Consider the following 72,089-nt stretch of genomic DNA (forward strand, 5'->3'; position numbering starts at 1 on the left):
ATAAGTATATTTCTATGGACCATGACTGGCCAGTAAAACATTTTTACTGATTGAATCTAGTACTCATTTACTCGGTTGTTTGCAAGTAATTACAACAGCAAATGACATTATTTCTAATGGTCCAAGCACCTTATATAATTCACAGTGTCAAAATCCTATTTCAACTGATAACAATCTAAACAGGATGTGTTAGAAAAAAAATCCAAATGTTTTCTTTTAACTCAAAATGTTGGAGGTATGGAATAAAAATGGTTGTAGCCGCTCAAGTTCATATTTCTGAAATGCCCAGGGAATTGCACAAAACCTCAGAGCTTTGATTCCTAAATCAAAAGAAGATTTACACACATGAGCTTCCATTGTGCACTGGTTGAGCTTTCCTCTTACCATCCTTCCCAACTCAACAAGACCTTCCTACACTCCCCAGATGTGCCAGATGGCTAAGAATTATAGGGTTTGCCCCCATGCCTTCCCATCGATCTGCCCTTAAGTATAGAGATTTCGGCCTCCATTATTTTTTAACGTTTTACTTTTTTTTTTTTTAAAGATTTTGTTTATTTATTTGAGAGAGAGAATGAGATAGAGAGAGAGAGAGCATGGGAGGGGGGATGGTCAGAGGGAGAAGCACACTCCCTGCTGAGCAGGGAGCCTGCGGGACTCGATCCTGAGACTCCAGGATCATGACCTGAGCCGAAGGCAGTGGCTTAACCAACTGAGCCACCCAGGCACCCCTTAACATTTTACTTTGAAATAATTGCAATCATTAAAAAATAGCAAAAAAAATTTATAAAGAATGTCTCAATACCCTTCACCCAGATTCTCAAAATATTGATATTTACCAATTTCTTTATCATTCTCTCTATATATGCATATATATACACAAATACACATATATACATATGTATGTACGTATATTATATAGAGAGAGATGTTTTCATGAACATCTGAAACTAAGTTATTAGACATGCTTTTTCCTTTACTCCTAAATAGTTCAAGTTGTGTTTTTCTAAAAATAAGGACATTCTTTTATATAACCACAGTACAAATTACCAAAATCAGGAAATTATCATTGATACTATATTATTCTCTATAATATACAATACTTACACAAATTTACTATTTTTCCCACTAAGGTCCTTTACAGCAAAAAGAAAAAAATCCAGTCCATATCTCTTTAGACTCCTTTAATCTTTCATGAACTCAACAGTTTTGATAAGTACTGGTTATTTATTTTGTAGGGTACCCCTTAATTTGAGTCTGCCTGATGTTTCCTCATGATTTGATTTCAGTTACGCATTTTGGGTAGGAATACCACAGAAGCAATGTCATGTTCTTCTCAGCACATCAAACCGGGAGGCACATGATTTAGATTTGTTCCGTTACTGGTGTTGTTATCTTTGATTACTTAGTTTAGGTGTTGTCTGCCAGGTTTTTTCCACTGTAATGTTGCTGGTTTTTCCTTGGAATTAATAAAGAATTTATGGGAAGTTACTTTGAGAATATTTAAATACCCAGTTTCTCATCAATTTTTCATCTTTAGCATCCATTGATGATTCCTTTCTGCTGCTTAAGTTTTTTCTTGTATCACAGTATTTTCTCAATAATATCCTTCTTTTCTTAGATAAAACATTTTGAAATGGTTTGGGCAACTCTATAGAAATGCCATTTCTCACAGCCATCAAAAAAACTGAGATCTTGCCATTTGCAACGACGTGGATGGAACTTAGAAGGTATTATGCTAAGCAAAATAAGTCAATCAGAGAAAGACAATTATCATATGATCTCACTGATATGGTGTATTTGCAAAACAAGAGAGAGGATCATAGGGGAAGGGAGGGAAAAATGAAACAAGACGAAACCAGAGAGGGAGACAAACCATAAGAGACTCTTAATCTCAGGAAACAAACTGAGGGTTGCTGGAGTGGAGGGGGGTGGGAGGGATGGGGTGGCTGGGTGATAGACACTGGGGAGGGTATGTGCTATGGTGAGCGCTGTGAATTGTGTAAGACTGATGAATCACAGACCTGTACCCCTAAACAAATAATACATTATATGTTAATTTTTAAAATGCCGTTTCTCCTGTGATAACTTTATTCATCAGAATACATCATCATTGTAGCTACATTCATCATCATTGTAGCAGATAATTATTAAACTGGTCCCATAATTTAACAAACTGTTTAAGGATCCATTGACTAAAATGCACTAATAGAAATTACTTAAAAAGACATGAATTTGTTAAATCTCAAAATGGGCTTCCAGGGAAGAGGTGACAGTGAGAAAGTTAGCAGTGGCAGGCTTATCCTGCTGTTATTTAAATTCACAATAACAAAGGCAGACCTGAATTATCTTGGCATATTTAAATTAAGACACACATTCCCTCCAGGAAAACAGTGAGTGAGGGAGTGAGGCTCTCGATTTGAAATTAAATATTGATGACTAATTACTTTCCACACCTCTTTTCCCTGACTTTGCTAGAGTGACTGTTTCTTTGTTTTACAAATGTTTATTTGAATCATAGGGCTTTCTGTTTTATTCAACTCTGGGGATGTAAAATTCACAGGTGGCAAACAGAAAAGAGTCATAGAAAAAGTAATGGAACTCCTACTGGGCAGAAAATACTAAGTTATTCAGCCAAAGCAGAGATAATATTAATTCAGTTCTCTCAAGATCACCTGAAAACTTTATGTGACTATATTTTCTCAGGTTCCCAGTAGGGTGTGGTTTTAAGCCTTCAGCAGGTGAGGGAATAATATCACCTCCATGACTACAATGGAAGCTCTTAAATGATGGGCACAAAGCACCATGTACCTGGAGAGAACTAGCCTTCAATCCTGGCTCCCATTCTGAGATTCTGATATTACTGGTCTGGGATGTGGCCTGGCACTCAGGGCTTTCAAAAGCTCCCCCAGATGATTCAAATGAGCAGCCAAGGTTAGAAACCATGCTATAGAACGTTTTTATTTTTGCCTTAAGGTTCAAGAAACACTTATTTTGTCTTGAGAATAGTTATGTATTTATTACTTTTGCTACTTTTTAAAGAGGGGTTAAAACTATCTACTAGGGACATAATGAGAATAACACACATGTGATTTTTCTAGGGTAACCTCATAGATCTACAAATCACTTGTAGCTTTTAGAATGGAAACTTCCCTCAGATGTTCAAACACTCAACCTGCTTTAAACTTTGCATTTTTCCATGTGGATGGTGGGGTGGGGGGATATTATAAGTAAGGAAAACGCGGAGAGAAAACAGTTTTTCCACAAAAACTGTTGTTCTATTTTCACTTGAAAAAGAACTAAAAATACCAACATGCCAAAAGAAACCCGGTTTCCATGCTACTTCCAAAATGCTAGTCTCTTTATTTATGCAGATTTCTGTGACTCACTCTACTTTCAAGATCCCCCTACTAAAATCCACACATATGAGTGGACCCCCAAAATACAAAAACAATTTATCTAAGCTGTTTTGTACAGTAGAGCTTGTTAAAAAATTTCAGAGACTAAGTGGGCTAAAAATATTTGCCTTAAGTTTCACCGTAGAGAATAATGAATTGGAAATATCTTACTGTTCCCATTTAAGTTCCACGGTGCATGTCCCAGCATTGTTTCTCCTTCACATCTGTGCTCTTCACTGTCCTGCTTTCTGCTCTTGGCAGCTGACTGAGCTGGTCTCGGGAGAGTCATTACATTATCATTAACGGAGTGCCTCCTCGCTACCAAATGCTTTAACATGTAACTTCCAAAAACACATTTTAAACAGAAAATTACCAGCTTTTAAATAGCTAGGTGAGAGCCAGGATTAGGACCCAGGTCTGGGAGACTCCAAAATCTATCTACTGATGAAGAGACTGTGGGGACATTTCCCATCTGATGACTTAGTCCAAGCCATTCAGCCCATTATCTCCCTAGGTAAGAGTTCTTGGTTTAGAGGTGACCGTCTGTTCTAGGGTCTCCTGGAAAGAATAAGTATATTCCATTGTTAAAGGATAGGCTAGGGGGGCCTCGGTGGCTTAGTCGGTTAAGTGTCCAACTCTTGATTTCAACTCAGGGTGGAGAGATCGAGCCCCGCGTCAGGCTCCATGCTCAGTTTAAGATTCTCTCTCTTCCCCTCTCCCTCCACCCCTGCATATGCTCGCTCTCTCTCTGAAAAAAAAAAAGACAGGTTAATGCTCTCTCTCCTGCTGAACATGAATGAGGAAGCATGGAGCCTTGATTTCCAGTGGCTGCCATTTTGTGACATGAGGTAAAAGAGCCTTAGTTTGAATCCAACGCTGAGAACAACAGAAGGTTCTCAAACAGCCATCAATAGGGCCAATATTATCCATGGGCAAATTGGCAGCTTCCTAAATAAGTGATTTCAGATGGAAGAATGCCCCTGAAATAACTCCTTCCTGCTCATATGTGTGTGAAATTACCCTACAGGAGAAATAAACTTATTTAATATTTAGACTAAAGACAAACTTATTTAATACTTAGACTAAAGACAAAATTCCAACAGCTCAGGACAGGTAACTCACTGACTCACATCGAGTGTTGACATGACCACATTAACTGGGAGCAGGCTTAAAGGTGAACATACCAAGAGACAGATGACAGGAAGGAAATCTAAAGGAGGTGGGGAAAGGGATGCTGGCTGATCCTAGCTAGAACTGTCACCAAGAGAGACTGTGGAACCTTCTCCACCAACATATTTTAGTTGAGATAGTTTACATATTAGTCTTACTTGAAAAAAATGCAGGTGGCCTAAATGATTTCTCAGGGATTTTTTTTTCTTGTACATTTCTACCAATTTTAACACATGTATAGATTTACATAACCACCCTCACCATCACCACCATACAAAGAAGTTCCATTAACTGAATAAATCAACAAATACTACACTTTGGTAGTTATCCCTTCCCCTACCTATAACTCCAGGCAACCTCTGATCTGTTGTTCAGCACTTTTGTTTTGTCTTTTGAGGATATGAAATAAATGGGATCATACAGTAGTAAATTTCTGAGACTAGCTTTCTTTGCCTAAGCATAATGTCTTTGAGATTCATCCAACTTTTTTTATGTATCAAGAGTTTGTTCCTTTTTATAGCTGAGTGGTATTTCATCTACCACAGTTTGTTATTCATTCATTAGTTGAAGGACATTTGGATGATGAAAATGGATATCCTTGTCTTAATCTTAGGGGGAAGTATTCAGTCTTTCTCTAATGAGTATGGTATTAGCTGTAGGTGTTTGAAGAATCCCCTTTATCAAATTGAAGGTGTTTCCTTTTATTCTTAGTGTGCTGAGAGTTTTTACTATGAATAGACATTGAAGTTTGTCAAATGCTTTTTCTGCAAAAATTAATACAATCGTGTTTTTTTCTTCTTTAGACTGTTAAGTTATGAATTACTTTGATTTTTTTAATATTGCACTCGCCTCGTATTCTAGGGACAAACTGCATTTGTCTTGATATATTGTTCTTTTTAATACATTGCTGGCTTTGATTTTGTCAATGAATATTTTGTGGAGAATGTTGTGTCTACATTCATGAGGAATAATGGTCTATAATTTTCTTGTATTGTCTTTCCCTGGTTTTAGTATTAAGGTAATGTTGGTTTCATAAAATGAGTTGGAAAATATTTCCTCCTCTTTCATTTTTTGGAAGAGTGTGTGTAGAATTAATGTTATTTCTTTTTTAAAATATTTGATAGAATTCACTCATGAAACCATCTGGGCAGATTTCTTTTTGAGGAGGCCTTTAACTAAAAATTTATTTTTAAATCAGATACAGTACTACTCAGGTTATCTATCTCATGATAGTTGAGTTTTGGTAGTTTATGTTTTTTGAGAAATTATTCCATTTAATCTAAGTTGTTGAATTTATATGTGAGAGTTGTTTATAGCATTGCTTATTATCCTTTTATTTATTTTTTTAAGTTGCTTATTATCCTTTTAATGTCTATGAGACTTGTAGTGATTTAATGACTATGAGGCTTGTAATGATTTCCCCTCCTTCAATTTTGATAATAGTAATTTGTTTCTCCTTCCTTCCTTCCTTCCTACCCTGCTTCCTTCCTTTTTTTTTTTTTTTCAGTCTTGCTTGAGGCTTATCCATTTTTTAAAATTTTAATTTAATTTAATTTTATTTTATTTTTATTGAGGTATAGTTGACACACAATGCTATATTAGTTTCAGGTGAGGCTTATCAAGTCTATTGCTCTTTCAAAAAATAAGCTTTTGTTTCACTGATTTTCTGTTTTTGATTTCATTAATTTCTGCACTTTATTATTTCTTTTCTTCTGCTTAGTTTTAATTTTGCTCTTGTTTTCTAGTTTCCTAAGGAGAAAGTTTATTGATTTAAGACCTTTTTCCTTTTCTAATACAGTTGACCCTTGAACAACATGGGGCTAGAAATGCTGACCCCTGTGCAGTCGAAATTTGCATATAACTTTTGACCCCCCAAAAACTTAACTACTAATATTCTACTATTGACTGGAAACCTTATGATAACATAAGCAGTCGGTTAACACATATTGTGTATGTTATATGTATTACGTACAGTATTCTTACACTGAAGCTAGAGAAAAGAAAATGTTATTTAAAAAGTCATAAGAGAAAATACATTTACATTACTGTACTGTATTTATAAATACCAGCTAATCTTTTTAAATATAATTTTTCCAGGAATCTTCTGTCAAAGAAATTGTCTCTATTTCACATTATCAGAGCACACATAACCTTCATTATTTAAACAAGATAAAAGCGTGGAACTTTTCTGGTGATTTGCCAGAAGTACGTGTTTAAAGCAAATGGTTATCATGATAACCCTTTTCATGACTAGTGCTTAGCTTTGCATAATTTATTATTAATTATTCCCCCAAACTCTTCTGTTAGAGAGAAATATATTGTTAACTGCTCTTAAGAAGAGAAAACCAAGAGAAGTTGGTTCTCTTCACGAGAACCACTACTGATGATATAATATATCCTCTAGCTCAGAGATTCTTTCCTCCGTTGTGACCAGTTTATTAATAAGCACATTCAAGGCATTCTTTATTCCTGGTACAGTTTTTTGATCTCCAGCATTTTTTTATGCTTCTTTCTTAGGATTTCTATTTCTCTGCTTACATTGCCCATTTGCTCTTGCATGTGTCTACTTTATCCATTAAAGCCCTTAGCATATTAGCCATATCATGTTTAAATTCCTGGTCTGATAATTCCAACATCTCTGCCATGTCTAGTTTTGATGCTTGTTCTGTCTCTTCTAGTTGTGTTTTTGGCCTTTAAGTATGTCCTGTAATTTTTTCTTGAGAGCCAGTCATGATGTACCTGGCAAAAGGAGCTTCTGTAAATGGCACTTGGGTAATGTGGTGGTGGTGAGGTGTGGGGGGAGGGGAAGTGTTCCACTGTTCTATGATTAGCTCCAGGTCTTTCAGTCAGCCTGTGCCTTCTGAACTGTGAAGTTCGTTAAGTGTTTCTCAGTATCTTTTCCTCCCCTGTTAGGTAGAATAGGAGGGCTAAAGAGGGCTAGAGTTGGGTATTTCCCTTCACCCAACTCAATTAGGCTCTTAGACCCCAGCAGGTTGGGCTCTGGCTAACTAAATTTCCCTGTGGGCAGGCCTGTTAAGAACAGAGTGCTCTGATACATTTCACAAAGGTTCTTTTTTTCCCTTCCTCTGCCAGAAGCCCTTGAGTGGATTTTTTTTCTCCCGTATTTGTTGTGGGAATGTGGTCAAGCTCCTGGAGATAAATCTCAAAATATTATAGGGAGCCCCTGTGAATGAGTCAGGAGTTTTTAACTCTCATACTTGTCCACACTGAGTCTCCAGCAATTAATCAGCTACAGTTCAGGCTTTCCTACCCAGGCCCTGGATCCTGTGGTGATTTCTGCTTGGGAGTCTGTGCTCTATGATACCCTGTATTCACCTGTCTCCCCAATCTTGGGCAGGGGTTTGCCCTGTATCCTTCCCCTCTTACAAATCCAAGAAGAATTATTGATATTTCAATCTGTTCAGCTTTTCACTTCTTGTCTGGATGAAATGGCACCTTCTAAGCTCGGTACTTGTGGTACTGGAAACTGGAAGTCCTGGCTGGAGCCTCTAAAGTTTCAGTCTATGCCCCTAATTCAAATGACACAGGAGAAAAATATGGATTCAAGAAAAATATGGATCCTCTGTGGATGTTCCTACGGCCCACCTTGGTGGCTCTCCAGTCCATTTGGCTGGGCCTGGAAATAGCAAGGGGACTCAAATGAACTGAGGTAGCTGATCTTATTGCACACATTTATTTTCCAGTGTTTATAAAGGGAAAAAAGTAAGGGAATCAGCCAGGATTATGCTTCCAAACCCCTGAGGTTGCAAATTGTTGCTCTTTATTCTCCTTTGTCAATGATACAAGGATACTACTTCATCAGTCTCTCTCAACCCCACCCTGGTATGATTTAATATTCAGTATTTCATCATCATTTCAGCATCATTCCTGCTGCTAACCTATCTTTGTAGTCATGGTCAAGTGCCTCTTTTTTAATTCATATGGAAATCAATATAAACAATGTGCATCACTCAGATGGATATGTGACAACCGAGCCCATACATCAGACCCTTAAATTCCACATTTTGTACAATGATTCAGGCTGTGTACTTCCAGACCCTCAACTGTATTTTGTTTTTATCCCCTTAGTAAAGATGAACAACAGGGAATCCCATGTTTTCCTACCAAGAATCCCCATATATTTACTTCACAATTACAATTCGATTTGATCTTAATGGTTGTAATTATAAGAGTAGAGCTTTGGGACTTGTTTCTGAACACTTGAGCAGATTAAAATAAACCCACCAAGTGGAGAGGTTCGTTCTGCCACTGAGCAGCTTAGAGAGAATCACCGTGTATGTTTTATCCCCCGAATACCTATTTTCAAGAATTTAAACCCAGGGAAAAAAAAGTGAATTAAGCCCTAAAATGTTGGTAAACCTCATTTAAACATTCCTGGGTGATTTATAAGGCTCCCCTGAAATCCTACAGCATCTTCATCATAACCATCAATCTCATTCAGGGAACAGATGCAGAGAAGTGACAGTCTATAGAGAATTCCCGTTAACGGAATGTCAGCTAATCAAGAGTTCACGCTCCAGGCAGTATTTCAGGCACTGGAAAGAACTTCTTCAAATATTGACACAGACGACAATCCCTTCGTCTGAGGTACATGCGCACTCACTGACCTGTCTGAAATGCCCCTGTTGTGCCTGCAACCAACTCCTGGCAGCATCTGGACCACATTGTCACCACCTGGATCATAATTTTAGAAAAACATGATGCTTAGTAAAACTGATAGGATTATGATCCTAGGAGCTGTCCACATCATAACATATGTGTAATGGGAAGAGACACGAACTTACCTTTCCCAAAGAAGCTCTGATTTCCTCGGTGATGTCTGCTTCCTGTACCAACTTCTCAGACAGCAACATGGCTCATCTTTTTCTTGTCATCCAAGCATGACTTGCTGAGAGTCAGAGATATCTTGAATTTCACTTGTATCCTAAATGAGCGAAGAAAGTGGGAAAGTCTACAATGACTAGTACTCCTGTCACACCAGGACCTGTGTGTGGGGACATGATCATCTGCCGGGGCATTCCCTACTTCGATGTTTTTTTTCAGCCCTTTATCCCTATTCGCGTCCATTGCACATGCCCATTGGCACGTGTATACACCTTCCACCATCCACTGACAGCATATGGCTTTAAGAACTTGGAAGCTAGAGTGTGGATACTTTGGGAAAGTTACTTACTCCTTTTGAGCCTCTGTCTCCTGTAAGATAGGGAAAATGAAGCCTAACTTGCAGAAGCATCGCATCTGGCACGTAGGCGGTGCTCCAGACCTGGAAACTATCATTGGCAGTTCCCCTCTCCCTTTGTCCCTTGAGTACTAGATTGTTTGAATTGCCCAATAAGGTCACCCCAGGGGTCTTTCAAGCTGACCTCATGAAGCAAGGCCAGACGAACTCCATGCGGTTCTATCATACAGGACACACCAGAACATGCTCAATCGGCTTGGAAATTAAGAGGCCAGCTCTCAGCAGTTGATCTATTAAAGACCTATCCAGCGTTTAGGACAATGGTTCATGGGATCAGTTCAAGTTCAGAGGGAAAAAATAACTCGAACAAACAAAATTTAATATAAGAAAGGGAGGACATTCATCTTGTTATAAGCTCAAAAAAGGACTTTTTCAAGGGATATCACTGATTTTAATTAAATAGAAACATGTTTTAATGATGATATGATTTGTAACCTGGCTAATGTGTGAAGGCACATAGATGTGTGTAATTCTCTTATATATATATAATACCCAAAATTTCTATTACTATTATTCCATTCATTTCTTTTTTTTTTTTTTTTAAAGATTATTTATTTGACAGAGAGAGATACAGCGAGAGAGGGAACACAAGCAGGGGGAGTGGAGAGGGAGAAGCAGGCCTCCCGCCGAGCAGGGAGCCCGACGTGGGGCTCGATCCCAGGACCCTGAGATCATGACCTGAGCCGAAGGCAGACGCTTAACGACTGAGCCACCCAGGCGCCCCATATTCCATTCATTTCTATTACTATTATAAATCAGCTGGTGCCTACAGGAATAGCTGCTGAAGCCTGGAAATTCCAACCCTCTCCGCTTGGCTGTATCCCTGGGTACACAGAAGCAGTCCCAACAGCCTCTATATTGCATGACTCTCTGTCCCTGGCCAACATGATGGATGATCCAGGAGGGCTCCTGGCCTAAAAAAGTAAAAAGTAAAGTTTTTCTTCCCAGGAACATTAAGCTGGGAACCTAAAGACACACAGGCTGGGGCCAGAGGAATGGAGTCATGCTCCCAGTGGGGCTCTGGAGAGGAGGCCTCTGAACGTTGCTGCTATGCGTGGGTCCTGGAGCTGCCCTTCTGGAGCCTTGGTGGCTCACGTGTGTTGCTAATTCTTTGATATTCCAGTATTTTTCCACTAAATCTCACCTTTCACGTAAGCTCACCAGAGTCTGTTTCTGCTGTTTGCTACCATAGGACTTAAATGCGTACTTGCATGAATCAAAGCCTCATCAGAGATAAGCCCAGCCATAGGAGGGGACCCAGTCTGAGGGAGTTTACATCCTTTGGGAGGGAGAAGACATGCACACAAATAGCCATCACACGAAGCTAAAGGACCGAGGGGGATCACAGAGGCATAATATATTGCCTGCAGTGACTGAGGAAGGCGTCACCTAAAGGGGCACTTGAGCTGGGCCTTGAGGGATGGGTAGGCATTTGGCAGGAGAGATAGGGGAGGGAAACTCCAAGCCTAGTAGATGCTGTAAACAAAGGCTCCGAGTGCAGACAGGGGGAGGAAGTGGGATTTGGCAGCAGTGTGGGAGGGGGCTGGATAAAGCTCACACAGTGGCTTAGGACAAGATGCTTTCCCAGCTTGATTCTTTGTGGCCCCTCTAATAACACAGCCTTTGAATAAAAACGTAGCTTAATATATTAACTGATGTTTTTTGTTCACAGGATTTTCTTTTTCCTTTTTTTTAAACTTAAAGAAGGCGAGAAAGACACCCTGAAAAGTACTAGACATTGGCGAAAGGGAACAGAAAAGACACACACAAAAAAGAAAGACATCCAGTGCTCACGGATCAAAAGACTTGATATTGTTAAGATGTCAAACCTATCCAAAGCAATCTACAGATTCAGTGCAATCCCTATCAAAATTCCCATTGTCATTTTTATGGAAAAATTTTTAAAAGACGCTAGAATTCACATGGAACTACAGTATTTTCTTCTACTTCTTGACCTTCTTCCGTTCAATCATGCAGACATTCCACACTATTCCCTTAGGTTAGGGATGAGATCACAGAAAGCAGAGAAAACAGCTTCAGTTCTAGGCTTCCGGGTTTCCAAATATCAACTTCCAAGAAGGGACAGTAGTTAAGATAGAAAACAGAAATGCTGCTGAAAGACACACTAAAGAGAACTAGTGCAATAAATACCATTTTAATCCCAATAAAAAATAAAGAGGCGCCACGTCCAGGAGTGAGGACTGGCTGTGGGTTGCTGCTAATTCAGGCGGCTTCCTTCCAGGCCACTTGAAAAAGTCCTTCACTTTGGAATCACAAATGGAGCCAGATTATCCATCCAACAAGGAGCAGCTCAGAGCTGCAGGATTTCCAGGAAATACATTCCTGAGCATTACATCCTGACTGGCCTTTCGAAAATCCCCATTTCTCTGATTTCCTCTTGCTTGCAGTATCTCTTGCTCTCCTCCACCTTCAGGCCCTTCAACACCAGTGACCTTTGGGCCCCCATCTTCAACCGGGCTTCGCTCTTGACCGAACCTAGAGCTGTCTCTGGCAACTTTTCTTCCAAGGCCAATGCCCACACCTCCATACCCAGACAGGTACCTGTCCTTGTGGCCGCCCTCGTTCTCAGTGCCCCCCAACCATTCTCCGCCCACAGCCCTGCTGGCGAGCTGAACATGGACATAGGGGGCCGCCCAGGCTCACTCTCTCTCAAATAAATAAATAAATCTTTTTTAAAAAATTGCCTCTAACATAGAAGTTAAGATGTCACTCAATCCTAGGTAGCTACAAAATCTCCCAGTCTCTCTAACAACAGAAAAGACAGGGCCCTGTGATAGTTTGACGTCAGCCTCTGGAGTCAAAACTTCTGGGTTTACGTTCCGACTCCACTACTTACAAGCTCTGTGTAGCCCGAGGCAAGTCACTTAACCTCTCTGTGCCTTAATATCTCAAACGATAAATGAGGGTAGGAATAGTACCTACCTAATGGGCTGTTTTGTGGATTCAATGACTTAAGGGCAAAGCGCTTAGTACAGCCCTGGGCACATACTTGTCTCCCAAACATTGCCAGCAGTTGGCACGTGGGAAAACCTCCGCCATCCAACATATGGCTAAGAGACTTCTTGTAAAACTGACCTTGTGTACAGACAGGCTAGGCCAATATGAAAACAGGAAAGTCAAAGCTGTAAAGGAATCTTCAAAGGATTTGAAAGGAATCTCTTCAAGGAATCAGGAAAGGAATCTGTTCTCAACGGGGAGCAATTTTGTCTCCGGGAGACATGGAGCAGCGTCTGGAGACGTTTTTGGTGGTCATAACTGGGGAAGTGTTACAGGATCCGCTGAAGAGGCCAGCGATGCTGCTGAACACCCTACAGGACACAGGACAGTGCCTCATGACAAAGAATTATCTGGATAAAATGTCCATCGTGCCAACTTCATAAAAGTGTATTCCTCTCTGAACCTGAGATCCCCGAGCCCCCAGGCCAGGGGCACTTGAGCCTTCCTATTAGCCTGACTCCCTGAGTTGACAAAAGCCAAATATGCAGCTGGCAGTGCTCATGGAGCACGGTGCACGCTCTCCCCGTGTTCCAGCCCTGGAGGCGGCTCCGACATCGGCAACACGCTGCTTCCATCAGCATCCTCCTGGGTAATATGTTTTTAAATGTTTAAAAGTAACTGGGGAGGGTAAAAAAAAATCATAGAACATTTGAGAAAACATCCGCTCATGTGCATTTGTTCTTGGAATTCATGACTGGTATTAAAGCCACAAAGAGCAGGGCTGACGTTCCAGGTAAAACCAGTATACAACCAGGGACATTAAGCACCTGCCTCGTGGCCACAACATGGTGCTTTATACATTGTCCTTGCCAAGGTCAGGTGCTGCCATCGTTACTTTGTAGATACTGTGGCATGGATGTTGCCCTCTAAAAGCTGTGGTCACACCATTCCATCTCCTAAAAATCCTCTTGTTAATATGCACTTAATGCCCACTCCACTTAAGGCGTCATTCAGAGAGCTTTTTTCCCTCCAGTTGATCCTTATTAGTTTTCACATTTCCGACAGGAACTCTCATATTAATTATTACTAAGCCAAATCCATTCACTTGAAAACCATCCACTGATTTATCCACCTATCATTCATCAATTCATTCCTGTTCACTGAGCCCCCTAGTACAGTGAGTCATATCACCAGGTCCGGGGCGTATGTATGACAGGTCTTGTGCTTAAGGTTACAAAAAGGAAAACAGCTCACAGTCTGGTTAGCTGAGAGGCAATTATCTTAAAAACTGTTGCATACCCTATGACTTGGTGATTCCAACTTTCAGGAGCGAGAAAAATGCTCACGTGAATGCAAAGATACAGGCACAAAAAATATTTAGTGTAGCGTTGTTGGGCTAGAAGTTGGAAAAAACCCAAATGCCAATCAATAGAATAATTGCTAAATAAAATATGGCTTATGCATATCATGGAATTTGATGCAGTAGTTAACAGGAAGGATCTACTTCTACATGTTACAACACAGACAGATCTCTAAGACATACTTAGAGGGAAGTCCCCAGGGATACACATCAAACTCAGAGCGGTGGTTACCTCTGGGCACATGGGAAGGGAGGGAATGTAGATTAGGAGTGGTGGTCGAAGAAGACTTTAACTTTATTGGAAATAGTTTCTTTTGGGGCACCTGGGTGGCGCAGTCAGTTAAGCGTCTGCCTTCAGCTCAGGTCTTGATCCCAGGCTCCTGGGATCAAGCTCCATGCTGGGCTCCCTGCTCAGTGGGGAGCCTGCTTCTCCCTCTGCCACTCCCCCTGCTTGTGCTCTCTCTCTCTGTCAAATAAGTAAATAAAATCCTTTAAAAAAGGAAATAGTATCTTTTTAGAAAAGGATTAAATGTGCTGCTTATACACCTACATCTAAAACCAACTTTAAAAAACCCCACAAACCATTGCAACTGTAAGGCAAAGTGGTGGTATAAAGAAGTGAAGGCTCCACTCTGCTTGGGTGCATCAAGAAAGACCTCAGCGAAAAAGAGACATGTGAACTGAGTCTTTAAAAGCCTTGTAGTAGCCTAACGGGCTGAGATGGAGGTGTGGGGGTTATTACATAGAGGGGACAGCAAAGATGCAGAGATAGAACCCCCCTTGGAACATTTCCACATGACTGATCCATTCAGTGGAGAGGAGTGGACTGGGGGTGGGGTGACATGACCCTGAAGAAGGCAGACACATCTGGGACTTGAGACTACTGGAAAACGAATGCTTTCATATATCTTACATAGGAGTTTTGAATTTTCTTCCATAAGCAATAGAAAGCCTACAAATGAGGGATGACATGACCAGATGTTGAGTTTAGAAATATCAATCAAGTAAGTAATTTTTCTCTCCTGAGGCTGCAGGAGGACAGATGTGCCCATTACCCAAGCCATGTACAGCATCCCATCAAAACATCACACTGCTTTTCCTTATATTGTCTCGCACATATGGACCCACAAGAATTATTTTTATAAAGATTTTCAAGCATAAAGGAAAGTGCAAAGTACAATAACAAAACATATGCACAACATGGAGATTTTAATTATTTTTTAATAATAACACACCATACATATGGAAGAGTGCTTCAGTTTCTTCATTTGTAAATTGAGTAGGTTGGACTAGATGATCTTCGAGTTCTTTTCTCCCTCTAGTATTTCAGGGTGTGCTAGGGCAGATCTAATTGTCACTGTTCCTGAATCATTCCCTTGGGTCCCTTGGGACCCCTCCCCCCCGGGGCTCTCTTCTGGCCTTCAGAGGAGTTTCCCAACACTGTCACCAAGTAACAGCCGGGTGGTTGGTGATTGGAAACTTGTATCATACCTCGGGCACCTGGAGAAATTCCATAAGCCAATCTATGCCCAACTTCTTGACTCTTCTTCTTTGTTGCTTCAAGCCTCAATAGACCTCAGATACTAAAGTTATTACAAAGGCAAAATGCCCATATGTAATCTTTATAAAGAAGATAATCATTCCCACCTGACCCTCCGAATGCTGAGGAGAAATGGCTCTGACCAGAAGACCTAAACCCAGTCACCTGGGGCAGGCACTTCCAGCCATACTGGTTTCTTCTCAACTCACGCCTTGAAAGGGTGAGGAGTCCTGAGGTGGGAGCTCAACAACACGTTTTCTGGGGAGAAAGGAGGAACTCGGAAAGATAAGAAGCTCCATGAAGAAAGCTGTAGAGAAAGAGTAAGTTTAAAATTCCACGTTTTGAAACCTGATCGAGGTATTGATTGTGCAACATCGTGAATGTGCTGGATGCCATTGGATTGTACATTTTATGATGGTTAAAACTGAGGGAGAGAACAGGGGAGTCTGTTGTAACAGTTAAATGCTGTCTTCACAAAGCAATTTGATTCTAACGTTCTCTATTCATTCTCCACTACATTTTTGAAAAAGAGATTAGACTTGGGCTTATAGAGTAACATGAGGTCCAAAGTGTGAGAACCATATGTTAAACAGCCTGGGCTCAGTGCAAGGAACTCTACTGTTTACCAGTCTGAAATGTCCAGAGGTAAAAGCGGCTCTCTTGGTGGAGCAGTGATGCTCACGGGTGGACCCAAGAGCAGGTTGTAAATGCACTTGGAGCCGAGAAGCTGCCGACAGGCTGGTGGACTGGAGTGAGTCAAAGACTTTACCAACTCCGACTCTGACTCACATTCCTTCCCATTTGTGAACTGTCCGGGCTTTTCATCTTACCCATAAATGCCTTCTTTGCATAGACAATATATTATCTCATTAGGAAGTGGAGAAGTTTGGGTATCCAGAGGGCTTTGCCATTAGATGACTGTGAGTCACATTTCCCCAGGGTCAGAAGGTCTTGCTCGAGCACACTTGGGTTCTCCTCTCTTGCAAGGGGATTAGAAGCCTAGGTCTGATAATACTGTTACAAATAGCAGGAGGGGCAATTATTTCCAATAAGAATAGCAATTGCTATTTGTTGCAGTTACTTTTGCTACGAACGACCCCAAAGTTGATGCGGTAAAATGACAGCCACAATTCTGTTTGGTCAAGAGTTCAGGAAGGGGTGGCAGAGATGGTTTGATTCTGCTCCATGATGTCGGGGGCCTCAGCTGCAGACCTGACTACTGGGGGTGACTCAGTGGTGGAGGGCTGGGCTCCCCTGGGGGCTTCTTCACTCACATGTCCAGTGCTTGGACGGGGACCGGGGACAGGAGTGCCTGCCTGTGGCTTCTCCGGGTGGCCTGGGTTTCCTCACCGTGTGGCACCCTCGACACAGCTGGGCTCCAAAAGTGAGCATCCCGGCAGCTGAGGCAGAAGCTCTGTTACCTTTTATGATCTAGTCTCGAAAGTCAGGTAGTGTCACTTCAGCTGCGTTCTGTTAGTGATGAGTGAGTCATAGATCCATCCAGATTCCAGTGGAAGAGGCTCATAACTTCTCCTTGATGAGAAAGTGGTAAGCTCATGCTGGAAAAGAAGATGCGGGGTGGAAGGTATTTTCACAGCCACCTCCAGAGGCTATGACCCACCGCACTGTTAAAATCCATAATACCATTAGGATGCCCCTTACATCTTCCAAAACTACTTTTCTTCCTCCCACCCTTCCGGAACCACTTGGCTGCCTGCCCTACTCATTACAGACAGCAACAATGTGCAAGTTACTTTTCTTTTCTTACTTCTTCTTTTTTTTTTAAGATGTTATTTATTTGAGAGAGAGAGAGCACCTGCACACAAGCATGAATGGGTGGGAGGAAGGGCAGAGGGAGAAGGAGAAGCAGACTCCCCGCAGAGCAGGGAGCCTGATGGGGCTCAATCTCAGGACCCTGATATCATGATCTGAGCCAAAGGCAGACACTTAACCAACTGAGCCACCCAGGCACCCCTACTTTTCTTTTTTCTACTGTCACTTATAGCTAATTCCACCTCAAGATACCCCCTCTTTCATCTCCTTTCTTATATTTTCTTTCTCCCTCTCTCTCCTCTCCCTTCCCTTGTTCCATTTATGCATTGCGGGGGAAACTCTCAACTCTTAGAATGAATAATGCCAATCTGCTGGGAGAAAAGATACAAATCTGAAGGAAAAGGAAGCTGGATGCTTTGACATGTTCTTAAGATATAAGGAGGAGAAGGGATCAGGAGGCCTTTTTTAGAATCTCTCTTAGCTTTTCTAGGTAGGCTAGGTTTTTCTCAAGCACAAGTAATTAAGATAAATCAAAAACTCTATTTTGTCATATTGTATTTCAGTAATATTACAACCTAAATAAGCTTTCATGGTTTGGCCTGGGGATGTAGTAAGTTTTCCAAGTTACTACTATTGAATAACAAGTGAGCTTAAAAACCCACAGTCCTCGTAAGCTGGTAGCCTATGTGATGCTCCTGAGGCCCCAGCATCAGAGAGAGGTTTACAACTTGCTTAGGTACCTAGATAGCTGGACTCTAGGCCAAGGGAGGAAATCCTGACACGGAAGAAGCCAGCGTTGCCAAAGTCTCTGAGTTGCCTTCTGGCTCTCAGCCTGTGCCCCTTGGCTTCCACCCACAGCCTTATGACCCAGGTCTGCAAGGAAAGCTGAAAAGATAGATATCCCAGGGGCCCTGGACTAATGAAATTTTACTTTTCAAGGCCCTTTCTGGAACAAACTGCAAACCCCATCAGATTTCTGAGTTTGGGTTCCGAACAGGCACTAAAAGGGATAGACCTCTATTACTAAGCCCACATGAAGCTCTGTACCTCAACCAGTGTTCACCTAGACTCGGGAGAATGATTGATTTGGAGGAAGTTTAAAGTGGGGGATAAATCCCATGATAGGATCTTTTTATTCTCTAACTTTATTGAGATATAACTGATATGTAACATAATATCACTGAATAAGGTGTATAATGTGATATTTTGATATATGCATATATTACAAAATGATTATACAATAATGTCAGTTAACACATCCATCACCTCACACACTTACAATTTTTATTTTTTTGGTGTGGTGAGAACATTTAAGATTTACTCTCTTAACAACGTTCAAGTGTATAATACAGTATTGTTAACTATAGTCACCATGCTGTATATTAGACCCCTAGAGCTTATTCATCTTATAACTGGGTTTGTACCCTTTGACCAACATCTCCTCCATTTCCACCTCTCCCCCAGCCCCTGGAAAGCCCATTTTACTTTTTTTTTTGGCTTTTTCTTTTTTAAGATTATACATATAAGTGAGACACACAGTATTTGTCTTTTCAGTTAACATAATGCCCTTGAGGTCCATCCATGTTGTCACAGGTGTCAGGATTTCCTTCTTTTTTATGGCCAAATAAGATTCCATTGTGATGGGGGTACATATATCTGTCTCACATTTTCTTTATCCACTCATCCATCAGTGGACACTTGGGTTGCTTCCACGTCTTAGCTATTGTGAATAATGCTGCGGTGAACAGGAGGGTGCAAAGTCTCTTCAAGATAGTGACTTTATTTTATTCAGATACATACCCGGAAGTGGGATTGCTGGATCATTTTTAACTTTTTTTGAGGAACCGCCATACTGTTTCCCATAGCGGCACCAATATACATTCCACCAACAGTGCACTAGGTCCCTTTCCTCCATACCATGATAGGATCTTGCAAGTACTCACCAAGCTAAACCTACCGGTTATTGGGTCTAACCTAAAGGCAACTGTAACATCCTGACAGGATGACCTATTGCGCAAAGGTGACACAGCTATTGTGAAATTACAGAAGAAGAAAATGAGTGATAATGGCATATTGCCACACACAGAAGGATCTCCAATTTGCCAATGAAATAAAAGCATGGAATCATAGGGTTTATTTTTTCAAGATTGCACAGGTTCTTGAATTTAGGGTTACAAGGAAAAATAGAACAATATGAAAATCTTCTCTAGCAGAGTCCCCACTTGAAGGCCATCTCTTATCATCGGGTAAGTGCCTGCACTCCAGAGAAGTAGCCATTAAGTCTTAAGAAGACAAGAATTAGGGCCTCAGTATTTCTCATATTCCTCATATTGCGTAGTGAAATCAGTGATTGATCTTGTCTTCTTCACTAGTAAAACACACACGTCCTGCCATCCTACAGGTCCTCGCGCATCAGTGTACCCCATGACCACATATTCCCCCCTGAATAGCAGCGAAGTCCAAAAACAGTCTCATATGGAGATCACTTTAAATACCTCACTATTCCCAGTAGCTTTCTATTAAAGGCCCATTTGTACAGGGGAATAATTTTCTACTTGGAAAGCAATAGACACAACTTCCACTTATTTATGTTTTTTTTAACTTCCACTTATTTTTAAAGAAAAAAAAATGTCAGCACTAACAGGTTTAGAGTCTCCTGTTGGGATGTTAGGCTACTGAATTATTCTCCTCCAAGCTATTTGTAGACCCATTAATTGAGAAATTAGAGAAATAAGGGCACAGACGCCTATGTAATTAAACTGCCCATTTCGCCTTCCTTTACTAAAGCAGTTTCCAGGATGTTAATTGGCTGGAGAGTTTCTCAGTGCCTGCTAGATCTAGTAAGTTGTGCATTAAAAAAGCACTGCTCCCACCCTTAGACTGTCAGGGGGCTTTTTTTTTTTTTAAGCAGATTTAGCACTTTGAAGAATTAATTACAAATCTAAGGAATATTTGTTTGGTGTGCCTCTGGGCGTATTGGATGCTAATGGCCCCTTCCTACCATTAAATGATAAAAACTTCCTATTGGATTTTCTGGTTTGCCCAGGGCTGAGGGGAGAGGCTTTCCTAAAAGCAGTCACCAGATTGTGCCTTTATTTTCCATAAGCCATTAATTTCCTCGCTGTTTTGCTTTATAAGGAAACTATTTGATTTCTGCATCTGCAGTTCTCCCAGTCCAGTGCCTGCCATTCATCACCCCCAACTGTCCTGATGCATCTGCAGATGCATTGTCCTTTTTATGAGAGTTCTGGGAGAAATGACCACCCGTGTCCTTGGCTTCTCTGTGTCTTTTATCAACCCTGACGTGTTTAATTGTCCCTTTTCTCCTGACTTTTATTTCTAAGGAAGAAAACACATATATGCTTTCCTTTAGGGGGGAAAAACAGATAAATGACAAAGAGAAAGAGAGAAATTGTGTTTTGCGCAGTTTTGATGCAACTAGCCATGAAGACGGACAACCGCCCTTTTAATATTTTGTATATTGACAGTTGATAGCAACTGTTTATTTGTCCCAGATTTTCTGAGACAGCCTCAGTTTCAAATTGTCTTCCCTGTTGCTGTCTCCTCAGAGGCAAGCATTCACAAATGAGGAAGAAAAAAAAAAACCTCCTTTGTTGATGAATATATCCTGATTTTTAAGTTCAAAATATATAAATAAGATGATCATCTGAATGAGCATGAATTAAGGTTAGTGTTAAAATTAAAGAGCACAGAGAGTCAAATCAAGCATATTAAATTTTTTACGTGTATATGTATGCACACGCATGCACGAGCACATCATTTCATTGCATGGTAGAGGCAAATAATAAGCAGGTCAATAAATAAGTATAATTAGATGCACTGTCAAAAAAAAAAAAAAAAAGGACAAGCTTTGGAGCCAAACAGACCTGGGATGGAATCCTGTCTGTCACTTAGGATCAAGCTCCCACCTAACATGCCTGAGCCTCAGCTGCCACATCTGAAATGACAGTATGACATTTACCTGACAGGGAAGTTGTTAGGATGAAAGGAGCTGAGATTTGTAAAGTCCCGAGCACAGCGCCTAGCAGATAGAATTGCTTTTTTAAGAAGGCATATTCATATTAGTATTTTTAAGAGTAATACAGCTGTTACAGTTAAAACAAGACTTTCTGGAGGGGGCTGGAAGAAAAAAGGTGAGTGAGGAAGAAGAATGTGTTGCATTCTTTCCTGTCTCCCTTGAGAGAGAGGAGTTAGGGAAGTAACTTCTTCCTTCTCCAGGGAGAAGGGGGTTAAATCAAACAAACCTACATTCTAGCCTCTGCCTAGACACAGACACTAACTGCTCAGAAGTGGATGGACTGGACACTGGAGTCCCTTATCAGAGAAGCCATGTCATCTGTGTCCCACTGGAATATAGATCCAGCTCTGGAGCGTCTTGGAGAAGTGTTAGCTGTTTCCTGTCCTGACCTCATCTTCGGGTCTGGGGCAGGGCAGTGAGCCTGCCAAGTGCACCTTCCTTGTCCTCATCCCAGGGCCCCAGAGGATGAGTGAGAAGCAACCTACTGCCCCAAACCACCTCATCCACAGCTACTTGAAAATATCATGTCCCGATTTGTTTCCAGATTCCAGATTTTCAGATTTGTCTGAGTGAACTAGGAATCCTCACGGTCAATTGCTCTTCAGAGTGGATTCCAAAAGAGGGTTCTGGGCTGTTGGGTAAGAATGGATGCCTCTCAAAACTCAGGTGCATTAGCCTTGCATGGTGGGCTTATTAAAAATGTAGATTCCGGGTGCCTGGGTGGCTCAGATGGTTAAGCGTCTGCCTTCGGCTCAGGTCATGATCCCGGGGTCCTGGGATTGAGCCCCGCATTGGGCTCCCTGCTCCTTGGGAGCCTGCTTCTCCCTCTGCCTCTCTCTCTCTTTCTCTGTGTCTCTCATGAATAAATAAACAAAATCTTAAAAAAAAAAAAAAAAAAGTAGATTCCTTGGGGTGCCTGGGTGGCTTAGTGGATTGAGCATCCAGCTCTTGGTTTCTTCTCACGTCATGATCTCAGTCATGAGATGAAGCCCTGGGTTGGGCTCCATGCTCAGCAGGGAGTCTGCTTCTCTCCCTCTCCCTCTGCAGCCACCCCTGCCCCACCCTTGTGCATCTTTCTCTAAGATAAATAAACTTTTAAAAAATTGCAGATACCTAGACCCTTCCCCTAGTTGTTCTGATTCAGTAGATGTCTCAGTAACCTAAAAGTTAGAATGAGTTTTTCGGTTTATTAACTATTTGTTGGTTACTGTATGCCAAGTCCCACTGCTAAGTGATTCACATACATGATCCACTCTTGTTGCCCCTCAGTCCTGCGAGGCAGTCATCACCAAAACCCTCCATATGGTTAGGAAACTGACATTTGAAGAGGTTGAGCAATCTGACTCAAGGCACCGGGCTGGCCAGCCTCTGTGGGTGAGTAACCCCTGAAGCCCCGTGCCACAGGCCCCCGTTGCCTTGGGTCACCGGCTCTCATGCCCACCAACTTCCAACTGGCTCCCCAAACCTCTGCACAAACTGAGCTAAATTTGTTTTGGACTTGGATTGATCCAAGTGCATGGTTCTAATCTTTATGAAACAAACCACAAAAACTTAAACAGCAGTTTCTAACCCTCCTTCAGAGGAATCCAGGCCCCAAAGGTCCCACCTTGCCTTGTAAAAAAAAAAAAAAAAAAAAAAAAAAAAAAAAAAAAAAAAAAAAAAAAACATCACTAGTCATAAAAGATCCAGATCCACTTCCTTGGTGTTCTTTCCACCCTGCAGTGAAAGAGTTATTATAGAGTCGCAGAGTTCTTTCTACGTATCTCTTGTTTCTGAAATAAAGACACCATAGACCATGACTTCTGTAATCCGCCAGATTTTCTTTCTCTATTTCCAGAGCAGTAATATCCTGTCAATATGATTTTTCATCTTAGTCTGTGGATATGAGACTTTGAACTGTTTGACTTTATTATTATTCTGATATTTCTATTGTTTTTCTATTTAATAAGAAACATGTAACCAGAGGCTCACACACTACATTTTGATTGTTACAATTTCCCTAGGGTATTATCATTATGCTTTCAGATGGCACTCCAAAAAAGTATATATTATTGTATCAGTTATTCTACTTACCATGGGCTTTGGGTATCAGAATTGAGCCCAAAGACAGGAAGTCCTTTGTTGATTTCACTAGCAACAAAAATATGTATCCATTTGGTATAACTTAACAAGGAGGACTCTTAGCCCTGAGAAGGAATTTCTGTTTTCAATTACAAAGACCAGGGAGAGGATAAGGATAATTTTGAGGAGCAATTAATAGAAACTTCAGATGTATTGTCTTGTAAAACTCGGGAACCTAATGATGACATGTGTAAGTGACAGGCTACTCCTTCCCTTATCTGGAGGCTGTGTCTATAATTTAAAAAATATTAAATTGGGATGCAGTTGATGCCCAATCCCCGGAACTCTGGAAACCAGCATATAGGAGCTCATCCTAACCAGACATGCTCATTTTGTTGGGCAACAGGCTAGAGCATTGTTCTGGAACCTCTTTCTCAGAGTTAATAAAAGCCAGAATGGCTTCTAACGTCCTCTGCAACAAATCATGTGCTGTTCCCCTAAGCCACTATATGATTGTGCTGGACATTTAATGTACCAGGTGTGCGCTGAGGGGGGTGAGGATTCTCAGAGTAGGGCTGAGCCTGTTCTCTGCTCACTATGCTGGTGTTCTGGTAGGGGGCTTCACCTGCCCACAGGTGCCATCTGCCACCAAGGCATGTACCTGCAACGCTCCACCACCCAGGTAGAACCCAGGTAACCTCAGGTTCCTCTCTTTTCTGCTTACACCACATAATAAATGTGTCTCTTATTACCAACAATAGAAAGAGAGAATTAGGAACAGGAAATATGTCAGGAAATTAATCAAGGCATGGACCATGTGGAGCTAGCTTCTCTCAGATGATATTATTCAGTTTTAATTTATGTAGTTGATATTTTGGGCATTCACAAATAAATATTAAATATCATTTATAAAATAGGAATAATTCCTCACCATTTAAAAATTGAATTCCAAACCTCTAACACACTAAATATAAAAAATGATCAGAGAGGTATCTCAAGGGAAGGGAAAAGCAGAATCTTTTGTTTTAGTTAAATTAAAAAGTTATGTTAAATTTAAGAGCGAGTCAACAGTAATTGACAAGGGAAAACGCAGTGATTTGAAAGACGGTGCTTAGCTCGTAAATGCCACAGAAGAACCAAAAACATTCAAGCGGAGAGGGTGCTATAAAAAGGAAACTAGAAGCTGCACTAAAAAGACTCTGATACATTTGGATAAAAGCATCATAAACTCAAACCACTTAGGCACATAGATAGATTCATACATCCATGCCTTTGGAGGTTCTGTCTCTAGGAACCATAGCGATTTTGCTCCTTCTCTTGCCTGGGGACATTTGGCAATGTTGGGAAACATCTTTGGTTGTCACGACTAGGCACTGAGTGGACAGAGGTTAGAGATGCTGCTAAAAGTCCTACCGTGTATAATACAACCCCCACCCCCACCCCACAGGACAAAGATTCAATTCAAAATGTCAACAGTGCTGAGGTCATTGGAAACCCTGCTCTATTAGGACCGCATTCAACCCTGAGCAACAGAAATAGTGCTGCAGTGACTTAAATAATTAAGAGGTTTCTTTATCTCGCACAGTACGTAGTATAGAGGTTGCCAAGCAGGAACTTGTGTTGCAGCTCAGTGAGGTCATCAAGGACCCAGGACCCCCAGAGGCAGTTGTAGAAGATGTCACTTTAGCTGGGCACATTACTGCCCAAAAGCAAATTACGCTTGCCAGTAAGAAAGCAGGGTCATAATGAATATTGTATGGGCACGTAGCAGGTTGACCACGGATATGCTTTTCCTTTTTCATGATGCCTCTTGCACTAGCCTGTCTTAATTCCCAGCAAAACTCTATCCAGTCACATTCTACCCAAATTAAACTCCTCTGTGGAGGCTTTCATGCTGTTCCCAGGCAGTGTGGCTTCTTCTGAACCAGGAGCTTCAGTCTTTGGACAAGGAGAACCTCAGGTCCAGAAAGGGACCCCAAAGGGAGAGAAATGGAGCTTTCTGCAGAGGAACAGTGCTCAGTGAGTTGGACATGTTTCCTTGTAGACAAATGAAAACATTTCAGTAAGAAGCCATGGATGTTTGAGAGCAGGGCAGAGAGATGTCAATGGGGAAAACTAGAGATTTTTTTTTTTAACTGAGCAAGGTTAATGATTTAAAGTAAAATCAACAGTAAATTAAAAAAATATAGTGTGAGAATTTTATAAACAGTTTCCAACAACCACTGTATAACAAACAGTGAGAGGGAAAGAGAACATAAGAGGTAGACCCAAACAGCTTGCAATACAATATTCATAATGATAAAGATGACAAAAATAACAATCATCAGGCAAAGTCTCTGAGTCACTCTCCGGTCCCTTGGAGCCCAACACAAAGAAGGATTCTGAGGTCTCATCTCAACATAAGGGGTTGGGGGAGTGACATGACATAATTAATAATTAGTAAAATCTTCCCTAGATATGGAAGGAGAAATGGTTTTGGATGATTTTTCCTCTCTATAACCTTGTCCATACATAGGCTGACCACAGAGACCATGGTTCTGAGGAGAGCTGGGTGAAAGGAGGAAGGAATAACCCAACTGAAAAGTATTCACTGTGACATGTGTGGACATTTTCTGAATTGCCCTCGAGATTCCCAAGACTCAGGTTTTCCTGCCAGCCCAGAGAAAGTTGATGAGATTTATTTCAAGTTTTCTTTACATCATGCTTTGCACTAATCATTTGTACATTTGTTCATAGTTTCCAGGGGCAGCTCCTACTTCCAGAAGACCCCCTAATCTTAAAGGGGCTCATTATGCTAATCCAATGATGTAGTCCTCTAAATTGGAAGCTTTTTGGTCATTCTGAAAATGAAATCTTGGCAGTCACAAAACACACACACACACAAAAACAACTTCTGCTAAGCAAGTCTTAAAAGACTGCTTAGTACAGATCAGTATTTATGGAGCTTTTAAATGGCTTCTTTAATAATTTGGTACTCTTATTTCTTTTTCCTTTATATTTCTGATCTGATTTCCCTTGAAACAATACTGGTATCTCTCAGAAGACCCTACATGACTGAAAGGTTCATACTATTGTTAAGCATTTGGGTTCTTACTGAGAATTGCGCTCTCTTGGTGCGGAATGCTACTTAATTCTTATGCTCGGACGAGGTCCCTCAGATATAGTGGGAGCTCAGTTAATCCTCATCGGTCAATTTCTGTGGCATTTGTGCAGAATAATCAAAATGGCATGGCTGTACCATTGCCTATGCATTATGTGACATTAGAGTGGTATGTTTTAACCTATTTTCAAACCTATTTAGAGTGTACTTACCAGCCTGTTTGATATAACAGAACGTGTGTTTTGAAAGAAGCTGAGGGAGAAAAAAGAGATCTGTACATAATGACCCTAAGTGTGTCCTTGAATTGCTTTGCTATTTCAGGGGGGATGTAGGATGTACTTGAAAGGTCACTGATTAGTCCAGTTCCACATCAGTAAATCAGTGTTTAGAAACAGACAGAGGAAAACAACAGCCAACAGAGTTTTACCAATATAATAAAGTAAAACAGGGAAACATGGTTTATAGATTATGTTCTCCAGCAGGATGCTTTCAAATCTGACAGCATGGCACCTTAATAGTACACTGTGGACATGTTTCCCTGGTCTCTGAACAGACTGGATTTCTAGATTGGATGTTTATTCTGCATTAAAATGTAGATTGATCTGGCAAAATCCGGTACAAAATTGTGTTGAATAAGCAGTACAGGAAAAGATGTTATGCTGAAGACAGTGGAAATAATCTGTTGCTGTAAACATATTTTTTGAAGTCAAGCATCTCCTCTTTTGGTGAGACACAATGTCCAGAGACAGTTTGATCACCCTAACGTTAGCCAGTCAAGCATTTTGGAAAGTCCAGCACACAGACATATGCCATTCATGATTGGTTTGCTGGCTGAGCTCAATATAGATGTGTCTGTGCCCTGCTACCCCTACTTTCCTGCTCTTTTTCCATCTTGCACCCAACTGACATGAGTCTAAGCTCTTCAGTTTTATCACGTGGCAGACACCGTGGCTGCCTACCCAATGGCCATTCTACCTTGGTAAAGAAATTCAGGGGAACCTAGGTATAACCCACCACCCACCTACTCCTCTCACCCAGAAGAAGAATCTTGATTAATCTAAGCCCATCATGGGTAGTTCCATTTTCTTTCACTTGGGTTGGTTTAGGAATGGCTTGTGACACAATTCTGGTCACAAGAGGAGACCTTGGGGGCTCCTGAGACTATTTCCCTCATTTTAAAAAGTTCACAAGACAGTGGCCTATCATCTTTTTCAGAAGCAAGAAAGGTAGCAGCCATCTCGGGGCCATGAGAACAGCCTACGTTGGCCTATGAGGAAAAGCCAACACACGGAAGTTGCAGAGCAGAAGGAAGGAAAGAAACCAAATTCTTCATGATACCATTGAGAGGCTGAATTAATTCATCCTGCCCACTGCAGGTAACCACTATCCTGATGTAGTGAACACTATGATGTTATCCCGATTCCTTCTTCAGGACAAAGGCACTCATTTCCTCAGCTACCAGAAGTATTCCTTCCCAGAAATCACCTTTGGGATGTGACTCACTCCACATTATCAACTATTGTAAATTTGTAATTAATAATTATGTGTAGCTTTTCAGTTAGGGCCAGGCTTTATATCTTGTTCTTATTTAAGAGTGCCTTAACTATTATTGATGCTTTGCATATTTATATCAATTTTGGTTAGCTTGTCAAGTTCCACAAAACACCACTTTTATTGCACTCCATTCCTTCCTGCATCCCTAATCTTGATCTGAGATCATTTTCCTTATGTCTGAAAACATGCTTAATTTTTAAAATTTTCTTTCAAATATTTTATTTATTTATTTGTCAGAGAGAGAGAACACAAGCAGGGGGAGCAGCAGGCGAAGGGAGAGGGAAAAGCAGACTCCCCGCTGAGCAGGGAGCCCGATGTGGGACTCTATTCCAGGACCCTGGGATCATGACCTGAGCTGAAGGCAGACACTTAACTGACTGAGCCACACAGGCGCCCCTGAAAAACATGCTTAATTATTTCCTTTGTTACATGTCTGCTGGTGACGTATCTCTATGTTTTGTGTGAACATATCTTCTTTGACCTTAATTCTTAACAGATATTTTTCCTGGGTAGATTTTGCTGGATTGTCATCACATTGAAGATACCATTTCAATATTTTCTTGATTCCATTCTTTCTGTTGCGATGTCAGCTGTATAATTGTTACTCCTTTGCAGATAATGTCTTTTTTTTTTTTTCTGGTTGGATTTAAGATTTTCTCTTTGTCTTTGGTTTTCTTTTGTTTCACTATGTTATCTAGATGTGCATTAAAATATATATTTTATGATATATATATCAAGAAATACATCAATACAAGATCAAGATCTTGACCAAAGTTCATTGTGTATTGATGTATTTCTAGATTTATAGAAAATTCTTACCCAGTATCTTTTTAAAGATTGCTTATGCTCAATTCTTTCTATCCTCTCCTCTGAGACTCCAGTTGCATATATGTTAGCTATTCTCCTCATAATTGCTATGACTCAAATCTCTCTTTTGCTTTTTTCATTCTTTTGCCCTCCTGTGCTTCATCCTGGATATTTTCTTCTGACTATATTCTATCGTAATAGTTTTCTCTTCAGTCATGTATAATCTTCTGCTAAGCCTGTTCAGAGTCTTTCATTTTAGTTACTATGTTTTGAGTTCTAGAATTTGTTTAGTTGTTTTTTGAATCTATGTTACTTTTTTAATAGTTCCCAGGTCTCCAACTTGACTTTATCTCTTTAAACATGATAAGTACATTACCTTTAAAGTTTGTGTTTGATAATTCCAATATCTGGAGCTGCTGTTGTTCTGTTTCCATTATCTGTTGTTTGTGCTCATTTTCATCTCATGTTGTTTTGTCTGCTCATGTGTCTGGTTTTCTCTAATTGTGTTTCAGACACTCCATTTGAAAAACTGTTTGAGAAATTATTTGAAGCCTAGGATAATTGTATCTTCTTTTAATGAGGGTTTTCATTCTCTTCTGCCAGTCTTCAATAGGTATTAGCAACCTGTCATCTTAATCCATCTCAGGGATTAATATTTCCTAAGTCACCCAAATGTTTCAAAGATAGACTACAATTCATGTGAGGGCTGGTTTGTTTCTACTTCCCCCTCACTTGTAGGATACAGATCTTCAGAGCCTCAATCCAAAGTTTGCAGGGTGGGAGGAGGGAGGTATCAAGCTGAGCTCCCACTTGTCGTCTAGTACCATGTGGTTTTCAAAAGCACTGCTCAACCACTCGGACATCTCTCTTGGATCAGCACATGTCAGCAGGGTCAAAGCAGCCCCAAATGCCAGACTCAGTTCACTAGATTTCTGTCTTTTCCTGGATATGAGTCCTGTGATTCTGACTTAAAACATTTTTTTTCCAGTTTGTCTAGTTGTCCTCAATGGGATATTAGGTCCAAGTTAGCTAGTTCATCATGACTGGAATTCTAATAAATTATTTCCATCAGCACAGAAAGAGACCATAATATCTCCCACTTAAAGAAAATCTCTCATAACCTCTTTAGCTATTCTCTTCTATGGCATATTTTTCTGCTCATCTTTATATGAAAACTCTGCAAAAGAGTTTGTATCTTGATACTTCTAATTCCTTACATCCCATTTGTCTTGAACCCACACAGATTATGGTTTTATCTCCAACACTCCACCAAAACCTTTCTGGTCAAAGCCCTAATGGCTTCCATGTTGCCAAATCGTATGGCCCATTCTTCATCCTCATCTCACTCAATCTCTCTAAAGCACGTAACACACTTCACACGTTTTTTTCACTTGGATTCTAGGAAATCCTTGTGGTTTTCCTCCTAAATATATTACCATTTCTTCTGAGTCCTCTTGGCTGAATCATTTTCTTTTTCCTAACCTCTAAATGTTACATACATTAGAGCTCAGTCCTTGAACTTCTCTATCTTCACTCACTCCCTAGGTGATCTCATACTGTCCCCTGGCTTTAATTCCAACTATTCCATAATGACTCATAGATAGATAGATAGATAGAGATAGATAGATAGATAGATAGATCGATCTAACCCCAATCTTCCCCCTCAACTTCCTCCTTGATAACTTCATTCATAAGTCAAGTAGGCATCTCAAACCTAACATGTCCAAAACAAAATTGTTGCTTTCCACACTCTTCCTCCTGCCTAATCCTCCCTAGTGTTTCTCATCTCAATAAAAGGCACAATCATTCAACCAGTTTTTCACTCTCCAGACCTTGGTATCATCCTTGACAACAAATATATTCTGAATTTAATCACCTCTTGCCAACCTCAAAGATATTACTTTGATCTATGTGTATTAATTAAGAATGGAGAGAGTTGCAAGTAAGAATAAAACTCAACTGCAGTAGCTTAAATCAACAATCAGCAAATGAGACCCCCAAGATCAAATCTGGCCTGCCACCTTTTTGGGAAATAAAGTTTTATTGGAGCATAGCCATTCTCATTCTTTTACATATTATCTATGGCTACTTTTGTGCGATAACAACAGAATTGAGTAGTTGTGAGAGAAACTATCTAGTCCATCAAGCCTAAAATATTTATCATCTGGCCCTTCACAGAAAGTTTGTTGATCCCTGTCTTCAGGGGCTTATGTAAAGGTCACTGAGAGGTATACAGTCAAGGATTGGTGCAGTGACCCCCAGATGTCATGATGGATACAGGCTGTCTAGTTTTCTGTTTTATCATTCTTGACTTGTTGCCTCATGGTCACAAACTGACTACTGCATCTCCAGGCATCATATACACATTCTAGGTAGGAAGAAGGGAAGAGCATAAGGAGAAAAGGGGTGTGGAGAATCAAGGTCAACCATGTGAGTCACCCTTTTTCTCAAGAAAGCTGTGATTTCCCCGAAGCCTTCTCAGTAGACTACCATTTCTATTTCATTGGCCAGAACCATGTTACATCTTCATCTTGTGCTGCAGGAGCAGCTAGGAAATAAAGCATTTGGCTTTCTAGCTCCTCTAGTGGACAAAGGAAAGAAAGAAGAATGAAAATGAGTTCTGGGTGTGATATGAAACCATTGTTTCTCTCCTGGATCACCAACCAGGTCTCCCTGTTTACACTCTTACCCCTTTATAGTATATTAATCACACTAAAATCAGGACTGATCTTTCTCAAAAGTAAATCACATAACATCACTGCTTTACTCAAAAACCTCCAATAGCTCCCAATACACTTAAAATCCAAACCGTTTCAGGATCTGGCCCTGGCTACTCTCCAGTCTTTTTCCTCCCTCTCCTTCCTTGTTTCATTCTTACCCAGCCACACTGGCTTCCCTGCTGTTTTAAACAAACAAATAGTCCTGCCTCGAGGCCTCTGCTTGACACATCCTGCTCCCAGGTCTTCGTGTGGTTTGCTTCCTCACTTTGTGTCTGATCAAATATCACCTCAGCAGAGAGAGCTTCCCTGTCATATAAAACAGCACCTGTAACACCTTCTTCTCTTTACCCACTTTATTTTTGGTCTTAGCACTTATTAGTACCTAGCATTATCATTTATGTTTATTTGCTTAGTTGAATGTAGAATATGAGACAAGGACTTTTTATTTCATTGCTATATTCTCAGAACCTAGAAGTGGGTCTTGGCACTGAGTAGGACTAATGTTTGATAAATGAATGAGTAAATTCCCATCATTACCAGTTTTTTTCTATTCCAAAAACTTGTTCTTACTGGTATAAAAAGACACAATATGATTTGAGAGTCTGGAGCCTTATCTTGTTCCCACTTTTCTCTGGGTAACCTTGAGGATGTCAGTCAATTTCTCAGAGTCTCAATTCCATCATCTGAAAACTGAGGGGGGGGGTTGCTCTTTAAGGCAATTCTAGTCTTCCCCAATTCTGTGTCCTTGAGGAATGTTAGCAAAAGGACCCTTACCCATTCAGAGATGGGGTGGGGTGGGGGGTTCCTTGCTGTTTTTATACACACTTCCTATGCCTAAGAAATTGGCTTCCCTCTGCTCTTTCTCTCTCTCTCTCATTCTTTAGAGGCTTGTCACTTTCACAAAGATTTATTATATGGAATGGAAGCAAGGTAATGAATCCTTGCTCTTTCAGAGAACCTTTCATTTACCCTTCAATATAAACAGCCACAGCCATGATAGACTACAAGCACTGGGCAAAGTCACTCATTCTTTCACATTGGAACTTTTGTTGCTGCTTTGTGTCTCAGACTATTTTACAGTCTCTCCTTGTTTTTATATCCTACGTGCTAACTGCCCCTGAATCTTCTGACTTATCTATACACCACCATGCTGTTATTCTTAGAGCAGGAAAATAGGAAAACCACTGAAATGCAGCAAGTCCAGACTGTAGGACCTCAGGAGATAACTGGAGAGGGAGAGATTTCAAGGGGAGGTGTCTGACTGTCACCTGCCCTGAGGGGGACAGGACCAGAACAAGAGATGGCATGGCCAGTCTGCCCTACTGAGGATAGCAGAGTAGACAAAGCCTGAACTGCACAGGAACACTGAGGTTCAAGCTGTCAGAAGAGAAAGAGGGAACTGCTCATTTGGGGGAACAAGGGCATTGCCCCTAGCTCCTCTTGTGGCAAACCTCTGAAAACCAATGTTACCATGAGTGACCAGTGAGAAGTGATTCAAATCAAAAGGGCAGGTGGAAAATTCTCCTCATCTCTGGCTCATACTATTGATGGCTGATGGATGGATTAGGGGAGATGGTTCCTTGGAGAGCCCTCACCCTCAGCAATTGGACAGAATATCTCCTTCTTTTCAAAGTGTAAACAGGGGTCAAATTATTTGTCGTGATGTAATATGTCACAGGATGACTTTTAAACCACAAGTGAGGCAGAGATCAGCAAGACTCATAGATTTGTTGTCAGGTTAGAAATGACTTGAAAACTTTTAAAGTCATATATTTGTGACTCAGTTTATCTTAGCACATTTTAAGACACAAATATTCACAATGTACTCTATTTAAAATACACTCGGTGAGCCACTGTTTTATTTCCTTCCTCCCTTCTTTCCTTCTTCCGTTAATATTTACTGATCACTGTCTTCAGCAATTTCTGAGAACTTGCAGTGAAGTCTAATGCATCCTGACTCTATTGAGATCTTTAAGATCAGCTTTGAAAATGTCACTTTTCCCATAACAAGGAGTACGTTCATTTATAATAAAAGAAGATTCTCTATTCTCAGTCATGCAAGTCATACATTGTCATGTAAGAACAATATATTCTCCTTGGTTTAAGCCTGCCTTATAGTAAATACTTCCTCTGTATCGAGGGATATTCATCAGCCATTGTCTTGCTATTTCCGGGTCAAAATTAATATTTGTGTGCCAACGGAATTCTTTATTCTAGTGATATTTGCCAGTATGTGATTAGCAAACAGAGTCTAAGCATATCCAGGTCAGGCATCTTATATTCTCCATTCTGTAAAGCACTAAGAGTCAGTTCACAGGATTTTTAAAGCTCAAAGGAATCCTGGAGTCATGACCCCTCATTTTACAGATGATTAATAAGTGTTAAGTGACTTATTCAAGGTCACCAGCTAATGAGTGGTTAAATTAGGACTTTTTTCATCTTTCCACCGAGTTTTCTGGCATTTTATACCCATTGCCTTTGAATTAGACACACAAGAAATAGTTTTTAAAAGTCTGAATGGATATAAATGTGACATTAAAAATCCTATCTTAGGGGTGCATAGGTGGCTCAGTCATTAAGCGTCTGCCTTCCGCTCAGGTCATGATCCCAGGGTCCTGGGATCGAGCCCTGCATCAGTCTCCCTGCTCAGCGGGAGGCCTACTTTTCCCTCTCCCACTCTCCCTGCTATGTTCCCTCTCTCACTGTGCCTCTCTCTGTCAAATAAATAAATAAAATCTTAAAAAAAAATACTATCTTAAATGTTTGATGGGGGGCAGGGAGGTGGGGGGTGGGGAACCATGGTTTAATGCATTTGAATTCTCATTTAGGAGGAGGTTTTATTCAAAACCACCCAGCAATAATCTGTTCTTCTAAGGACATTCTACTCTTTTCTGGGTGACATGAATTGTTTCTAGTAGTTTATTTTTTTATTTTTTTATTTTTTTTAAGATTTTATTTATTTATTTGACAGAGAGATCGCGAGAGCAGGAACACAAGCAGGGGGAGTGGGAGAGGGAGAAGCAGGCTTCCCGCGGAGCAGGGAGCCCGATGTGGGACTCGATCCCAGGACCCTGGGATCATGACCTGAGCCGAAGGCAGACGCCCAACGACTGAGCCACCCAGGCGCCCTCTAGTAGTTTAAATAACCAAAAATTAGTCACCAGAAAATCAAGCTACTTATTCACATTAAAGTTGCCAAGGACTTATCTAAATTAAAAAGACAAAGTTCTTTTTATGTGGTTTTCTTATTTATAAATACATATCAGCTATATCCATTTCTGCAAATACTCTGGAGTTATCTGTAAATCTTAACAGCTGAGAAGAAGGAAAATAATATGTCTTAGAAATGGATCATGAATGTAGCCTCAGAATCTACAGATATCCATATGGGTCCAAGAAAGGGAGCATAAACACAGAGGAAAAGTCTGCCTAGTCAGAATTTGAGTTTTAAAATATTTCTACATTTTAAATTTAACTCCAACATAAATGGATATTAGTAAAGTGAAAGCTTCTGAGAAAAGAAGATGTAGTGGAAAGTACTCTTCAAGAGATACATTGTCCCTATTATGGGCAAAAGACCAGAATTTAGAATGTGCAACCAGATCCTTTAATGAGTCTGTAGATACCTGGGTTTAGTTCCAAACATGGGACTTTCAAAACCAGGGCTTCTATTTCTGGCCAAGTTAGAGGAACCAGCTACAAGTTCAAATGCTACTGGTAAATAGAGAAAGATGAGTACTTTGAGTATACCTTTCATCAAACTCAAACTAGGTAATGTTCTCTCTTTGATAGCTTCATAGACAAGTTCACACATTTGGATGCAGCAAATCCAAATAACTTAAAACTGAACTAAATCAGGACTATTTTGTTAGTCTCTGAAATGTGCTTTTAAAAATTATTCTTTTTCCAACTCCTGAATGCACCCTGTACTCCTTCTCCCTCATAAATCACTCTGCACTACAACTCCTTTACACAGAGTTTCAGGCCCACGCAAGCTTCTTTTTTTACTTTCACTCAAAGCCAGAATTTATAAACAGGTTTCTTGCACCCTGCTTTGTAATCCCTTCCTCACTTTACACAACTGTCGAAGCGACAGAGGCCAATGTGGTGGGAGGCAGCCATGGTAGGTTTATTGATAAAAGATGTCAACATCCTAGCTCCAACCCTGACACCTCTTTTCAATAGATAAACTTCTCACCACACTGAAACATTCATTATGCCATTCAGAAGTAGAGGTCTAGTGTGACAATTTGCTGTAAAGCGCCTCCGTGATTATAAAGAGAAAATCAGTCACTTATTCTGCTGGGATTGTTCATAAGACTGACAGACATGCTCAGTAAGGAGCGGAGAGCTTGCACCTGGTCAGGAAACTGCAAGATGAGACAACGGTTCCTCTGTTGCTAATAATTATGCCTTGGGTTTAATCATCAACTTCATGCCTGACAAAATGGAAGCCAGAGACTGGGAAATGATGAAGCAATAGGTATTTAAATCATGGAACATTTTTCGTTCAATTAGTATGGTGATGAGGCGCTCCATTTGTTAGGGATTCTAGCTGATGCAGACAGTATTTTAAATTAAGGGTAGTTGAAATGACGGCAGCAGAGTTTGAGGAGTGACACACCACAATGAATATGTCAGTTCTCTATAGGCTGGAGATAGACTTTTGATGGTTTGAATCATAGCTCAGAAAGCTGAGATTGAATAAGAGAAAATAATTTACTGTCTAACCCATGTTCATAATAGTTTCTCTTCCTTTTAGCTCAAGCAAGGAGTAGAGTTAAGAAAAGACAGACACCCTGGAAGAGGGGAAAACAGATGACTCTGTAAATTCCATTTGCATATCATTAATCAATTTAGGCAGCTGGATGGTCTGGACTTATGACTTTGAATACTGCGTTAGCCAGCCCAGTTTATACTCATCTAATTGCTCCATTGTATAGAGAATGGACCAGGAAATGATAACATCGCTACTCTGGCTTTGAGGCTGCCAACTCTAGAATTCTTTTCTTCCCAACAAATTTCACAATAACACTCAATCACATCTCTCCCTGGGAGGCTGCTTCTTGGTGTTGTATTTTGAATTAAAATTGCTCATGAAATGCTCTTCCATTTTTTCCATCTCTCCTCTCCCACCATTTGTAAAACCCCATCCATTCTAAGAATCACAAATTTCCATTGATTTGTATAGTGGCATGTGAAATTGCTGCAAAGAGGTCTTCTATGCCCACCCTGTTGTGAATATTAACAGTGGAATAGGCTTTTCCCAACAACTTAGGAAAAATTTGAGGGATGGGTTCTATCTAGACAGCCATGTCTATTGCTGCACAGTGGCAACAGAAAAGAAGCCGAATTAATTGAACAAATGGAAGATAGCTACTCATTTTATCATCTCAAGGCAGAAGATAAATAAGAAGACAGAATAACTCTTGCCAGATGGAGATAAAAGGGCCCATGGCAGTTACCTCTTAATTAGCTGGACGTGTATGATATGCTCTGTGGAATTTCCTAGGGCAAATTTTTAATTGCAAGCCATGTTCTTGCTAACCTAGTGGGCATATAGGCACTCCCACCTATGATATATTTATTGGTGTGGGCTCTAAGAATGCTGAAGAGTAATGTGAATATTAGTCCAAGAATTTGTTTGTTTTATATTATATACATCTCTGTTCTCATTCCCATAGAATATATAAAGAGCGTGGGATGTGCAAAGAGCCGGCCTGCAGAAGATTAAGTTTCTGCCATAACTAGCCATGTGATCTTGGGCACACCTCTCTGGGCTTCAGTTTTTTCATGAGTAAAATTTAAAAAGTGAATCACTGAAGTTCCTTCTAGTTCTAACATTACATGATTTCATACCTTTTTTTAAAGTTAATGTGTATTAAGTTCATGATAGTCCAGATGCTGTCCTATGTCCCTCATGGGCATTCTCTTGTTTGCTCCTCCCAACAGCCCTCAGAAACAGGGACTATTATCCACCACATTATTCACCCCACTTACCAATGAGGACACCGAGGTCTAAAGAGGTAAAGTTAACACTCAAACTACAACCGTGGAATCAAATATTATTTTTATTAAAAAAATTTCCTTATTTTAAAATCATTCAGTACAGAAAAGCACAAATAATAAAACAAAAATAATCTTTACCACTTAGAAAAAAATATTAATATTAGATAAACATTATTTCAGATACCTCCCTGTACACATATGTACCTAGATGGAGCTGGATAGACAAACAGAAGATAGAAAACATGGTGCTGAAGTAAAGTATACTACATTATATTTTATTTGATTCTAATAATGAAAAAAAATGAAACCAAAGAAACTACTGGTCTTTAGGTAAGTCTTCTGCCAGAGATATTATTTTCTAAAGAAGCTAAGAGCTTCTTGAAAGAAAGAAAGAAAGAAAGAAAGAAAGAAAGAAAGAAAGAAAGAAAGAAAGAAAGAAAGAAAATAAGATTGTAAAAAACATTCAGAGACTGAAGTTTTACCTACACATGTTTAACTTCAGACTACCAGTTTCAGTAGTAACTAATTCTCGGCCATGAAAGGTGAGGAAAGTAGCACTTACTCCCACCTTCTAATTTTCATTTGTTATTATCTTTTTTTAAGCACCATCAAGGTTTTTAACCTTCACATTCTATTCTATATTCATAATCCCCAGGATTTCAGAATTACTCTATAACTCCAGGATTTGCAGTTTGGGGTTTAAGTTCAAGTAGATTTATTGTTCACTTTTCTTTTTACCATGTAGCGTTTCCATTCCTGAGTACTTCTGTTTTGATCCATGTCTTGGTTGGCTGGAATCTACTGTCAAATAGAATTTTCAAGAAGGACTCAGAAATGCTGAATTCTCTAAATTCCTGTGTGCTTAGGAATTTTCTGCCTGATGCCTCTGTATACAGCAAACACTTGGCTAAATTTAGAATTCTTGGGTCACAGATATTTTTTTCCTCAGAATTTTATAGACATTGCTTCCTTGTCTCCTGATGTTGCGATTATAAGAAAGTCTGAGGCCAACACCGTTTTTCCCCTGCAGGTGACATTTTTTTTCAGGCTTGTTGCCTAAATTATTCTTCTTATATTTTTACTATAATAACTCAACACAATATACCTCCATGCTGAATATACCCCAATTTGTCTTGGGGAAAAAGAGGGAAATTATTTTATTCTATAGATCCTGTTCTTTGTACATTTCAGGGATCTTTTTTTAAAATCAGATCAAATCAGGTGCCTGGGTGGCTCAGTCACTGAGTGTCTGCCTTCGGCCCAGGTCATGATCCCAGGGTCCTGGGATCAAGCCCCACATCGGGATCCCTGCTCCGCGGAAAGCCTGCTTCTCCCTCTCCCACCCCCCCTGCTTGTGTTCCCTCTCTCGCTGTGTCTCTCTCTCTGATAAATAAATAAAATCTTAAAAAAAATAAATAAAATCAGATCAAATAACATGCCTCCAAAACATTCAGAGGGTACTAGATAGGTTTTTCCCAAAATAAAAGTCAATAACTTTCTAACTAGAAAACCATTTCACTTTGTCTAAAACTAAATCTTTTTTTGAGTTGTTTCCCTGGTGCTTAGCACTGTCTGGCACACAGTGGACACTCCATAAGAATTTGGTGAACCAGAATACAAGATAACTGCCATGCGGAGGGCAGGAGAGAGGCCAGGACTGAGAAGCAGATACTGGAAGGGGAGGTGAAGAGACTTCAGAGTTCCCAGCATTAGTGACTCCAAACAACACCACCTGGAGCAGAAGAACTGCCCCATGAAGCCCAACCAATGCATAGAATCATGAGAAATAAAAAATTGATGCTGTTTCATGCCCCTAATTTGCGGGGTGGTTTATATGCCAAGAACAACTAGAATTCTGACCCTCTTTTACCCCCAGCGCCAGAGTAATAAATATGAACTCATGTTTCAATTTTGGCTAAAGGATCTACTCCTTGTCAATTCTGTGTTCTTACTCTGCCCACTACAGCCCTAGTTACTCTTCTCCTTTCTGAAATTCCACAGTACTTTGTATTATAAACCATGTGCTCACTTCTCCCAAAGCTCTGGGCATCTGAGGGACAAGACCCTGGTCTAATTCATTTTTGCCTGTGCTTAGCACAGTATCTAGCACATTTAGACATTCAGCCATTGTTTACCGAATGAATGAACAAATGAATAAGTGAGGAAATTTAACGGATGAGATCTTCATGCCCTCTGGCTCCAAAATTAATCATGTAAGTTAGCAATGCACAGGAAATTCAACGTAAGCAATCTCTCAGACCACACTAAAGTGAAACGATGAAAGATGGCTGACTACACAGAAGACTTTAGGTGTCGAGATTACATCCCTCACTTGAAGGCACTGTTTGAATCAAAAAAAATCAATTAACAACCATGCACTGATCAGAATCTGTGAAAATGCGTAAGATTCAGGGAGGCACAAGCTTAGCCAATAGCATTCCTTTCCTTGCTCACACGACCTGTGCCGGACATGAAGGTGAGCAGACCTACAGTACTTAAGCGGCCAGTATTTCTCAAAGGCACCATTACTTCATTTTACAGAGGAGGCAGTTTAGGCTAGAGAGGCCAATTATCTCAAGTCACACAGCTGAAACAAGAAAGAGGCAGGATTCAAATGCAGGCCTGTCTGACATTCAGCCCAAGCACAGTTTTACCTGGTTCGGGCAACGCACAAAAGCTGAGAGACGACTGGAACACCCTCCAATTACGGAGCCACGCAAGTGATGGTGAAGATCATGTCTTTTGGCAAAGTGCCAAATAAGAGCAAAGTCCTTAAGACAGCGTCAGCCGTGGTTTAGTACACACCATCTTCTACCTCAGCACTGCGATGACTTCTTAATGTCTGGGCACTTCTAGTCCCTCTTTCCTTTTCACTTACCTTCCACACCACCTCTAGCATTCTCTCCTAAACCCAAGTCTGAGCGGGTTACTCCCCTACTTCAAATCCACAGCACAATGCCCTCCCCAACCCAACCCCAACACTCTTCTCTCATGTTATCTCCAGTCATTCTGAAGCACGCGTGACCAGATTACTCACCATCTCCTGCAGAGCTGTGAGTTATTTTCAGTTTCCTGTGCCCTTAGACGTGCTGCTGCCTCTCCCCAGATGGCCCTTTTCTCCCCAGAAAACATCCTTACAGACTCTGCTCAAAGCTCACCTCCTCCCCAAAGCCCCCTTGCCCTCCCCAGCATCTTGCACACTTCTGCACTCACACACTCTTACACTACTCAATTACCATATATATGTTTTTACATCTCTCTTCCCAAATCTCAAGGTCATATTTGTATCTTCCTCATTGCCATCCTCACCCCTAGCACCATTCCTGATAGCCACTAGTCCCTCCATGGATGCTCACTGAATGCCAAAGGACATTTTTTCCTCATTCATATCCCTGGCTTGTTGGAGGAATACAGTGTCCACAAACCTCGGTGCTTTTCTTTTCTTTATTGTGGAAGGCATGGTGGGTTCGAGTTCTTAATAATAATCTTTCTCAAAAAACTTTCATTTCTTCAGAAAGAGATATTTCAGATCCCAAGGCTACTCCCTCCAGCAAATGTCTAACATGCCATGGTGAAGCTAGTATGTGCTAAAGCTGGAATGGCTTATATCCATTTGATTTTCTGGAACAAGTTCCACCATGTGGCACAGACTTCCTGTCCCTCTCATTTGTTCTCATGACAGCTCCAGAGGGAAGCAGCCTTGTGCCTTTGGGCTTGCTATACATTTCCATCTTTGTCTACAAGGCTATGCCTGCCCAATATAGTGCACAGCAGTACTTTAAGAAACTTGAAGGCTTGCAGAGCCTTCCATTTTTCTCTTGCTCTGAAAGGTGCGTTCAATTAATTATACCATAAAAGTCAAAGATTCAAACACACTCAGAATTCAGTAATGAGGTACATGACACACCATGCTGTTGTACTGCCTGTTTCAAAAGAGATTTCACTGCCTTTACTTTTAGTGGATTACTGTTTTGTCATTACCAGCCTTGGATATATTTAAGGACCGCCAAATAAATGCTTCACGGCATGAAGTCAGCCATGCCTCTTATGACAGCGTGTGGCTCCACCAGCAGGTGCAGCCGCGCTTACGGAGGACACGTCCTAAAAGGCTGCACTGCCCTACGATGATGACAATTACAAACAACAGGGCAGAGAGTGGCCAAGAGAATCCCTGGCAGACAGAGCTCTTCAGCCACGGAAGACGTGGGCACAAAGTGCAGACTGTAAAGGCTTAACATTGAAAGAGCAGAACCTTCTAAAAACATGTGTATTCATTTGCTCTCTAGTATCTTCTGGGCATATATATCTTCAGGTCCCTTCAGAGCAAGGACTGTCAACAAGTCAGGATAAACCATCAAGGAATCGATAATGAATAGAAAATTAAAATTGAGAGAGATAATTTCTACTAGACATCCAATATTAGCTTTCTGTACAAACTGAGATAAAATGATACTTTTAAATAAGTTATTATTACAGTCCACCCTCCCCCAAGCCAATAAGCTCATTCCCAAAGACACCTTGTGGTTAATCACTCATAGCATTTTCATATTGCTGCTAACATCATAACTTACTCTGCTAATATTAAATTATTTGACAACATGAACCAGAGTTTATTTACTCTGGATTAGCTCCATAGATAATGGAAGTAAAGGCCAGTGAGACAACCAAAATCACTGAACCACTCAAAGGAACTGTCTTATTAGCTTAACAATCACATAAATTAGCATTCTCAGTATATAGCTACATTAGCTTTCAGCTGGTGGCAGGTCAATACTGTGTAGAAAAAGCAAAGGCTTTAGAGAAAGACTTGGATGTAAACCCCGACATGTGACTTTTGGGGAGGTCATTGAAAGCTTTATGACTCAGTTTCCTCATACATAAAAGAGGCAAGGCATTAGTAGCTACCTTCTTGGGTCATTGTGAGGAAATTTTGCAAAGTACATAGCCTAAAGTCTGGGCTTAACAGATGGAATAAGCACTTAATAAATATAATATCTGATTACTGTCATAAGAAGAAGGAGAAAGTATGTAAGAAAAAAATAAATAGAAAGTATAAAATAAACTAGTAGGAAAAAATTCCAAATATATCATTAACCAACAATGAAATGAGTTCCACACCCAGCTAAGATGGAATAACAGGGACCAAATTTACCTTCCCATCTGAAACAACCAAAACACTGGACAAAGCAAAGGAAACCCTGGTTTTTACAACACTGGAAGGCTGGTAATGAAAGAAAGCACTCCCTCAGAGATGATGGGAAACAAATCAGGCATATGATTTCCCCAGCATACTGCCTTCAGAGTTTCCAGGCGGTGGCACAGAAAGGGATATGCTAGCAGAGCCTGGTAGACTCCCTGAATTTAGAGGGAGGACTTGGGAAACTAGAGAAATAAAGGCAGCTAGAGTTTGTGGATAGAGTACTAGAGAGGAGAGGGCTGTGCAGGGATCAGCAAGGACCTCCTTGAGTATTTAGGAGAACCTTGATCAGTGAGTACATATGAGGAAACTAGGGGGATAAAACCACCCAAAAGGATTAGAACAGTCCTCAGGGTTCACATCAAGCCAGGAATAGTGCTTGGTCCCACCAGCCAAATTGGAAAACCTCATAATTCACAGGGCACTGGAGAGAGTACTCAAAAGGGGCATGCCTTGGTCATGGACAAAATCAGTCCTAGACTAAATGCTGACCCATTCAAAAATCTTAAAAACAAGGGATGCCTGAGTGGCTCAATTGGTTAAGCATCTGCCTTCAGCTCAGGTCATGATCCCAGGGTCCCGGGATCGAGCCCTGCATCGGGCTCCTTGCTCAGCGGGAAGCCTGCTTCTCCCTCTACCTGCTGCTCCCCCTGCTTGTGCTCGCTCTCTCTCTCTTTCTGACAAATAAATAAATAAAATCTTTTTTTAAAAAATCTTAAAAACAGGGCGCCTGGGTGGCTCAGATGGTTAAGCATCTGCTTTCGGCTCAGGTCACGATCCCAGGGTCCTGGGATCGAGTCCCGCATCGGGCTCCCTGCTCAGCAGGGAGCTTGCTTCTCCCTCTGCCTCTGCCTCTGTCTCTCTCTCCCTGTCTCTCATGAATAAATAAATAAAATCTTTAAAAAAAATCTTAAAAACAAGACTTAAAAGGATCAAACTGTTTCTAAGTAACTAAACTGCATGCTAGAGCAAAGTATAATAATATCTATAGGAATGCAAAAACATATAGCACCCAACAAAGTAAAACTAGGAGTATCTCACATCTAAACAAAAATGACCAGACATATGAAGAAGAAAGAAAATATAACCTATAATATGGAGAGAAACCTGTCAAACTAGACTAAAACTGACACAGATGTTAGATAGCAGACAATGACAGCAAACCAGTTATTATAACTGTACTCAATATGTTAAAAATATCAGAGATATGGAAAATATAAGAAAAGCCCAAATGAAACTTCTAGTGATGGAAACTACAATATCTGAGATGAAAAATATGCTGGATTAGATTAACAAAAATTAAACATTTCAAAAGAAAAGACTGGTGAACTTGAAAACACAGCAATAGAAACTATTCAAAATAAAATTTGGGGAAAAAATTTTTAAGAAATGAGAAGAGCACCAGTGGTGTGAGGGACAATTTCAAGAAACGTAATACAAGTGTAAATGGAGACCACAAAGGAGAAATAGGGAGAAGGGGAGTAAAGTAAGCAAATGATGACTGAAAATTTTTCACATTTGACAAAAACTATAAAATTTCAGATCCAAAAATCTCAATGAAGCCCAGGTATAAGAAACATGAAGAAAATTACACAGAGGCACATCATAATCAAATAGCTCAAAACCAGAGGTAAGGAAAAGCTTTAGAATCAGCATAAGAAAAAAGGCACATTATGAACAGAAAAACAAAAATAAGGATGACAGTATATTTCTCTTCAGAAATATGATAAAAATTGTCAACATGTAAGCCTATACTCAGCAAGAATAGCTTTTAAAATTGAAGGCAAAATAAAGACTTATTCAGAGATACAAAATCTGGAAGGATTCATCTTCAGCAGACCTGCACTACAAAAAAATGTTAAAGGGGTCCTTTAGATAGAAGGAAAATACCAGATGGAAATACGGATCTACATAAAGGAATGAAGAACATTAAAAATGGTTAATACATTAGTTAATATGCACTTTTTCTTATCATTTAAAATTCTTTAAAAGGTAATTGATTATTTAAACAAAACTAATTACAGTGTATTGTGGAGTTTATGTCATATGTAAAAATAACGTATACAACAGGACAAAATCTAGAGAGGGAGAAACAAGTATACCATTGTAAAGTTTTTACACTCTACAAGAAGTTTTATATCATTCAAAGGTTGACTGTGATAACTTAATGATGCATAGCATAAACCCTAAAACAACCAAAAAGTTATAACTAATAAGCCAACAAAGGAGATAAAAGGGAATCAGTAATAAGAAATACTCAATCCAAAAAAATATTAAGAACCAAATTAAATGTAAATGGTTAGAATACCTCAATTAAAAAACAAGGGTTTTCAGATTGGATAGCAAAGCAAGACTGTACTCTATGCTGCCACAAGAAGTATATTCTATAGAGACACAATGGCTTGAAAGTAAAAGGATAGGAAAATGTGTTATAGTAATACTAATTTTTAAAAATCTGGAGTAACTATTAATATCAGATAAAGTAGATTTCAGAGCAAAGAATATTACAAGGTAGGTCACTTCAGCATCATAAAGAGGTCACAGGACATAACAATCCTTAACACTTATGCATCTAATAATGGAGCTTTAAAACTGAAAGAACTACAATGAGAAACAAAAAATCCACAATTATGGCTAGAGATTTCAATACTTCATTGACATTAATAGAACATTCCACCCTATAACAACATAATACACATTCTCTTCCAGTGTACAAGAACATTAGCAAGATAGACTATAAAACAACTACCAATAAATTTTTAAAGATTAAAATCATATAAAGTATGTCTTCTAACCAAATGAACTTAACAGCAATAAATATCAATCAGTTAAAATACAAACACTATCATGTTTGGTATGTGTGTGTAGACACACAGACATAAAGATATGGCTATGTACTTTTTTCAAATGACAGATCTAAAAAAGAAAGATGCAGAAAAGCTGAAAATCAAAAAAAATGAAAGGCATATATTAGGTAAAAGATTTTATGGCTACTTTCATAAGTAATAAAGACACTTTAAAGTAAAAATCATTACTAGGATAAATAAAGCCTCTACATAATGAAAATATTTTAATCCACCAAGAAGATAAGACAGTTGTAAACTTCATGCAAAGAGAAAATACAAAAAAAAAAAAAAAACCTCCTGAAACTAATTAGCAATTATAGCAAAGTTTTAGAACACAAGGTTAGTATACAAACATCAATTTGCTTTCCTATATACTAGGAATGAGCAATTGGAATTTGAAGTTAAAAAACACAATACCCCGTAGCATCTTCTTTCTTGACATGTTTCTGGAGGCAAGGGAAACAAAAGCAAAAATAAACTATTGGGACTTAATCAAAATAAAAAGCTTCTGCACAGTAAAGGAAACAATCAATAAAACTAAAAGGCAATCTATGGAATAGGAGAAGATATTTGCAAAAGACATATCTGATAAAGGGTTAGTATCCAAAATATATAAAGAATTTATAAAGCTCAACACCCCAAAAATGAATAATCCACTTAAAAAATGGGGAGAAGATATGAATAGACATTTTTCCAAAGAAAACATACAAATGGCCAACAGACACATGAAAAGATGCTCAACATGGTTGATTATCAGGGAAATACAAATCAAAACTATAATAAGATATCACTTCACACCTGTCAGAATGGCTAAAATCAACAACACAAGAAACAACAGGTGTTGGCAAGATGTGGAGAAAGGGGAACCCTCTTGCACTATTTGTGGGAATGCAAACTGGTGCAGCCATTCTGGAAAACAGTATATGGAGGCGCTGCAAAAATTAAAAATAGAACTACCCTACAATCCAGCATTTTCACTACCAGGTATTTACCCAAAGAATACAGAAATACTAATTCAAAGGGATACATGTACCCTGATATATATATATCAGCATTATCTACAATAGCCAAATTATAGAAACAGCTCAAGTATCCATTGAGTGCTGAATGGGTAAAGAAGGTGTGGTATATATATACAATGGAATATCACTCAGCCATAAAATGGAATAGATGCATTATTACCATTTGCAATGACATGGATGGAGCTAGAGAGTATTATGCTAAGCAAAATAAGTCAGTCACAGAAAGACAAATACTGTATGATTTCACTCACATGTAGAATTTAAGAAACAAAACAAATGAGCAAAGGGAAAAAAGAGAGAGGAAAGTAAACCAAGAAATAGACTCTTAACTACAGAGAACAAACTGATGGTTACCAGGGGGAGGTGGGTGAGGGGATGGGGTAAATAGTGATGGGGACTAAGGTTTGCACTTCTGTGATGAGCATCAGGTGATGTATGGAAATGTTGAATCACTATATTGTACACCTGAAACTATTACACTGTATGTTAACTAAATAGAATTTAAATTAAAACTTTTTTAAAAATTAAAATAAAAAACAAAAATTAACACAATACCACTTACATTAGTGCCAAAAAATGAAGTATTGAGAAATAAATGTAACAAAATATGTACAAGATCTATATGAGCAAAATTACAAAACTGTGATGAAAAATACACAGAGCTCTAAGTAAATGAAAGATATTCCATGTTCATGAATAAGAAGACTCAATATTGTTGGGATGTCAGTTCATCCCAACTTGATCTATAGATTCAATGCAATTCCAATTAAAATCCTAGAAAGTTATTTTGTAGATATTTATAAATTGATTCTAGAGTTTGTATATAAAGGCAAAAGACCCAGAATCAGCCAACACAGTACTGAAGGAGAAAATAAAGTTGGAGGACGGACACTGACACTATTCAACTTCAACACTTACTATTAAACTACACTAATCAAGACAGTGTGATATTGGCAAAAGAATAGACAGATCAGTGGAACGGAGAGCCCCGAAATAGAGCTATATAAATACAGTAAACCGATCTTTGACGAAGTAGCAAAGACAATACAATGCAGAAAAAATTTGTTTTTTTAAATAGAACCTGAACGACTGGACATCTACATGCCCCCCGCAAAAAGCTAGATGCTGATCTTACACCTTCTACAAAAATTAACTCAAAGTGAATCACACAAAGGTAAAATGCAAAATGATAAAACTTCCAGAAGATAATATAGGAGAAAATCTAGTGACCTTGAGTTTGATGGTAACTTTTTAGATATACCACCAACAGCACAATCCATGAAAAAAAATAAAGTTGGAATTTATTAAAATTTAAAACTTCTGCTCTGCAAAAGACACTTTCAAGAGAATAAAAAAACAAAACTACGGAATGGGAAAAAATATTTACAAAACATATCTCTGATAAAGGACTCTTATATACAAAGAACTCTTAAAACTAAACAATAAGAAAACAAACAACCCAATTTAAAATGGGCAAATATCTGAGCAGACAACTTACCAAAGAAGACATATAGCAAATAAGTATATGAAAAGATGCTCAATCTCATGTCATTAGAGAACTGAAAATTTAAACAACAATGAGATACCACCACATACCTATTAGAAGGCTAAAATTCAAAACACTGACAATACCAAATATTGGCAAGGATGTGGAGTGACAAGAACTCTCATTCATTGCTGGTGGGAATGCAAAACAATTTAGCCACTTTGAAAGACAGTTTGGCAGTTTCTCACAAATAGTCACTTTATGACCCCACAATAATGTTCCTAGGTGTTTACCCAAATGAGTTAAAAGCTTATATCTACACAAAAACATGCACACAAATGTTTATAGTTTTGTTCATAATTGCCTAAAACTGGAAATAACTAAAATGTCCTTCAAAGGGTGAACGCATACACTAACTGTGGTACATCCAGACAATTGAATAGTATTCAACGATAAAAAGAAATGAGCTGGGGTGCCTGGCTGGCTCAGCTGGTGAAGCATGAGACGCCTGATCTCGGGGTTGTGAGTTTAAGCTCCACGTTGTGGGTAGAGGTTACTTAAAAATAAAACTTTAGGGGTGTCTGTGTGGCTCAGTCGGTTAAGTGTCTGCCTTCGGCTCAGGTCATGATCCCAGGGTCCTGGGAACAAGCCCTGCATTTGGCTTTCTCCCTCTCTCTCCCCCCTGCTCATGCTCTCTCTCACTCTCTCTCTCTCTCTCAAATAAATAAGTAAAATCTTTAAAATAAATAAATAAATAAAAGTAAAATCTAAAAAAAAAAAAAGAAATGGGCTATCAAGCCGCAAAAAGACAATGAAAGCTTAAATGCACATTGCTTAGTAAAAGCAGCCCATCTAAAAAGGCTTTATACTGCATGATTCCAAATGTATGACATTTTATAAAAGATAAAACTATAGAAATAGACAAAAATCAGTGGTTACTGGAGTTTGTGGGGAGGGGATGAATACATGTAGCACGGGGGATTTTTAGGGCAGTGAAGCTATTGTGTATGATACTGTAATGCATACATAACTTTACAAGTTTGTCAAAACCCATAGAGCCCACAGACAAATGGTGACCCCTAAACTCTGGGTTTTAAACTATGGACTTTAGTTAATATAATGCATCAATAATGGTACATTAATTGTAACAAATGTACCACTCTAATATAAGATATTAGTAATAGGGGAAACTGTGAGCAGGGTAGGAAGAGAGACAGGGTATATGAGAACTCTCTGTAACATCTGCTCAATTTCCTATAAACCTAAAACTTCTCTAAAAATTAAAGTCTACTGTTTTAGAAAAAATACAACTTCAATATTCAGAATAAAAATTTCCAAATTTATAAAGAAAATTAATAAATCAACCAATATACTGAAGAATTTTAACATACCTTTCCCAGTAATTGATAAATTATAGAGACAAAAATTCAGTAAGTATCTCCAAGATTTGACCCACAAAATTAACATATGTTGTAGGACATACTTCAAACTTTACATTCAGCAATAAGAGAATTCACATTCTTTCCAGACACAGAGACATTTATAAAAATTAATCTCATAGTGGTCCATAAAACAAGTGTTGAGGTATTTCAAAGTATTGATATCATTAGGATAACGTTAGGTTGAAAATCGGTAATCAAAGGATATTCACAAAAGCCCGGGTGCCTGGAAATTTGAAAGCACACTGCTAAAAACTCTCAGGTAGAAGGAAAAATAAAAATGAAAATTATGATAAAAATAACAAAAATTGTACATGTCAAAAATTGTGAGCACAACTAAAGCATTGCTTAGAAGATAAATTATGGTACTTAGGGTGTTCAAGTTTTATGTTAAAAAAGATGGAAGGCTGAAAATCAAAGAGCTAAGTATCCAATTTAGGAAACATTTTAAGAAGAGAAAACTGTAGAAGAAAGGAAAGAGGAATGAAAACAAAGACAGAAGTTACTAAATTGGAAACAGAAGATAGCATTGAGAATCAAGTCAAAAGTTAGCACTTTTGAAAAGACTAATAAAATAGATAACCCCCAGGCAATAGAGATTAAGGTGGGGGGGGGGGGAAGTGACAGAAGCAAAAGAAGAAATGAAGGGATGCTACAGATGTTTAAAAGCTTATGAGAGAACCTACTTTCTTCGGAGTTGGTCCAGACAGTGACAATGAAACCTTTGAGATGCCAGTCTATGAAGAGGCTGTGGTGTCCAAATCACAATGCCGCCCCCGGGGGCAGCTGGATCAACCACCCCCCTCCTGGAGTGTTGTAATCCTCCCAGGACTTGAAGAAGGACAGTCTGGCCACCCAGAGGAGCCAAAAGAGGCAGACTGGAAAGGCGAGTGGGCTCAGAGGGGTCTATGACCCCATAAAATCCTGGAAGAGTTCCAGTCAGCCTTTGGCTTTGGGGACCCTGGGTCATGTCCACTGCTCCTGATATGCAGAGCTTTGGGGTGCCCCCCAGATTGGAGCCTCTTACCCCACCCTCTGCCTATGATGTCAGCTTTGGTGACATGATGATGTTTTCTTTGAAAACAACTGGACACTCCCCCTAAAAGACTTTCCCATGATATATCATCTCTGCACCAGACCCATTCATGCATTTAACCAACATTTCCCAGTACCTGCTTTGTGTCAGGAACTGTGCTTCTGTGTGAGAAACTGACCACAGAGGGGTCAGGCTATCATGAGCCTTTCCCAGCTGAGATGTATGTGGCACAGTTTGAGTCTTCAGGTAGCATTCAGTGACCTACTCCACATCTGATATTTCCAGAGTTAGATGGAGGGTGAGAGGAGAAGTGATCCAGAGAATCTAGAGAAGGAAGAAAAGAAACATCTGAGTGACAGCTAGGTTGTTTCTGTTCTGGGTGCTTCTCTACTAGCTCAATTAAGCTTCCCAGCTGTGTGAGATGTTACTACCCTCATTTGAAAAATGAGGATTCCAAGGGACAGTGAAGCTTGAGAATTTGCACAGGGGCACACTGCTAATAAATAGCATAAAAATGATTTTAACTCTACTCTTCTGATCCCAAATCCTATTGTATTTTCAGTTACAAGGTCATCCACAAATCTCTCAAACTCTATCTTGGACAACTGCTGGACAGAGGTGGGAGACTTCCTATAGACAGAGTGGCGGGGCCAGTTGTGTCTGCAGGCAGTGGGGGCTGAGTGTCAACAAAACTAATCAAAGCTCCAGGTAGGGAGAAGTCTCTGCCCAGGGGCTGAAGAGCAGACTCTAGTGCAGGGTTCCCATCCTAGCCGGAAGCAGGGGAGTAAACCGCCCCAGAGGGAGGGGCTTCCGATTTTGAGATGGGTGGATGAGGGTCACAAAGGACAAATGAAACGCTGGAGGCACCCGCACTGTGTCTAATCGCTTAAGCCTCACCCCCGCGCTCTGACCGCAGGGTTTGACCCCAGTCCTCCCGCCCGGCTTCCTCGGATCCCAACAGAACACCAGATTTTCTGGAATCATGCTACAGCTGTGATGTAGGTTTTAGCCACTGGGAGCTGCCCAGCCATCCCTGACCCACCCTCCTCGGGGGTGCACTCCCCACTTAGGCATTCATCCACTGTGCGCTGTCTGTCTAGCGCCTTCTAGTGCTCACCATCTCCTTACCCTGGCCCTAACAGTTCAACTTCAAGAAAGTGAAAAGTCTAGCCAAAAAAAAAAAAAAAAAAAAAAGCTTATGAGCGAAAATTATAAACATCCTTTTGTCAATAAAATTGAAAACAGATGGAATGGACAAATTCCTAGAAAGTGTCTTACTAAATCTGATGCAAGAAGAAAAAGAAAACATAAATAATTCTATGACTACTAAAGGAAATAAATCAGTAGTTTGAAATCTTCCCACAAATATCAAGAGAGTGATTATCTCCAGGGCTGGGGGAGGAGGGTGCTGGACGAAGGGTAGTACACAGAGGGCTTCACACGGATTGCTAATGTTCTATTTCTTAAGCTAGGTTTAAAATGTGGATGTTCATTTCATTATGAATCTTTATATTTTGCACATATGTTAGACATATTATTTGGTCTGTATTTTATATTTAAATATATATGCTAACTCAAAAGTAGTGCTTTAAATTGACCTTTCTGTAAACCAAGATAATCTAATATATATGTTAGCCCCAGGAGTCTCCCCAAGGCAGATTCTAGCATTAGAAATATTAGAAAGGGCTCATATGAAGAATTTACTATACAAAATTGAACCTGAAACTATGACATAGTCAGAACTGCTGTACCATATTAATAACACGGTTTTACACATATGTACATGCAAGTTTCCATGGGATGATTTGCAGGAATATTGCTGCACTTTGACTTCAAAGTAGTGTTAGAAAACACCAATGAATTTAACAGTCAAGAATATTTTGTGAAGTTTTGGGGCACCTGGGTGACTCAGTCGGTGAAGCATCTGCCTTTGGTTCAGGTCATGATCTCAGGGTCCTAGGACTGAGTCCCACATCAGGCTCTCTGCTCAGCAGGGAGTCTGCTTCTCCCTCTCCCCTCTCCCACCCTCCCTCTCTCTCTCTCAAATAAATAAAATATTTTAAAAAAAAAATTTTGTGAAGTTCTTACCATATCCCAATTAAAATAGATATTAGTCCACTAAAAATATTAAGATCAGTACCAAACATAAGTTTTTCTGCACTCTGAATCGAGAAGTACAATTGCTGAGCCAAAGGAAATCTAAGTTTTCGACTTGATTAGGTTTTGTGAAATTGCTCTCTGAAGTGTTTTTACCAATTTAAACTATCACTGAAGTGCATGAAAGTTCCTATTTCCTCACATCTCGAAAACAGTTTGTCAGAGTATAAAATGTTTGCCACTCTGATAAGCATGAAATAGTTCTATGTTTATTTCATTTGCCTTTCCAGATTTAGTGAGCTTAAGTATATTTTTAGATGTTTACTGCCCATACACAGTATGTGTGTGTACATACACACATAGTTAATTCTCATTTTGATAGTAGTTATAGCGATAAAGATACTGCAGACACTGAGTTATCAAATATTGAACACCACTGCTACGAAGAGAAATACAGGGTCCATTTTTCCTGTGCCTCTGGTCACAACATTTTCATCACTGATCAACATGTAACTCTGTATTGTGGATGTTTCTGTTTAAAGACACCTTATTTAATATAAATTGTTGATTCATTAACATTGAACCATGGCCAGCAACACTACAACTTATCCCTGAGCATGCCATTAAGTGCATCAGAGCCTTCTTGCATTTAGGAACACTTACGAACACTACACAGCACTTCAGACTATACTCGGGGCCATTTTAAACATGAAATCATGACCAAAAAGCACAAAAAAAATATGCAAAATGTGGCAGTAATCGACCATGGAAAGGACATTTACTGACAGTATGAGAACTGAACCAAAAGGGAGAGAATCACCCTGTTCTGCCTCAGCTGGAAATACATGCTTTGAACCACTCAAAATTTGTGCTGTTCTGCAGACATCCCTGAATGACCATCAGTGTGCTGTGAGTATTGATTCTGGGGATTACAAAGAAATTTTGACAAATAGGTAAATTCACAAATATGGAATCACAAATATGTACATATGTATGTATATTATATATGCATATATATACATACATATATATATAAAGTCTCCTCATTATATATTTTATTAATTGCCAACTTTGTGTGGTGGTGTTTGTATTTTCTTAATTTGTACAAAATGTTTGGTTTTTTGAAGCCTGTTGGATTTTCATGGGGATTGCATTGGTTCTAGGGATGAGTTTAGGAATAACTGACACCTTAACAATATTGACTCGTCTGACCTATGAACAGAGGATCTCTCCTTTTATTTGGTTCTATGATAGTTTCATTCAGCAATATTTTCTAGTTTCCATTGTATATGTCTGGTGTATCTTTTTAAAGATTTATCTCTAAGTATTTGGTAGTTTTTGATGCAACTATAAACAGTACTGTTTTTTAATTGAATTTCAGATTGTTCATTGCTTGTATATAGACATAGAATTGATTTTTGTAAATTGATCTTGTATCCCAGCATTTCATAAACTCATTTATTAGTTCTAGGAGTTTTTTTGTAGATCCCAGGCATTTTTTTTAAAGATTTTATTTATTTAATTATTTGAAAGAGAGAGAGAGCATTAGTGGGTGGCAGGGGCAGAGGGAGAAGGTGAAGCAGACTCCCCAGTGAGCAGGGAGCCTGAAGCCAGGCTCCATCCCAGTCACTGAGATCATGACCTGAGCCAAAGGCAGATGCTTAACTGACTGAGCCAACCAGGCACCCCGATTCCAGGCATTTTTACATCAACAATCATGTCTGTGAATAAAGACAGGTTTACTGTTCCTATCCACACAGGTGCATTTTGCTTCTTTTCTTACCTTGTTGACAAGCACTGCATTCATTCCCTTGATCATGATATATTACACTTTTCATAAATTGTTATTCTAGTTGCTAATTTTTTTAGAATTTTTGCTCTTATATTCTTTACATCACATTATTATGATGTCTTCATCTGGACATGGTATTAAGGTAATGTTAGACTTACAGCTGAATTTTCATTTTGGAAGTATTTCCTGCTCTTAAATTTTCTGGAAAAATTTGTATATAACTGGTATTTTTTTCTCCTTTAAATATTTGACAGAATTCACCAGTAAAGTCATCTGGAATAAAGTTTTCTTTGTGGAAAGTTTTTAACTACAACTTCAATTTCCTTAGTAGACATAGGCCTTTCAGTTTATTTATTTCTTATATCTTTATTTAAATTCTAGTGTAGTTAACATAATTATATGAGTTTCAAGTGTACAATATAGTGATTCAATAATTCTATTATTAGATAATTTTATACATTGGTCAATGCTCATCGAGACAAGTTATTCTTTTTTTTTTTTTTTAAGATTTTATTTATTTATTTGTGAGAGAGAATGACAGACAGAGAGCACGAGAGAGAGGAGGGTCAGAGGGAGAAGCAGACTCCCCGCTGAGCAGGGAGCCCGATGTGGGACTCGATCCGGGGACTCCAGGATCATGACCTGAGCTGAAGGCAGTCGCTTAACCGACTGAGCCACCCAGGCGCCCCAAGACAAGTTATTCTTAATTCCCTTTACCTATTTCATTCATCCCCCCCGCCATCCACCTTCCCTCTGGTAACCATCAGTTTGCTCTCTATGGTTAAGAGTCTGTTTTTGGAGCAAGATGGCGGAGGAGTAGGAGACCTAAATTTTGTCTGGTCCCAGGAATTCATCTAGATAGGGACCAAACCATTCTGAACACCTACAAACTCAACAGGAGATTGAAGAAAAGAATAGCAGCAATTCTCTGAACAGAAAAGCAACCACTTTCTGGAAGGTCTCTTCTGATTTGTTTAGTGTATATTTTTCTGGTGTCGTTACCTGTTAGCATTTTGTTCTCTCATTCATCTGTTCTCCTCTGGACAAAATGACAAGATGGAAAAAATCACCTCAAAAAAGAGAACAAGAGGCAGTACCGACTGCTAGGGACCTAATCAATACGGACATTAGTAAGATGTCAGAACTAGAGTTCAGAATGACAATTACACAGATACTAGCTGGGATTGAAAAAAGCATGGAAGATATTAGAGAAACCCTTTCTGGAGAAATAAAAGAACTAAAATCTAACCAAGTTGAAATCAAAAAGGCTATTAATGAGGTGCAATCAAAAATGGAGGCTCTAACAGCTAGGATAAATGAGGCAAAAGCGAGAATCAGTGATATAGAAGACCAAATGATGGAAAATAAGGAAGCTGAGAAAAAGAGAGATAAACAACTACTGGATCACGAGGGCAGAATTTGAGAGATAAGTGATACCATAAGATGAAACAATATTAGAATAATTGGGATCCCAGAAGAAGAAGAAAGAGAGAAAGGGGCAGAAGGTATATTGGAGCAAATTATAGCAGAGAACTTCCTAATTTGGGGAAGGAAATAGGCATCAAATCCAGGAGGCACAGAGAACCCCTCTCAAAATCAATAAAAATAGGTCAACACCCCGACATGTAATAGTAAAACTTACGAGTCTCAGAGACAAAGAGAAAATCCTGAAAGCAGCTTGGGACAAGAGGTCTGTAACCTACAATGGTAGAAACATTAGATTGACAAAAGACCTATCCACAGAGACCTGGCAGGCCAGAAAGGACTGGCATGATATTCAGAGCACTAAAGAAGAAAAATATGCAGCCAAGAATACTATATCCAGCTAGGCTGTCATTGAAAATAGAAGGAGAGATAAAAAGCTTCCAGGACAAACAAAAACTAAAGGAATTTGCAAACACAAAACCATCCCTACAAGAAATACTGAAAGGGGTCCTCTAAGCAAAGAGAGAGCCTAAAAGTAACAGACCAGAAAGGAACACAGACAATATACAGTAACAGTCATCTTACAGGAAACACAATGGCACTGAATTCATATCTTTCAATAGTTACCCTGAATGTAAATGGGCTAAATGCCCTGATCAAAAGACACAGCGTATCAGATTAGATAAAAAAAAAACAAGACCCATCGATATGCTGTCTGCAAGAGACTCATTTTAGACCCAAAGACACCTCCAGATTGAAAGTGTGGGGGTGGAAAACAATTTACCATGCTAAAGGACACCAAAAGAAAGCTGGGGTGGCAATCCTTATATCATACAAATTAGATTTTAAACCAAAGACTATAATAAGAGATGAGGAAGGACACTACATCATATTTAAAGGACCTATCCAACAAGAAGATCTAATAATTGTAAATATCTATGTCCCTAACATGGGAGCAGCCAATTATACAAGCCAATTAATAACAAAATCAAAGAAACACATCAACAACAATACAATAATAGTAGGGGACTTTAACACCCTCCTCACTGAAATGGACAGATCATCTAAGCAAAAGATCAACAAGGAAATAAAGACTTTAAATGACACACTGGACCAAATGGACTTCACAGATATATTCAGAACATTCCATCCCAAAGCAATAGGCTACACATTCTTCTCTAGTGCCCATGGAACATTCTCCAGAATAGATCACATCCTAGGTCACAAATCAGGTCTCAACCGGTACCAAAAGATTGGGATCATTCCCTGCATATTTTCAGACCACAATGCTTAGAAACTAGAACTCAATCACAAGAGGAAAGTCGGAAAGAACTCAAATACATGGAGGCTAAAGAGCATCCTACTAAAGAATGAATGGGTCTCGTACCCCTTCAGATGCCTACATTTGTATCTTTGGGGTAAATACCCAGTAGTGCAATTGCTGGATCGTATGGTAGCTTTATTTTCATCTTTTTGAGGAACATTCATACTGTTTTCCAGAGTAGCTGCACCAGCTTGCATTCCACCAACAGTGTAGGAGGGTTCCCCTTTCTCCACTGTTGAATCACAGACCTGTACCTCTGAAACAAATATATTTAAAAAAAAAAAAAAAGGAAGAAGAAGAAGAGAGCAGGAGGGGAAGAATGAAGGGGGGGAAATTGGAGGGGGAGACGAACCATGAGAGACTATGGATTCTGAGAAACAAACTGAGGGTTCTAGAGGGAAGAGGGTAGGGGGATGGGTTAGCCTGGTGATGGGCATTAAAGAAGGCACGTTCTGCATGGAGCACTGGGTGTTATACACAAACAATGAATCATGGAACACTACATCAAAAACTAATGATGTAATGTATGGTGATTAACATACATAATAAAAAATATATCAAAAAAAATGAATGGGTCAACCAGGAAATTAAAGAAGAATTTAAAAAATTCATGGAAACAAATGAAAATGAAAACACAACTGTTCAAAACCTTTGGGATGCAGCAAAGGCGGTCCTAAGAGGGAAGTATATAGCACAACAAGCCTTTCTCAAGAAACAAGAAAGGTCTCAAATACAAAACCTAAACCTACACCTAAAGGAGCTGGAGAAAGAACAGAAAATAAAGCCTAAACCCAACAGGAGAAGAGATAATAAAGATCGGAGCAGAAATCAATGAAATAGAAACCAAAAGAAGAGAACAGATCAACGAAACTCGGAGTTGGTTCTTTGAAAGAAATAACAAGATTGATAAACCCCTGGCCAGACTTATCAAAAAGAAAAGAGAAAGGACCCAAATAAATAAAATCATGAATGAAAGAGGAGAGATCACAACCAACACCAAAGAAATACAGACAATTATAAGAACATATTATGAGCAACTCTATGCCAGCAAATTAGATAACCTGGAAGAAATGGATGCATTCCTAGAGATGTATCAACTACCAAAACTGAACCAGGATGAAATAGAAAACCTGAACAGACCTATAACCACTAAGGAAATTGAAGCAGTCATCAAAAATCTCCCAAGAAACAAGAGCCCAGGACCAGATGGCTTTCCAGGGGAATTCTACCAAACATTTAAAGAAGAATTAATACCTATTCTTCTGAAACTGTTCCAAAAAACAGAAATGGAAGGAAAACTTCCAAATTTGTTTTATGAGGCCACCATTACCTTGATCCCAAAACCAGACAAAGACCCCATCAAAAAGGAGAATTACAGACCAATATCCCTGATGAACATGGATGCAAAAATTCTCACCAAAATACTAGCCAAGAGGATCCAACAGTACATTAAAAGGATTATTCACCATGACCAAGTGGGATTTATCCCTGGGCTGCAAGGTTGGTTCAACACCCACAAATCAATCAATGTGATACATTAATAAAAGAAAGAACAAGAACCACATGATCCTCTCAATAGATGCAGAAAAAGCATTTGACAAAGTACAGCATCCTCTCTTGATCAAAAATCTTCAGAGTATAGGGATATAGAGTACATACCTCAATATCATAAAAGCCATCTATGAAAAACTCACAGTGAATATCATTCTCAATGGGGAAAAACTGAGAGCTTTCCCCCTAAGGTCAGGAATGCGGCAGGGATGTCCACTATCACCACTGCTATTCAACATAGTATTAGAAGTCCTAGCCATAGCAATCAGACAACAAAAAGAAAGAAAAGGCATCCAAATTGGCAAAGAAGAAGTCAAAGTCTCACTCTTCGCAGATGATATGATACTTTATGTGGAAACCCAAAGACTCCACCCCAAAACTGCTAGAACTCACCCAGGAATTCAGTAAAGTGGCAGGATATAAAATCAATGCACAGAAATCAGTGGCATTCCTACACACCAACAACAAGACAGAAGAAAGAGAAATTAAGGAGTCGATCCCATTTACAATTGCACCCAAAACCATCAGATACCTAGGAATAATAAATCTAACCAAATAGGCAAAGGATCTGTACTCAGAAAACTATAAAATACTCATGAAAGAAATTGAGGAAGACACAAAGAAATGGAAAAACGTTCCATGCTCATGGATTGGAAGAACAAATATTGTGAAGATGTCAATGCTACCTAAAGCAATCTACACATTCAATGCAATCCCTATCAAAATACCATCCACTTTTTTCAAAGAAATGGAACAAATAATCCTAAAATTTGTATGGAAACAGAAAAGACCCCGAATAGCCAGAGGAATGCTGAAAAAGAAAAGCAAAGCTGGTGGCATCACAATTCCAGACTTCAAGCTCTATTACAAAGCTGTCATCATCAAGACAGTATGGTACTGGCACAAAAACAGACACATAGATCAATGGAACAGAATAGAGAGCCCAGAAATGGACCCTCAACTCTATGGTCAATTAATCTTCGACAAAGCAGGAAAGAATGTCCAATGGAAAAAAGACAGTCTCTTCAACAAATGGTGTTGGGAAAATTGGACAGCCACATGCAGAAGAATGAAACTGTACCATTTCCTCACACCACACACATAAATAGACTCAAAATGGTTGAAAGACCTCAATTTGAGACAGGAGTCCATCAAAATCCTAAAGGAAAACACAGGCAGCAACCTCTTCGACCTCAGCCGCAGCAACTTCTTCCTACACACATCGCCAAAGGCAAGGGAAGCAAGGGCAAAAATGAACTATTGGGACTTCATCAAGATAAAAAGCTTTTGCACAGCACATGAAACAGTCAACAAAACCAAAAGACAACCAACAGAATGGAAGAAGATATTTGCAAATGACATATCAGATAAAGGCCTAGTATCCAAAATCTATAAAGAACTTATCAAACTCAACACCCAAAGAACAAATAATCCAAAAATTTTTCCAAAGAAGACATCCAGATGGCCAACAGACACATGAAAAAGTGCTCAACATCGCTCAGCATCAGGGAAATCCAAATCAAAACCTCAATGAGATACCACCTCACACCAGTCAGAATGGCTAAAATTAACAAGTCAGGAAACAACAGATGTTGGCAGGGATGTGGAGAAAGGGGAACCCTCCTACACTGTTGGTGGGAATGGAAGCTGGTGCAGCCACTCTGGGAAACAGTATGGAGGTTCCTCAAAAAGTTGAAAATAGAGCTACCCTATGACTGAGCAATTGCACTACTGGGTATTTACTCCAAAGATACAAATGTAGTGATCCGAAGGGGTACCTGCACCCCAATGTTTATAGCAGCAACGTCCACAATAGCTAAACTATGGAAAGAGCCAAGATGTCCATCAACAGATGAATGGGTAAAGAAGATGTGGTGTGTGTGTGTGTATATACACATACATACAATGGAATATTATGCAGCCATCAAAAGGAATGAAATCTTACCATTTGCAATGATGTGGATGGAACTGGAGGGTATTAGGCTGAGCAAAATAAGTCAATCAGAGAAACATGTATCATATGATCTCACTGATATGAGGAATTCTTAATCTCAGGAAACAAACTGAGGGTTGCTGGAGTGGTGGAGGGTGGGAGGGATGAGGTGGCTGGGTGATAGACATTGGGGAGGGTATGTGCTATGGTGAGCACTGTGAATTGTGCAAGACTGTCGAATCACAGACTTGTACCTCTGAAGCAAATAATACATTATATTTTTAAAAGAAGAAGAAGAAGAAGGAGAAGAAGAAGAAGAAGAAGGAGGAGGAGGAGGAGGAGGAGGAGGAGGAGGAGGAAGGGAAAAATGAAGGGGGGCAAATCAGAGGGGGAGACGAACCATGAGAGACGATGGACTCTGAGAAACAAACTGAGGGTTCTAGAGGGGAGGGGTGTGGGGGGATGGGTTAGCCAGGTGATGGGTATTAAAGAGGGCATGTATTGAGTGGAGCACTGGGTGTTATACGCAAACAATGAATCATGGAACACTACATCAAAAACTAATGATGTATGGTGATTAACATAACATAATAAAATTAAATTAAAAAAGAGTGTTTTTGGTTTCTCTGTTTTTTATTTTGTTTGTTTTGTTTCTTAAATTCCACATATGAGTGAAATCATATGGTTTGTCTTTCTCTGATTACTTCACCCAGCATTATACTTTGTAGCTCCATCCACATTGTTGCAAATGGCAAGATTGCATTCTTTTTTATGGATGAATAATATTCCACTGTATGTCTGCCTGTCTGTCTGTCTATCTATCTATCTATCATCTATCTACTATCTATTTTCTATACTACATCTATGCCACACCTTCTTTATCCATTCATCTATCAGCAGACACTTGGGCTGCTTCCATAATTTGGCTATTGCAAATAATGCTGCAATAAACATAGGGGTACATGTATCTTTTCAAATTAGTGTTTTTGTTTTCTTTGGGTAAATATCCAGTAGTGCAATTACTGGATCATATGGTAGTTCTATTTTTAATTTTTTGAGGAACCTGCATACTGTTTTCCATAGTGGCTGCACCAGTTCGTGGTCCTACCAACAGTGCACAAGAGTTTCTTTTTCTCCACATCCTGACCAACACTTCTTGTTTCTCATGTTTTTATTTTAGTCATTCTGACAGGTGCAAAGTGATATCTCATTGTGGTTTTGATTGGTATTGCTCTGATGATAAGTGATGTTGAGCATCATTTCATGTGTCTGTTGGCCATCTGTATGTCTTCTTTGGAGAAACGTCTGTTCATGTCTTCTGCTCATTTTGAATTGGATCATTCATTTTTGGGGTGTTGAGTTGTAGAAGTTCTTTATATATATTACATACTAATCCTTTATCAGATATGTCATTTGTAAATATCTTCTCCCATTCACGAGGCTGTCCTTTAGTTTTGTTGCTTCTTTTCTTCACTATTCAGAAGCTTCTTATTTTGATGTAATCCCAAGAGTTTAATTTTGCTTTTATTTCCCTTGCCAGGAGACATATCTAGAAAAATGTTGCTATGGCCATTGTCAGAAACATTATTACTGCCTGTGCTCTCTCCTAAGATTTTTATAGTTTCAGGTTTCACATGTAGGTCCTTAATCCATTTTGAGTTTATTTTTCGTCTGGTGTCAAGAAGTAGTCCAGTTTCATATTTTTTACATGTAGCTGACCAATTTTCCCAATACCATTTGTTGAAGAGACTTTTTCCCACTGCATCTTCTTGCCTCCTTTGTCAAAGGTTAATTGACCATATAATCATGGGTTGACTTCTGGACTCTCTATTCTGTCCCATGATCTATGTGTCTATTTTTGTGCCAGTACCATATTATTATGATTGCTACAGCTTTGTAGTATATCTTGAAATCTGGAATTCTAAAACCTTCAGTTTTGTTCTTCATTTTCAAGGTTGCTTTGGCTATTTGAAGTCTTTTGGGGTTCCATACAAATTTGAGGATTCTCTGTTCCAGCTCTGTGAAAAACGTTGTTCATATTTTAATAGAAATATTTGGCAGAATTCACCGATAAAGTCATCTGGGACTAAGGTTTTCTTTGTGGAAAGTTTTCAACTACAAATTCAATTTCCTTAATAGATATAGGCTATTCAGTTTATCTATTTCAGTCCAACTGTCTGCAATGGATCTCTTTGCCTGTTGGGGGAAGTGTTTGATCTCTATTCCATTAGTGGACCAATCTGGGGCCGCTCTGAGCTCAAGTTGAGTGAGACCAGGTGTTTGTTAGAGATACAATAGCACCAAACTGCAGGAGAAAACAGTGGCGGGGTGTGCAGTGCCAGCAAGGTCCAAGCCAGTGTGAAGGGACCTGTAGCTGCCAGGGACCAAAGCAGGCTGGTTGGAGGGGGTGGATACACAGAAGCACACTGGGGCAAATACATGTATTAGCAAGGTTTGGGCAGGTTAGCTGTGGGAGGAGACCTAGAGCTGAGGCCTGGCTGGAGGGAGTATGTCCATAGTAGAATGTGTGGGCAGAGTACACTGTTAGCAAGTTAGGAAGCAACTGTTGACATGGCACTGTTTCCAACAGGTGTCCATGTGTCTATGCTGTGGGTGGGAGATGGGGAAAACAGTGCCTGCCAGCCCTTTGTTCCTGGAGAAGTCTCCCAAAGATCCCTGCCCCTCCCTGCCCCTCTGGCACACATTCTGAGATTAGTAAACGAACCTCCCTCCCATGTACCCCAGGCATTTTTCAAACTACTGTTTCTATGCTGTACCTCCACAGGGCTATTTGTTGTGCTACCTCTTTAAGGGTGGGGACTCAGTTTCCTCTTGCCCTCCAGGCTCTCCCACTAGCCTGCTGATTTTTAAAGTTCCAGGTTTTAAATTCCACTGATTATAAGAAATGGTGAAATTCAGCCCCTCTGGTTTTCAAAGCCAAATATTATGACAATTCATCTTCCCTGTGCAGGCTCTCTGGTGTGAGGATCTGTTTCTCTCTCCTCTCTGTGCCTGAAACATCCCTTCCTCCTGCAGACAATCTGATGGGCCTGTTTAGCTCCCAACTCTGTCTCTGCCCTTCCTGCCCTTTTCCATGTGGTCTCCTCTACATTTAGCTGTAGAGAGTGTGTTCTGTCCATCTTCTAGTCATTTTCTGGGTTATTTATGCTGATGAGGCTGTTATTCAGTTGTATTTATGGAACAAGGTGAGCTTAGAGTCCTACTCTGCCATCTTCCCTCAGTTGTCTATTTCTTCTTGAGAAAACTTTGCTAGTTTGAGTCTTTTATGGAATTTATCTATTTCATTATTGGATAAAAATTTCATGTTATCCAATCAAATTGTCATAAAATTGTTCCTAATATTCCCATATTATCCTTTTAATACCTGTAAAATCTGGAGACATGTCAACTTTTTTATTCCCAATATTAGTAATCTGTGTCTTCCCTCCCTGATTAGTATAACTAGAGTTATCCATTTTCTTGATCTTTTCAATGAATTTGCTTTCAGTTTCATTGCTATTTTATTTTCCATTTTATTGACTTTTTCCCTACTCTTTGTTTCCTTTCTTCTACTTACTTTAGATCTAATCTGTTCTTCTTTTCGAATTGCTTAAGATTGAAGTTGATCTCATAAATTTGAGACCTTTCTTCTTTTCTGATAAAGATGTTTAGTGCTACCAATTCTCCTACAAGAATTGACTTGATTTCACTTGTTATGACTTTACTATTATCCTACAAATTTGATATATTGTATTTTCATTTTCATTCCATTTAAAATAGTTTCTAATTTCCCTTTAGATTTCTTCCTTGATTCATAACTTATTTAAATGTGTACTATTTTGTTTCCAAATATTTGGGGGTTTTTCAGAGATTTTTCTATTATTAATTTCTAATTTATTCCCATCATGGTCAGGAAACATACTTTCTATGACATACCCTTTTAAATTCACTGAGACCTGTTTCAATAAACTCGTAAACGTTTCATATATGATTGGAAGGAATTGGAAGAACTTCAAAGTTCTAAATTTTTTATCAGTGAAGTTTTTAAATTATGTTTAAGTCATAATCTTACTAAATGTTTTTTGTTTGCTTGCTTTATTTCTGATGCCATTGTATTTAAATTTCCCTCTATAATTATGAATTTGTCCATATTTTTAAAAATCTGTCCATTTTTCTTTATATATTGAAGTTTTGTTGTTAAGCTCATAAAATTCACAACTTTATATCTTGTTGGAAATTGTTCTTTTGCCATTGTAAACTGTGCTTTTTTATCACTATTCATGCTTTTGTCTTTAATGTTACTCTGTTTGGTATTAATATTACTAAACCAGTATTTGTTAGTATTTATTTGCCTGTTATATCTTTCTCTATTTTTTATACTCAATTGTTTTGTAGTTTTTCAGTTGTTATGTAGTTTTGTTTTAGTCGTGTTTTATAAACAGCACTTGTTTGTTTTAATAAAATCTTACTGTCTTTTTCTTTAGAAAGCTTGAGTTTAATCTATTAACAATTATTATGATCATTTATATATCTGGATTAATTTCTATTCTTTGGGCTATATCTTCAGTGTATCATCTTCTTCCCCCCCCCCCTTTTTTTTCCTTTTATTCCTTCTCTTGGATTGATAAAATTGTCTTTGTCCTCTTTTTCCTTCTCTAATGGTTTATAATGTACACATTTATATTTTAGTAATTATTTTAACAAATATTAAGCAATGTATTAACTTTAAAAGTCTAAAGTAATTCAATATCTCCATCTTTCTAAATAAGGCGATGATCTTTGTAGCCTATCCTTTTCATCCTCTCTGTATTTACTGTTTAAATTTTATTTCCAACAATCTTTTAAACAAATGAAAATGTTTTTCTTAAATTGTTGGTATTTAATTTGATTTATCAATATATTTTTATCTCCTACTTTGCTCATTATTGTTTATGGCATCCCATTTCTTTATTCTGGGTTTCCTTTTTTTCTCTATGAAATACATCCTTTAGTAGTTCAATAAAGATTTACCTTCAATAAAGATGTATTTGGGGTTGGGGGAACAATGTGGTGTCTCATGATCCATCTTCTATTTCACTTAACGTTTCTTTAATATTTATTTCTATTTCTCTGCTCTTTCTAGGTAAATTCCTCAGTACTATTTTCAAAGTCAGTAATTCTCTTTGTTATCAATCTAGAATTTACTCCACTTATGGAATTTTTAATCTCAATGTATTTTTTTATTTCTGGTTTTTTTTAATGAGTTTTTTCATATCCATTTGTCCTTGATTCATTGCTGCAAATTTTTATTTCATAAAACTTTTATGGTTGTTATTCCTTCCTTTATTTCTGAGTAATATAAACATACTTATTTTAAAGTCATTTTGGGACTGTTTAATTACTTTTGTTTCTTCAGTAATTCTTCTCCCAATTTTTTATTCATTGAGCAGCTTTTTAAGAGGTTTTATGTGCTTTGTTACTTTCATGAAAAACCTAGCATATTGTCTTCTCTCACCATTCACTCTCTTATTTCCAGTGGTTTTACAGGGGCCCCACCCAACTTCCGGGACTTACGCCTGAGAACAGGCCCTATGCAAGCAGCTGAGGGCTTCCATCCTGGGGCAATATCACAGATTTAGCCATTGAATCAGCAGATGTCCTGGCATAGAGTCAGTCTTCACTGCCTTCTCTGCCTCTTCTAGTCACCACAGCTTCACAGCTTTAATTATATTTACTCTTTTAAACAAAAATCTTTTAAATTATCAGTATTAAATTAAATATATAGAAGCTATAGCTCAGTCAATAATCCTTTCAAGGGTGAAAAACCCCATCCTGCCCCTGTTGTCACTCTGTGGGACTGTCATCCGTCTGCACATGGGGTGCTCTTGGTCCTATCTACCCCACAGAGACCCAAGTTCTGGCCAATGCTGAGTATTTCTAGATTCAGAATCTATTTGTCTGTCACTTCAACTCCTTGAAATTTCAAATAATGTAAAAGATTTATGGATGCTTCCATTTTGATTTTTGTCTACATAGATAGCTTGTTTTTGAGCATGGAATATGTCTGGAGAGAGAGAGAGTGTGTGTGTGTATGTTTAAATGTATCATTTTTGTGGAGCAGTTTAAAACATGAACTCATACCACCATCTTGAAAAGAAGTATAGATCAGAGTTACTCAATCTTTTATAGACTCTACTATGTTTTGATATGTAGAAAAATCTTAGGTACACTATTTGTGTACATAAATCTTTTACACTATTTGAAATTTCAAAATTCTATAAATAAAACTTCAGGACTGCCTTGACAGGGAAGTTGAATTTTTCCCATAGATTTTTTTAAATTACATTTGCCACCACCACCCCCTCCCAATTCCTATATTAACCTCTCTCCCAATTTAAAATTGCTGTCCTAAAAGGAAACATACAGCTCTAAATAGATTAGCTTCGGGGTGCCTGGGTGGCTCAGTCGATTAAGCATCTGCCTTTGGCTCAGGTCATGATCCCAGGGTCCTGGGATAGAGCCCCATGTTGGGCTCTCTGCTCAGTGGGAAGTCTGCTTCTCCCTCCCTCTCCCTCTACCTGCTGCTCCCCCTCCTTGTGTGCTCTCTCTCTTTTCCTCTGTCTCACTCTGTCAAATAAATAAATAAAATCTTTTTAAAAAAGAGATTAGCTTGAGAAAACTTAGAAAAAGTATTAATACTCAAGGAAACTGTGTGACTATGGCAGACAGAGTTGCCTGGAAAAATCAAGTGAATTTGCTTATACATAGGGTGTACCTTTATTCCAGAAACCAGGGAAGGCAGTTGACAGACCTCCACAACCTACACTCAGGTCTCAATTAGCCTACTTAGTTTGTTCTCAGTCTAACTATAGAAATAAACACTGCTTTTGGTTAAAAAAAAAAATGTTTTATTTCACAAACACTTTATGACAACATCTATAAAAAGCAAAATAAAAGAACATCAAAACCCCAGTAGGTAAATAAAGAATAAGAACAGGTAGTTCTCATAAGAGGAAATACAAATTGGCCAAACATACGCACATATGTTATCCTTGATATTAATCTAAGAAATAAAAATTAATGTACTATTTTACATCTAGGAACATTTTTTTAAAAATAACACTCAAGTTTAAGGCTGCTATTAAACTAGTATTTTCATACTTGCTGCCACACTGGAATTTTTTGGAAAAAAAATTATTTGAAAAGGCAATATACCAGGCGCCTGGGTGGCTCAGTTGGTTAAATGTCTGCCTTCAGCTCAGGTCATGATTCCAGGGTCCTGGGATCAAGCCCCACATCGGGCTCCCTGCTCAGTGGGGAATCTGTTTCTCCTTCCCCCTCTGCCCCTCCCCACCGCTCCTGCTCTCCTGCTCTCTCTCTCTCAAATAAATAAATAAGATCTTTAAAAAGAAAAAAAGGAAGACCAATATACCAATATGTATGGGGAGCTATAAAAATGGTTATCCAACTCCTAGAAATTTATCTTAAGGAAACATCAGAAGGAAGAAACCTATATACATGATGATGTTCACACAGCATTATTTACAATATTGTAAGTAAATGTTGAAGAAGAAAAACAGGCAGTAGTTTCCCCTAACATTTTTTTAAAGATTTTATTTTTTTATTTGAGAGATAGAGAGGAGCAACACTCACACAAGTGGGGATGTGGGGGGCACAAGGGAGGGACAAAGGGAGAGGGAGAAGCAGACAAGCAGACTCCCTGATAAGCAGGGAGCCTGACACAGAACTCAAGCCCAGGACTCCAAGATCATGACCTGAGTCAAAGGCAGATGCCTAACCAACTGAGCCAACCATAAAACTCCAGGAAAAAAACATAGGCAGTAATTTTTGACACTGGCCATAGCAACATTTTTCTAGATATGTATCCTTAGGCAAGGGAAATAAGAGCAAAATCAAACTATTGGGACTACATTAAAAAAAAAAAAGCTTTTGCAAAGAAAAGAAAACCATAAAAAAAAATACAACCTACTAAATGGGAAAAGATATTTGCAAATGATATCTCTGGCAAGGGGTTAAGATCTGAAATATATAAAGAGCTTATATAATGCAATACCCCCAGAACACAAAAAATACAACTAAAAAACAGATGATTTGAATAGACATTTTTCTAAAGACATACAAATGGCCAACAGATACATGAAAAGATGCTCAACATCACTTATCATCAGGGAAATGCAAATAAAAACCACAATGAGATATCACCTTATACCTGTCAGAATGGCTAGAATCAAGAAGACAAGAAATAACAAGTGTTGATGAGAATGTGGAGAAAAAGGAACCCTTGTGCGCTGTTAATGGGAACGCAAAGTGTAGGAGCCACTGTGGAAAACAGTATGGAGGTTCTTCAAAAAATTAAAAATAGAACTACCACATGGTCCAGTAATTCCACTTCTGGGTATTCATGCAAAGAAAACAAAAACACCAATTCAAAAAGATATATGTACCCTTATGTTTACTGCAGTATTATTTACAATAGCCAAGATATGGAAGCAACTAAGTGTCCACAGACAGAGGAATGGATAAAGAAGATGTGGTGTATAAATACAATGGAATATTATTCAGCCATGAAAAAGAATGAGATCTTGCCATTGGCAACAACATGGATGGACCTAGAGAGGGTATAATGCTAAGTGAAATAAGTCAGACAGAGGAAGACAAATACTATATGATTTCACTCATATGTGGAATTTAAGAAACAAAACAAATAAACAAAAAGAGACAAACAAAAAAAAAACCCAGACTCTTAAATATAGAGAATAAACTGGTGATTGCCAGAGGAGTGGGGGTGGGTGAAATGGATAAAGGAGATTAAGAATATACTTACCGAGACGACTACTGAATAATGTACGGAATTGTTGACTCATTGCATTGTACACTGAAACTAATATAACACTGTTACATTAGTTCTACTTCGCTTCGATTAAAAAAATAATAATGAGAAATGATTCTAGGGGCGCCTTGGGTGGCTCAGTCATTAAGCGTCTGCCTTCAGCTCAGGTCATGGTCTCAGGTCATCGGGCTCCCTGCTCAGAGGGAAGCCTGCTTCTCCCTCTCCCACTCCCCCTGCTTGTGTTCCCTCTCTTGTTTTGTCTCTCTCTGTCAAATAAATAAATAAAACCTTTAAAAAAAAAAAAAAAAAGAAATGACTCTAAACCTGTGGGGTCATCCCAAAGTGTCACTGAAGGACAGGAAAGGGAGGTGATGATTGGAAGAAAACAGGAGAATGTTCATGCCTATACCTCACTGAGAATTCACTATACCTGATACAATCACAAAATTAAGAGCATGGTTAGAGAAAGTATAATGTATCAACCCAACTCAATACATTATACAACCAAGAAAACTACAAGTATGAAAAACTATGTAGAAAAATACAATTTGTTGGGGCACCTGGGTGGCTCAGTTGGTTAAGCGACTGCCTTCGGCTCAGGTCATGATCCTGGAGTCCCGGGATCGAGTCCCGCATCGGGCTCCCTGCTCGGCAGGGAGTCTGCTTCTCCCTCTGACCCTCGCCCCTCTCATGCTCTCTCTCTCTCTCATTCTCTCTCTCAAATAAATAAATAAAATCTTTAAAAAAAAAAAAGAAAAATACAATTTGTTTATATACTCTTATTTTAAATAATAATAATGAAAAACAGAACAACTATGTAAAACAGATATATGGACAAAACTTAAAAGGAGTAAGAAAAATGAAGATCACTTTGTTAATATCGTATGACTACTGTCTTCAAATTACTTTTTACTTATTCCATTTATTTTATAATATGAAAAAGTAGGAGAAAATCACACACCAGCCACCTTACTAGTTTAGAAAAGTATATTCATTTTCCATGTTCTTTTTTCTTTGATGATTTGATCAATAGCTTTGAGCATTTAGTGCCAGGTGTTAGGCTGGGCCAGATGTTGTGGACACAGCTCAGAGCAGGGATGATGGGCTCTCTGCCCTCATTTGTGTGTAACTGCAGGGATGCAAGGTGCTGAGGGCTGTTCTAGGTGGGAGCAGCTTCACAAAGCACATATAGGATAGAGGGCCCTGAGGCTTCCTCTGTAAGTGGGAAGGATGATGAGACAGAAAGGATGCATGGAAGGTTGGCCAGGGAAAGCGTTTGAGGGAAGAGGGCAGGAGGCAGAGCATATAAGATGAGCCGAGAGACTTGGAAGAAATTCTCCAGAAAAATAGAATGAAGTCTGAAGGGCTGGAGCATGGAGTAAAAGTTGGAGCTACAGGTTGGAGGAGCAGGGACTCAAGGAGGGAAGCAGGGACAGGCCTTATAAATCTTGGTGAGAAATATGGATTTGAAAATCAAAGCACATACACACACACATTCATAATGCTTATATAGTTGAATTTCCTAATTCCTATGAAAGTCTTGATTCCTTAATTTCTATGACATAGGATACATGTTTGAATTTGGAACTTTCTAGACATCTACAGTATTTTTAATTCTTCATGTTAAGTTCTTGGAGTTTGTACCATTCTGAGACACAAAGCAAGCATTTGGAAGATGCAGGATTTCACTGTGAAGTCTCTTGGCAGGCTTTGGGCCCACTGGTTCTATTCACAGCACTCTGACCCCTCAGTACCTCCAGTGAAGGCTCTCCTTCCTTGGGGTTATTCTCAGAGATCGCAGGCATAACCTTCCCTGCACATTGAAGGGTGCCACAGAAACTTGGAGCATTTCTAGCCAACAGTTCAGATTCACTGGTTTCAGCTGATCCATCCACCTGGAGACCACTCAGAGTCAACAGGAGGTCTGGGTTTCTACAAGTTTCTCAGATGAAAGAAAGTTGAACTAAAAAGTATGAGGAGAATTATGCTGTTGACAGGTGAGTGTTTCAAGTGTGGGCCTTGGCAATGAACTATTCACTTACAGTTTATGAGGCAATGATGAGACAGCTGGAAAGCAGCAAGTCTCTGAGACATGACAGTTCAGTCCCAAAGACCGTTAACAGAGGGTCAGCTCATCAAACACATCTGCAGAAATAGATCAGAGCAGGCCTCTGTGCAATCCCACACATCAGAGTGATGGCTGCAGAATTCCATTTAATCTAGCACCAGTGCAAATTGGAAACCCAAGAGTTCACTCCACAGCCACAGGCTTCAAAGCATCTTCTTGTCTCCACTAAACAGTTCAAGGAGACAGAACCTGGAGGAAAGGTTTTCAGAGTGAATTTTGTTTCTTACAATTTGTATC

This window comes from Mirounga angustirostris, unplaced genomic scaffold (genome assembly GCF_029215605.1).
Source record: "Mirounga angustirostris isolate CCGP_5_RB_7025 unplaced genomic scaffold, mMirAng1.0.hap1 SCAF_12, whole genome shotgun sequence".
Classification (NCBI taxonomy): Eukaryota; Metazoa; Chordata; class Mammalia; order Carnivora; family Phocidae; genus Mirounga; species Mirounga angustirostris.